Source organism: Poecilia formosa, unplaced genomic scaffold, assembly GCF_000485575.1.
Source record: "Poecilia formosa unplaced genomic scaffold, Poecilia_formosa-5.1.2 Scaffold210, whole genome shotgun sequence".
NCBI lineage: Eukaryota > Metazoa > Chordata > Actinopteri > Cyprinodontiformes > Poeciliidae > Poecilia > Poecilia formosa.
The window spans coordinates 487,189-558,095 of NW_006800149.1; the positions used below are offsets into that span (position 1 = coordinate 487,189).

General features: G+C 41.2%; 4 protein-coding genes and 1 long non-coding RNA gene across 12 annotated transcripts in view; 3 read left to right on the forward strand and 2 right to left on the reverse strand.

Moving 5' to 3' along the window:
* Positions 1–1,331: 1,331 nt before the first annotated feature.
* LOC103148689 (uncharacterized) lies at positions 1,332–5,597 on the reverse strand. The gene is made up of 3 exons (XR_477383.1): positions 5,489–5,597; positions 4,357–4,419; positions 1,332–2,416 (listed from the first exon to the last, which is right to left on the reverse strand). It is a non-coding gene; the product is annotated as an uncharacterized LOC103148689 (long non-coding RNA).
* Positions 5,598–26,284: 20,687 nt separating this feature from the next.
* Positions 26,285–47,398, forward strand: LOC103148691 (cyclic AMP-responsive element-binding protein 1-like). Of its 6 annotated transcripts, none has more exons than XM_007567570.2 (9): positions 26,285–26,566; positions 26,637–26,734; positions 28,999–29,085; positions 45,470–45,616; positions 45,685–45,782; positions 45,863–46,002; positions 46,088–46,270; positions 46,406–46,559; positions 46,649–47,398. In XM_007567570.2, the coding sequence occupies exons 3-9, from the start codon at positions 28,999–29,001 to the stop codon at positions 46,791–46,793; spliced, it is 954 nt and encodes a 317-aa protein (XP_007567632.1). In that variant the 5' UTR covers positions 26,285–26,566; positions 26,637–26,734; the 3' UTR covers positions 46,794–47,398. The 6 variants fall into 6 exon arrangements, with proteins under 6 accessions (XP_007567632.1, XP_007567633.1, XP_007567631.1 ...); XM_007567571.2 differs by having other exon boundaries at positions 26,653–26,734; XM_007567566.2 differs by lacking the exons at positions 26,285–26,566; positions 26,637–26,734; positions 28,999–29,085 and adding exons at positions 42,556–42,841; positions 42,912–43,009; positions 45,282–45,368.
* A 235-nt stretch (positions 47,399–47,633) lies between these two features.
* On the reverse strand, positions 47,634–50,194 carry mettl21a (methyltransferase 21A, HSPA lysine). The gene is made up of 3 exons (XM_007567574.2): positions 49,790–50,194; positions 49,588–49,699; positions 47,634–49,343 (listed from the first exon to the last, which is right to left on the reverse strand). The coding sequence occupies exons 1-3, from the start codon at positions 49,934–49,936 to the stop codon at positions 48,946–48,948; spliced, it is 657 nt and encodes a 218-aa protein (XP_007567636.1). The 5' UTR covers positions 49,937–50,194; the 3' UTR covers positions 47,634–48,945.
* Positions 50,195–50,642: 448 nt separating this feature from the next.
* LOC103148693 (cyclin-Y-like protein 1) lies at positions 50,643–54,570 on the forward strand. The gene is made up of 10 exons (XM_007567575.2): positions 50,643–51,485; positions 51,569–51,643; positions 51,716–51,750; positions 52,457–52,557; positions 52,647–52,682; positions 53,004–53,055; positions 53,127–53,246; positions 53,334–53,500; positions 53,582–53,744; positions 53,835–54,570. Exons 1-10 carry the CDS (start codon positions 51,326–51,328, stop codon positions 53,949–53,951), a joined length of 1,026 nt encoding a protein of 341 aa, XP_007567637.1. The 5' UTR covers positions 50,643–51,325; the 3' UTR covers positions 53,952–54,570.
* A 15,653-nt stretch (positions 54,571–70,223) lies between these two features.
* Positions 70,224–70,907, forward strand: part of tns1a (tensin 1a) — a 71,722-nt gene continuing 71,038 nt past the window's right edge. Inside the window, exons 1-2 of one of the 3 annotated variants that reach the window (XM_016679414.1) lie at positions 70,224–70,714; positions 70,846–70,907. The exon at positions 70,846–70,907 is cut by the window's right edge and continues 153 nt beyond it. The gene's annotated coding sequence lies outside the window, so the exon portion shown is untranslated. The other 2 variants (XM_007567576.2, XM_007567578.2) reach the window with 2 other exon arrangements.

The window sequence follows — 70,907 nt, forward strand, 5'->3', positions numbered from 1 at the left end:
AGGCCGATGCCCAGATTCCTGCAGTATAATTTCATTTAATCCAGCTCCTGCTGACCAGTAGCCACAGAAATTGGCCAGCGTTGGACAAGTCAGGACATCATTATTTCTGGTCAGTGTCAGGGATGCACCAATGCAGGAGGCAGTGAGGATGACATGGAAGCAGAGAGAGAGCATGCTAAAGGGATCGAGTGGGTGGCTGACAGTAAGAGAATAAACTGGATTTTTTTTATATCAACCCTTAACTATTCTAACTATGAATCCCAACTTTATTCAATATAAAGTGAATACTCAACCAAGGTGCATTTAGTCTTTGGACTATTTCTTGATTCCTAAAGCTACAGCCTAAAAAAGGACAATATGTTGTAGCATAAAAAGCAAAACAAGAACCCATTTTAGAATCTAAAGGGAAAACCCAGCACTAGAGTTTTCCCAAGTTCAGGAAAAGACTCATCTTAGGGTTCATTCCCACCAGTCTGGTTCAGTCCTTTTCAATCCAACTCCAGTCTGTTTGCCTAGAAAGACCGGTTCATTTGGTGAGGAGTGAATCAAACTCGGATGGCGATCAAACATGAGTTTCGCTTCGGTTGAAGTGAACTCTGGACTCTACTGTAGAAATCCATTTAAATGTAGGAAAGCCCAGACCGAGTACTGGGGGGAGGTGAGAATTTAGCAGAATCGCATAGGAAGGTAAAGTTTATGTCTGTACAATCATAAAGAGACTTCATGCATAGACATGTTTATACTTTTTATAAAACATGTTTAAAGTTTAGAGAAAGTATGCAAGCACCCTTAAAAAGACCAGACCAACGTTTGCCAAAGAGAACCTGTGGAATAATGTCCACTGGACAGATGAGAATGAGACAGAATGATGTGGGCATCAGAGAAGAGGAAATGTTTAGTGCCAACCTGCATCGTCCCAGGAAACACCATCATATCCACCATGGATCAGAAGGTGCTTGAGACAAATCTGAGACCATCCGTAGAAATGTGGAAGCTAGAACTAGATCCCGCAATATCTCAATTGGCCAAAACATTTCAGTACATACACTAAGGATTTGGTGAGAATGGAGAACTGGAAAGTCCTGGGCCTAGTCAAAGCCCAGATCTTGATCTGAATTAGATGCTGTGCGCTGTATTAGCTGCAAATGAGGAATGGGCAATCTTTCATTGGACGGATTTTAAAGATGTCTCTGAGAAGTACCAAAGGCATTTCAGCTAATAGCTAATAGCTATAGCTAGTTATTAGCTATTAGGGTGCCATAACTTTTGTTTGACTTGCAAATATTGTCTTGTTGATAAACTATAACACTTAAAGCAGTCAAGTGTAATTACATCAACAAGAATATTTATTTTGATCAAACTGAATATCTAATCGTTTTAACTGCCGTCATTACAAAGTTAAGTGGATCTTAATGAGATGCTTCATTTGATCTCCCTTATAGCCGCAAATCAAAGTTATAGCAGGAGCGGCTTTTCTCACACTCCTTTTTCCCCTCAAGCCCTCTTCCCTTCATTTCTACCTCACCCCATCCCTCTCATCAACACTTAAAAGTGTGCGCTCTTATTTTTACAAGGACATATACAGGCGGGATGACAAACTGCCGGCAATTTCCCCGCCAGATTGTATTGCCGCATTCCTTGATAAGTGTTCGCGAAAGTGGTGACCCTCCAATATCCGGCAGTTATCAATTTAAGATCCATCATGAAAACTTCAGGGTTCTTTTGGTTATTTTTTTTAATATCAGGTATTGAACTTGCATCCTTTCAATAATAAAGCTTCAACCTCTTCTTCAATATCTGCTTCGTTACCGAAAGTAAAAGAAAAGGTTACGATCGAAGGAAGGAATGGGGAGAAAAAGGGGGACTTGAAGGAGGGGTTTATCTATGAGTGGTACATGATATTTTCTTCACTTTAAGACTCTTGAGCTGTCAACATGATGGATAATGTTTTAGGGCCGGTTCTCCTGGGAGTGATCTGTTGTCCGTACCATCAAGTGTGGAGAGCAGAGACAGAAAGAGAAAGAAGAAACTGACAGAGGGAGCAGAAGCAGTCCTCATTACAGCCCAGCCTGCTGGGGGTTGACCAAACTGGGCCCATTTCAAGCTGAAAGTTTAAAGAATTTCCCCCTCGTCTCTTTTCAACCAGAGCCTCTCTGTACTTAAATAACAAAGACAAAGACACACATGCATGCGTCTTCGGCGCACACTCCGTGCCCTATCTCCGGCCTGTGGGAACTCATTATCTTCCCAGACGAGCAGTGCCACAAGTTGGTCTCCTGCCACCGTGTCGCTTTGTGACGCCGGGTTCAGATGCGTTGGTTGGGAGGAGACGGAGAGGCAGGGACCGGTTGACGCACAGGGTTTTGTTTTTAGTCCTCTGGGCCTAGCTGGGTGCATCTGTAGAGGGCTTATGGACCTGGGAGATTTATTAAGAAAGAAAACTCAGTGCTAATCAGAACTCATAAAAACCAACAGAATTGACTCTAGGGCAGTGTTTCTCAACCCTGGTCCTCACCACCCCCCTGCTCTGCATGTTTTAGATGAGCCTCTATTCCAGAACAGCTGATTCAAATGATTGCATGACCATCAAGTACTGCAGAAGCCTGTTAATCACCCAGAGATACAATTCAGGTGTGTGGCAGAAGGGAAATACCTAAAACATGCAGGACAGGGGGGCGCTGAGGACCAGGGTTGAGAAACACTGCTGTAGAAGAAGTTAAATGAGACATTAAATGACTAAATCACAGAATAAGTAATATGATTTGTGAGCAAAACATTAAAAAATTCCCAAACACCACATAACTATTTGTTCCAATATTGCTGTAAGCAAAGAAAATGCATCAAAAACTTAAATTTGAAAAAACATTTAAAAAAATGAAACTTCTCAATCTTTTTCTATTTTTTTTTTCTTTCTTTTTGTGACTGAGGTCTACAAAATTGCATGATTTTCAAATCAGGTTTTACAAATCGTGTTCCACACTTCTGGGGGCAGGACTTCCTCCAAAGGAAGACATTTGTTAGCAACATCATTAATTAATCAGTACAAGGCAAGTGCAAGCATTTCTACTGGTCAGCTTGTACACAAAGCTTTTTCTGATCCAGGTTTTTCAAAATAATTTGAACTCTTTTGGGACAAGAACCATTGCAGTCATAACTGCTCCTGTTTCCTTAAAGGGCCAGTACACAGTGAAGTTTTCTGATGATAACTGATTTACAAGACCTGGCAGGGAACACCAACAAAGGGGAAGCCATCAGTGAGATCATGAGGAGTAACAAAGTGGGCTTAGTGACAGAACGCAAGCTACATAACAGAAGGATCTGACAAAGAGTATTATTTAAATGCTGGGAAGGTGATTTATGGAGCTAGAATGAGGTGAGTCCTATTACACAATACAGATAAATAGGGACATGAATTAATGACTGATGGAAAATGACTGAATAGGTAAACACTGAAAGAAATAGAAAGAATATCACTAAAAAGAATAATTCGACAGAGTATAAAACAGTAATGATGTCCCACAGATGATGGCTAAAAAAAAAAAAAATTCTGAGGTTTTCAAACTAGACCCACAAGTAAGAGATTTTTATAGCTTAAAGTGAAAGGTCAAAGCAGATCTTGTAGACAAAAGGTGAAATCAGATGTATGTGTGTGCTACGTTTTCTTTACGGTCTTGAAACTTTAAAGATTTTCCATTGCTATTTAATAACCCGTTTTCAAAGATGAACGCCGTTTTCTTGCTCTGTCCCTGTTGGTGCCACAAAGAAGACAATCATCACCTTTAAATCTTTTTTTTCGAACTCGTACCAAACTGACTGTCTCAGGCACATCGACGCCGTGACCCTGGATGGAGGTTAGCAGGTCATCCACTCACCGTTGCTCCTTTGATCTACGTGCAAGCTCTCAAAAATAGGTCAGTGGCGTAAACTAAATCCAATAGGATATTGCTTTTCATTGATTTTTTTTTTTTTTTTTACCCACCCTGGGATAATGCACATATTTCAGAGGATGGATCGGTCTGGATCTTTGTGTATGTGTGTGCATAAACAACTGTTGGCTGTAAGCACTGATGATTAGTCATTACAGAAGGTGTTGACAAATGTTTTCATCACAGCGGTATATGGAAATATAACTCCTCTCTGACATATAGGAGACATAATACTGTATAAGACAATAACTTAGAGCGAGTGTGGTATTATTACTGCACTGTGCCGGGAGAGACACAGAGGAGAGTTATTTGTTAAATGCCACCACGACTGTACTGAGGTCTTAATTGGATTTCCTCTCACGGTCAAAACGCCCCCTCCAGTTTTTATGGGAGTGACCTCGAACTCTGTCACACAATCACACACACACACCTGCACCCTTAGTCGGCAGTGGAGGCACGCAGGTTTGGAGTATGTAGAAGCAGTGCTGTCATCCTGTTAAAAGTGGGAGAATTTAGTAGGATTTAGCTTGATGTGTAGCTGCCATCACGGCATCTCTAATAAATTTAATTCATTATTTTATTGTTCAGTTAAAAATGGCAATAAATACATATTAGCGTTCTCCCCACAGTACAATAAATATCTGTTGAAACCCAAGAACAATGTTGAGCCTTAATTGAAATCAAGAGGAGTAACATGATGTAAAATAGACATAAAACTGTGCATTTTTACTCTGCAAATAGTTTTTTAAAAAACATTTTGGGTCTCCTAAAATACTTTTAACAAAGTAGTTTCAGAAAAAATCTGAGTCTAGTTAAAAAAAGTAATATAACAACAACTTTTCATTCATTGCTGGACTGATGTCTTAAACCTTCTTCTTGCTTCAACTTTAGTTGACCAATATTTAGAAGCGTAGACAACAAACTGAACGGCTCCGTTCACTTCCTCTGCAGTGTTACCAAAACAGCACAGAAACATCGACGTTATCGTTCATAATTCCTACTTCTGTTTGTTGATTGACCTGGTTGAAATTCAATCGGTGAAATCACGCTCAATGGGAGAAATGTTACACAGAGCAGTGAAGGGAGATGCAGAATTATGTTGGAAGACATTGGTTGAATTAACGCATCCTGGAATTGTCCTGAAAAATATGTAATTTAAGTATTTTCCTTAAATTTAAATTTCTTCCTTCCTTTAAAACATTTTCATCGGCACACAAAAATCTGCAGAAAATTCATTCTGAACAGTTACATTTACTTCTAAATAATAAAATGTATATTAAAATCTGGAAAAGTCAATTTTGTCAAATGAAAAAGCCCAGCCACTCAAACATTTCCATGACGGATTTGTTATTCTATGTAAATTGTTCACGTGGTTCTATAGACTGAAGGAAGACTGGAATGAGTGTAGGAGCCCTGAAAGTAAAATCCTTTGTCTACCGACTTTGTTTCAGCTAAATTAGGTTCTCAGCCCCGTCGTTTCAGAAACAAACCTGTCCGCCTGTTTGCAAATGGCAGAGCTGAAACTAATCATCCTCGCCTACACATTCTGCCTTCATACATACTATTCTTTGGTGTTTTACTCCTGCATGCAGGTCTTCAAACTCCCACTCCAGCTCCTGCTATGTCTCTCATTTTAGCCTGGATTCCTCCATACGAGTAGATTGTCTGGAATGCACCACTTCCTGAAACCACAGGTGTGATAAATTGGTTCGTCTTCCTAATTAGACTTAATTAATGCTAACGAGGCTATCAACGTGAAATCGTGTGCGTCGGCAGTGTTTAATTACAGACTGCATAAATAAAGTGAAGCGTTACCATGAAGTCAGCATATTGTTGACTGTTTATATTTGGCCAACATAGATCCAGCCGGTGCGTTCATTTACATACATGATAAGGAAATTGCACTGCATGGCTATTAGCATGTAAATAGACTCATTCAGCACCCGGCCCATTGAGGCAACAATTGCCCCTCTCAGAGAGCAGAAGAAATAAGCTCTTTCAGCACCGTGGTGCGAGCTTTCAGATGGTTTAAATACATTTTAATGTGGCAGGCGGCTCTCCTCAGCAATGAGGAAGTGAACAGTAGCCACTTTCACACAAATTATTTATCCGCTCGTTTTTTTTTCCCATTCTTTCTTTTGTTCTCGCTTTGTATGCGAAAGGCAGAATGTCACAATTAATATTCACGGCCGACTTTGCGCCAAGATCCCTGGAGAATTTTAGTGCCAGATGACGAGCAGGCTTCCAGGGGTCACCCGGCAATCCGGTCGCTCTCTGAACATGCATCGGCTCTCAGCGGCAGTGACCTCATAACTACCGCTGCCATGATCTTGACCACCAATGTCACGCCTTGTCCTCTTCTGCCACCTGTGGGAATCCTTCCTTGCTAACTTTTTTTCCTTCCATTTTTTACTCCAGGAGGCCATTCAGCTCATTTTCATCAGATTTCCCACAGGAAATGGCCATAACATGTAGCTGTGTCTATCCCTTGCTGCCTTGTGCATCCATAAAGGAAAATAGCAATCTGTTTTCGTGATTTGTCAACTGTTGTCCTCGTGGGAGATATAATGTACACATGGACTGTCCTTGAATTCTTTTGTGCAGCGGTGTTACAGTTGGAATGAATAACTTTAGTACACCAGATCATGTTCCCCAGGGGCAAACCCCCCAAAATTTTAAAGAAGTCTCTTAGGTTAGACACATAGGAGTTGATGTTTAATTGCAATAATATCCCCTTTAATCCATTTTATATTTTAAAGAACTGAAAACATTCAGGACATCCATTTGTTCACTTGAGAAGCAGGAAGTTGCACAGGAAGAGAATATGAGCAGAAATGCTTTGGGCAGGAAGAATCTCCAGTGGCAGTCAGTCTAGCAACAAATCCGAAAGGCCTCTGACTTAAGACTGTTGCTCTTTGCTCTCCTGACCATCATGACATGATGAATACCTAAAAATCCTAGCAGCACAGATGATATTCCACAGAATCATCAATCTAAAACATAAAATGCAATGAGAACTTGTTTCGTGTGGTCCTGGGGCTCTCCAGGTTGACCTGGACAGTGAGTTGCATCGCACATTGGCAAGAGTCTTCTGTCCAGAAGTGCTTGTGCTACATATGTACTTTTTGCTTGTTTGTCTTGCTGATATCGTCTGTTAAACACACCCACTTCATTCCCTTTTGTCCTTCAAACATGACTCCTCCTCTCTTCTCCGTGGCCCTCCTCTTCCTCCCAAACTCCCTCTGACTGAAAGGAAGCTCCCTGTGACCTCCTGTTATCTTCCTCCCATTCACGCCATGCCACGTGCCGCTCCCCTCACCCCTTCCCGCTCCGATGGGCGCCAACAATAGAGAGAGTACAGCCAAGATGGCAGCCACCCATCCTCCTGTCTGGGCCTGCTCTCCCCCCTGTGGGGCCAGTCGCGTATCGGCCCAGCCAATCTTAAAACACATCTTCCGCGACAAATTGGCCAGTTTACTTAAGAGTCTGCTGTGGCCCATGAATATTTGATGTGGTCAGGGCTGTGGAGTGGAGGGATACAATGACGGGGGTCTTATCTTATTTAGCCAGACAGAGGGGGTCGAATCCTGGCCCGACCCAGAACACTCCGCTCCCTCTCCTGAGATCTAGAAGAGTCCAGTCCTGGAGAAGATGAAAAACATTTTCTTCCCATTTTGCGCCACACCTTTGAAGTACAAAAAGCGATGGTGTAGAAAAGGTACCAATCAGCGCCGTTGGAAGAAGTCGCTCCTTTTTCCTCTCTTTCTGTGACTGACATTTGGGGAAATCGTACAATGGGCTTTTAACACGTTTAATGGACCCGGGAGTAACACAACATACTCCAGCATGCTCCCTGAATCCACTGAAAGAAAAATGCTAATTTCCTTCCTTGTAACAAAAAGAAAACATGCTCACAATTTCAAAGAAGCTCTGCATCGCGCCCCTTACATCTGGTGCCTCTTCTTTAGAGAAGTAAGAGCTTGATTGTAAAATCAAGAGGCATTGTTCAAGAGGAAATGTTGGCAGAAGTTTTCCCAATTACCTCTTCCTCCCCTTCTCCTCTTCGTCTCCCTGGACTCGGGGGGTTGGCGGTATGATTTTAAAAAAGTCCTCTCATATTGCCTCGGCTGTGATGGCTAGTAATACTGTAGCCTCCAAATCAATGGAGCCTGTCCTAGATTTCGCTGCGGTCTCAACTCTCGCTCTATAAAGGGATCTGGAGGGCACTCTATATTTTTATTACCTGCAGAGAGAAATGGAGAGGCCAGAACCTGGATCTTATTTCTCTCTCACACACACACACATACACATTTATGTATTTACTGCACACCGATGCACATCACTGCAAACTTGCATATCCTAAAAAGTGAACCTGCAAGCATGCAAATACTGCAAGAATGCACATATGTGAGCATGTGAACTACAGCAAACACACCAGCTGTCCACTGGCTACCTGAGACCCCTCACGCCGCGGAAACAGGGACCCCAGCAGAGGCTGTCTCTCTTCATTAGAAGATGTGCGCACATACAAACTAACACACACACTCAGTCACACGATGCAAATGCCACAGTGGGTTGCGCTGACTGCTCTGCTGACTGTGCACATTGGGAGGCTGCAGCAGGAAAGGTTTCCAGAGAGAAGGGGGGATAAGAGGCAGGAAAGGGGGTTGCGGGAGGGCAGGGATGAATTGTGCAGCACAGCAAGAAGCATCCCAAAAGTTTGCAAAATGTAATAAACCATTTCTTTGCTTTGCAGCCACAGTAATGATTTGAATCTGAGTGAGGCGAAAAAGATCACATCAAAAGACTTTGAACCACTTCTGAGGTGGCCGAGGTCATTCAGCAGAGACCTTCAAGTCCAAGTCAAGTCTCAAGTCTTAAATGAGAGAAATTAAAACTGATATATACTACAGTTGAAACCAGATATTTACATACATAGAGATATTGCTTTGTCCCTGTTGGACATTAAAGCAGACAAACTATTCCATCTTTTGGACAATTTTGACAAAAGGCTCTGCCATGCTTCATCCAAAATGATGGCTCTCATTGTGATAAAACGTGACAAAAATTGTGTCTTCATGTTTGCAGACAGGAGTTCTCCTCCTTTTCTTGAGACCAGGTCTGGGTAGAACTATTTCAATGTGTTGTGTGATTAGTCAGAACTTTGTAGCCATGCCACTCAGACAGCAATGGTGATATTTGCTTCAACTAGTCTGCTTCTACTATCTGCTTTTTGTTTTGTTTTTTGTTTTGTTTTTTTGAGGAACATTCATCAGATGCTGTGAGGACTTATGTGTGATTCTTTGTAAAATGCCAAAGTCTTAGATAAAGTCTTATTTAAACCATGTAATTGCACATCAACTTTTCGGCTTTGGGTGAAGTGTGGGACAACCTAAAAAAAAAATTTAAAAAAAAAAAAAAGAAGAAAAGAAAATTTATCATTTCTGTGTACTGACTGCCATAATTATGTCTTGATTTTTCCTCCAAAAACTTCTAATAATTGTTGAAATGTTGGACCATTCCTCCTGACCGAGCTGGGCCTGACCGAGCATCGCTCACCGCATCGCTCACCTTTCCAGATCTGTCCACAAATGCTCTATGGGACTGAGATCAAGTTTCTGTGATGGCCACGCTAAAGTCTCAAGTCTCTAACAAACTGGACAATTAAACTGACAGAAGTTTCTTCAGTCAGACGGATCCTTCCTGCCCACAGCCATCATCAGCAACTACAACTCTGAAGACACGTGTGTGAGTTACAACATTTAATTTCCCTTTATGATTAATGAAATATTTTTGAATTAGCTTGATTTTAAATAGGGTATCGTTCAAGGACCTAATTTGCTTTATTTCATCTGCTTAGTCAGAGTGTAGCAAGAAAAACAATGACTTCTGCAGTGGGTCAGTGAGTGTGTTGGTCGATGCCTCTACACAAGTTACATTGAATTTGTCTCTTGTTCCTTACAGATACGAGCCAGATTGGCATCAGGGCACTGAAAAACCTCTGTCAGCTTGCCAGCTAATGGTGCTCACCTCTTGGAGATCTGTGGGTTAAAGGTGAACGGTGGTCATCTGTCCCGCGAGTCCCTGCTTCCCATCTAAGAGATCGGCTCCAAGCCAGCGATACATCCAGCCAGCCTTCGTCAGCAGCTAATTAAATTTACTGCAATTCATTTCACCTTAATGTGCTTTTAATTGAATTACAGGGTCAGTCATGGGGAGGGTTCAGGGAGGGGTGAGCAGGACAGAGAGGAGTGGCCGTGAGGTGAGGTGAGGTGAGGTGAGGTGAGGTGAGGTGAGGCGAGGCGAGGCACCCAACATACACACACCGCCTGGCAAGAGTGTGAGCAAGGTAACCCTCTGATTCACTCAGAGCATGAGGAGAAAGACGAAAAGACGCAAGAAGTGGATGAAGCTTTCATAATGATGTGATTGTTTGTTTTCTGGAGTCAGCAGGATTCGGGCCCTGAGAGAAACTCTGCACATCTGTAACCAATGCGAAGGGGGGAGGAGGGGACCGATAAGACTTTGATGTGCTGATAAGGAAGTTGCAATGCCTAGGTATGGTTGGTGCGTTCTGGAGTAAAATAAGTGTGGGGAAGAAAGGCGGCACTCTGTGATAGCCAGAGAGAAAAGGAAAGATGAGAAGAGCGACAGAAGTGATGAGAATACGGCTAAGGTGGAGGAGGAAAGGGAGCGAAGGTTTGGTGCAGGACTGAGGAAACGTGAGTTGTTTACTGTCTGAAGAGGAAGTCCTGGGGGTTTGAAAGAAAAGCAGGAGCTGATGCCTGAAACTTTTCATAGTCTTACATCCAAACTCAGAATTGAAAAGAAGAGCAGGAAAGATGCTTCTCACCGTGACCTGTTTAACATTTTTGCAAAGACGGGGCCCTACATTTGACATCTCCCTTGGTATTCAACTCACTCAGTCAGCAAGATTAAATAGACGGATTTCAGAGAAGGAGGTCAATGTTTAATTTTTAGTTGAATTTATAAATAAATTACAGCCGGATCGATGGACTTTTAATCTATGGCCGGTCTTGACGGGCAGCCAAGTCTTGCTCTCCGCCCACCATTTGCAGCCCGATTACCAATGAAACTTGTGTCCAACAGGGTTGACCATTCACCTGCGCTCACTTCAATGTACATTTAGCACAAAGAAATACAAATATGCACAACCTGTCATGATCCGTGTTTCTGTGTGTTTATTTTTGAGTTTTTTTTCTGTGTAGTCCTGTTCCCTGTGAGTCTGTCTCTGCGTCTTCCCCGTTGATTGTTTCCCAGGTGTGTCTCATTCCCTCGATTACCCCGTGTGTATTTAAACCCACCTGTTGTCTTTGTCTCTCGTCGGATCCTTGTCATGTATTGCCTGTTTCCCCGTGCTGTTCTCTGTTGCTCTGTCTTCTGGATTCCATCATTAAAGTCATCATTTTCACTTACCTCCTGGGTCCGCCTGCGTCCATATCCTCACCACAACCACCGTTTATGACACAACCCTGAAAGTTGCGAAATGTCTCTTGAGACTGTGGGGTGTACCTTCCAATGCAAATACTCCTAAAATGATTCTTAGGGTGAGACAAATGAGTGGTAATTTTATGACAGATGCACAAATTTCTGTGAAGAGAAACTCTTTCATATAATCATTTTTGAGTCAGTGAGTATAAGCACACGCCCACTGACAGAAACACAACTGGAAAAGGCTTGTTCAAGTGTTTGGAGTCTGGCAGTGATCACCAATCCTCTTGATCCTCTTCCAGGAAATTTCCTTGTGGTTTGTCTTTCTGTCTCAATAGGGTCTGACTAGTTGATGCTAACTGTGGTAATTGCAGATTCCAAACATCTGACTCCCAGGTAGGTGTACCTACCCTGGTCTTCTAACCAGTAGCTAAAGTTGATTTGGTGAGCTGCTCTGCAGGCGTTCCCTGAGGCCTTCCTGGGTGATACTTGGCCCACGTTCCTTTGGTGCACCTGTTAACCAGAAACTCTCCAACATTCGTACTCATCTTTTTCAGACTAATCTATCTTGGTTATCTTCAGCTTAGTCGACCCACTTTTATTGTCTTTAATACCTTTTTTTTTTGTACAAAGTACTTTTTCATTGTGGTAGGGGTCAACAGGTAATGCAACAGACAGAAAGGTTGTTTGGCTTTGATAGGAAAGTTTAATTACGCCAGTAAATTACTTACAGTTTAAGCTTAATTGCTTAAACTGTAAGCAATTAAGTTTTCAGTTTAATTGCAGTGTATTTACAGAGAACCTGTAAGTTATTTCCGTATCATCTACTGTGTATTTACAGGTTATTTTAAGGTGAACTAATCAGATATAATTAGTTGAACTTATGGGGTCCTTCTACAGCTTTTGGATCATTTTCCTTTGAAATGAAGGATGGCTAGAAGTAAGTTTAGTTTACTTACCCAGAACTGACAGGATATTTTCCAGAACATTCAGCTTACTTATCTGGACCCTACATGTTAGTTCCCTAAATGCTTAGAGGCCATTTACGTGTTAATTCTAAAACATTTGTGTGGATTACCTGGAACTTACCTGGAACTTGTCAGTGCAACCTGGCTTTTACAGGTTGCACTGACAGGACTAACATCTACGTTGGATGTTTTGACGTGCCCAGCAGAATAAGCTGTAAAAAGTTCAGGCTGTAGATACATGGGGAAGCTGGCTTGCAAAACATTGAGAAAGTTTCTGGCAGTGAAAGCTATTCATGGTCAGGTCAGAAATAAACCTCCATGGAAAGAAAACAATATTTATGGTTTATGAACCCTGCTTACTCACATTTTCTTAACACATTTCCTTACACATACCTGTTACTATTGGTAAGTCAGGTTAAAGGCAATACTTTTTATAGAAAACTAAAGTACCACAATGACAAGATTAGCTCATAATCTAATATGGAGAATTTGTTATGTTTTGTCTTTGTGGACCCAATGAAACAAAGACACACGATGTTCTTTAGAGAACTGCTTTACAAATACTGAGAGACTGAGATTTAATCTGCAGGTTAATATTTTCATAATTCACAGCCACTCTTTCTTTTCATTTTTTCCAATAACACACTATGAGTTACATATTTCTTCTCCCTGTCAAAACAAAACCTTAGGAAGGGAAAATTTAGTTGGGGACGTGCATTGATTTCTTCCTTCACAGTTCCGGCAGAACAGCGCTACTTTCAATACAAATGAAATGAGCACGACTTTATGGAGCCACACAGCCACGTTTGGTTTAAAGGGGGGTCATCATCCATCAAGTGATGAATTGCATTTCCTAGTGTGGTAACTGCTTTAGTGCCTTAATGCACTTTTGAAAACAATGGGGAACTTTGACCTTTGCAAAGAGGCAGCAGGAAAAGCTGCTCTAAAATTAGGTTAGAGGTACTTTTTAAACAGAACTGAAAAAAACTATGAAATCTTTGATTAGAATATTTGTTATTATTGTTTTTAAACAATCTTATTTACACTAGTTTTACATCAAAATGTTTGTATACAATAGTTATATTACTTGAGGGTAATCTTACATGTTACAAATTATTTAAGAAAAAATATGTAATTTTGCTGTTACAGCAGTCTCAAAACTGACAAATAACCCAAGTTAATAGGATGTTTTGTATTCATATTAGGCACTGCCATGTGCCGCTGTGGTCAAGCCAGAATGCTCAAAGTTCAGGTTTGATTCACTCTTAAGTTGCTTTAGAGCAGATATCAAAGCTTAACACTTAAAAAGTCAATACATTGTTTGTATAAAACCTCTGACAGCTGCTCGAAAGCAGCTTAAGAGTGAATCGAACATGAACCGGAAGTGTTTTGGCTGGACCACAGCGGCAGATGTTGCCGTAGATTCATGACTAAACATCTGTATAGCCGTTAAAGCTGTTTTCAGCTAGCACATTGGACATGTTGAGAGGAGAAGAAAAGAATCGACTAAAAAATAAAAAAGATTTGAGTGACGACTGAAGTTATTGTCTTGCCAGGAATGGAGTTTATATAAGAGACCTTAAGACGTAGTTTTTATTTTGATTGTCAACTTCCACTTATTGCCACACAAATTGCATATTAGCTAAATATTTAGCTAGCAACCTAAATATTTAGTTATGTATTACATTTGTAATTAGATAACAGTTTGCTAACTAATGTCTTGTTTCCACTGAGTGGTACAGCATGGGTCGGTTCAGTTCAGCAAGCCATTTTGTCTGTTTCCCTTATAAAAGCCCACACAACCGACCCGTACCACATCATTCCTGACTGTCCTTCAGTTCAGATCCATTTAACTATGGTACTGTACGATTAGGGGAGGGGCAACTGGCATCACCCAACTCAGTCCATTGATTAGGGCACAAAAGAGCATGAGACATAAAAGTGTGCCACATTAGTTCTTTGGATTTTGACCCGTTTGCCCAGTGAGAGTCCAACTTGCGGCAGAAAAGCTGTCCAGAATACGGTGGACCATAAATTAGCGTACTATACCGCTCCGTAGAAACAAGGCAGTGCGGCACAACCTCTACTCAGCTTTGCTGCACAGTGGCAACCTTCTTGCCCCTTTAAGCTAGCTGACAGAAACATGTTGACACCCAGGTCACCTCGGTTTAAGACTTTGCTACAGAAGCATATCCCAACCAGATGATGTCAAAATCAATATGGCAATGTCATCAGCGCTGCTTCAGGAGTAATAAGGCTTCCTCACCACTCTCTAGAGCCAGGCACACACTTAAGTACCCTCTTATTGTCCCCCTCCCTCTTCTTTGTCGTATCATCAAGCCCATAAGCAGGCTTAACCGGGCAGGGATCAATACATCGCAAGGGGTCATGGTGAACAGGGCGAGGCTCGTGATGCTCGTACTAATGCCGCCGCCTGCTCACTCTGCTACACTCATCACTGTCAAACCAACTGTCCCAGGACTGTCCTTATCATTGCCATCTTTGCCCCGGTCTAAGCTACTGACTGTCTCAGCGGCTGACCAACAGTTTAAATGATAACAAAGTAAAGGTCAATCCCTCTTGATACTGCCAAACCTTGAGGTACATAGGGGAAACGTTACTCCTAACATCCAGATGGGATCTTGTCAGATTAGAGCTGGTCTCGCCTTCCATCGTCCAATAGACCTCCTGGCTTAAACGAGGGTCCCCCCTCCCACCCCAGGGATCTTCCATCCTAACCCCTCATTACAGCCAGTTTATCATGCCAAGAAGAAAGTGGCAAAAACAAATTAGTCCACGGAAGGGGAAAATAGCCCGGCATATCGATTCCCCCTTTTCATGCCAGAGTGGAGCGCAGAAAATATTGGGCTATAAAAGGGAAACAAGGATATAAAGCCATTATGGTCCGCACTTAATTGATCCTACTTCCCATAACAAATTAATTGAGCGGAAAATGGCAGATGGCTTTGATGAATGTCATAAAAAAGGCTTGTCAGCAGGCCCGGTGTGTGCGACCTCTCACTGTATGGCATGAAGGAGCTACTCAGGAACAGGCTTCCGGGAGTGCAGCATGTGTTTCTTTGAGTACTTACATCCCAGTGATCCGGATGTTAATCACATTGACTTATTGACATCATTGCTAATTGTCTGCTGCTACTCCATGGACCTTTTTTTTCCCCTGCTTTCCTTAATGTCCGATTTCATTCCATAACTGCAGTTGCTGTTCAGGTGTTTGTTTGCTAACGTAGGAGTGTGTCTGTGTGTGTTTGCTTCAGCGTGTGTTTATACTGACAAGCTGATGTCCCAGAAGCAGAACAAATGCTAATTTAATCAATTGGCTATAAATCCTACTGGCCGCTGACTCATGCGTCTGCTGCCCTGGGGACTCCGACAAAAACACTCTACCAGTGCATTTTGCTTGGGGTACACACACTCTGATGCCAACACGCACACACATCCAAAGCATCCATCTTCCATTCTCATCTTTCTGTTTGCATCCCTGCAGCATGCGGAAGAGGAGCCACAGAGTACAAGCTGATATGCATATGTTGACATACTGAGATAATTGCTTTTTTTTTTTTCGCCACCCATTTTAAGTTCCTCAGCTGTCCTCAGGAACTTGGAAAATGTATAGAGCCAGACTTCTACTTTTTTAGTTAATAAGTGTGGAAAAAAATTAAAAGATGTTGATCAAGGCTTTCTGAAAACAAACAAAAAAAATAGACTGCATTGTCTAAAATGTCTGATGAAAATGTCTGTCTAAAATAAGTTCGTTTCAGATCATTGTCTTGTTGGAACACCCAACTCTATTCAAACTATAACTGTCTAGTTGATGACTTGAGATGAAAATGAAAAATGTGTTCTTCGATTTGACAGCCTCACTGATCTTGGTTACAATCCTGGTGTGAAGGACAGTGGCGCTGGTGTTTTAGCAGTTTCAGTTTAAGTGGTTTCTGTTAATCAAAACAAATTTGGTTGTCTGGGACATTTTGGGTTAACTGATGTTGCAGTTCTATCTCCAATGGATGTTCCTTTGTCTTCCATTCAAGAAAATGAAATGGCCTTATTAAAAAACAAAAAATGAAAACGTGTTCTCTCACCAAGAACATTGCTGGGAGCTTCAGGCTGAATTATGCCAGAAGCTACATAAAGTGTGTGGGTTGAACACAACTTCCAGAGGATCTCTTAACCAAGTATTAGATGGGGTGTAAATATTTGAGTCTGTATGCTTGTTGCTTACCATGAGTGTGTGCAATAGATCCAGATTATATGTCCAGGTTAGCATCCCAAAAACCAATTTGCACTGTGGAATTATTTATTGGGAGCATATTCCCTTGTAAGTTTGGCCTCTGCTCTTCACATATTTCTGACTCACCTGCAGTTTCAAAAGATCTACTTTTGTTAAACTTGCTGATACGGCGTCTCCAGTGGGAGTCGACTTGGGGGGGGCACTTTGGGGCAGCGGAGTGACAGGAAAATAAAAAACGGAGATGCAGAAAAGTGACAGAAAGTAACACAGAAACAGAGGTGACAAAAGAGAGGAGGAGGAAGCCGCCTGCTGCCAGCAGCGCTGCTGGATGATGCCCACAGGCTCTGTTCAGAATTCTGCGGGGCCTCTGCGGCCCCCGAGCTCCCCATCAATCTCCGCCTGCTCTGGCAGCCGCCAACGGCTGCATCTTAATCTGCCGGGGCCCGACGTGAGGACGGACAGGTCGCCTGGGCTGCACAGTAAATAACTCGTCTGTCCTCTTTGGTTCCTCTGTGCGAACACATTCACAGAATATTTCTCCACAAATATTCCTCGGTTTCTGACTTTTGAAAACATCTGAGGGTCTAGAGGATTTCTGTTTATTTTTTGGCAGTGTTTTTTTCTCTTCAAGTCTTACATTTCGAACTGAGCGAATGTATCATTTTCAGTAATACAAAAACATTGTACTTCGTGTAAATCTATATATCTGCATCAAACGCTGAGATTGGTGCCATAAATTCATCTGATGATAAATTATTCTGAAAGTAATTCCATCCATCCATTCCTGGTTCTATTACTCTTCCTACACAGAGACTCAGAAGGGTCTCTGACCACCATATCAAACCCTCCTACTTCTCAGGTTGCTTCAACAAGGTTCACAAGGTTAATTGACCCACATGGTGACATGATATTATTGACATCTTGATGTGCAAATGAGTGATGGAAAACCAATGTTGGCCCAAATGACCCAAAACTAATGACAAAGTGTCATGGGACAAATCAGCATTGTGAGGTTTGTAGAAATGCCACAACTGTAGTGCTCCTCAAACTATTTGAATTATGAAATACTTGTGATGTCTAGCATTTTTAGGGATCCTGATGCATAAAAATGACTCCTATATATAAACTGATTGTAGGTAAATGTTTCAGTGTGTGTGATGAAAGCCGGTCTTACGAGCCAGTACTCGTGTGGTAATCTTACTCTTTGTGACGATGTGACTTTGAATGCACCTTTCACATCTGTCAGTTTTCATGTGTACCTTTCTGTTCCTCTGTCACACACAAGCGTGTACACTGTCACGCCCAGCACAACACACACTCGCACAAAGCGGCCATCGCTGTGCGTACCGGCAATGGTGGCAGAAGTGGAGATCTGACACAAAAGATGCTCTATCACAGCAACACGGCGGAGGCAAGGTGAGACGGCCCCACGGATTAGAGGGCGGCTATCTCTGGCACCCAGGGCCCTATGGAAAATCCGGGAGGCGGCCCGGCACGAGTCGCTGAGCTCTGAAGCCGCTCCGCCCACAACCTTTAGCGCCGGCCCCCAGAGAGGATCAAACCAACCTGCAGCCCTGCTGCGCTAACCCCCTGCCCCCTCCCTCCCATCCCACTTCTGTTCCCCACCTTCATGGGTCAAAGGTCACAGAATCCTCCCCACCCGCCAACCGCACTTGCTCCACTTGCTTCGGGGCAGAGCACATTGTCTTCCCACTAGGATGCAGGTTTCCATGGCAACCTTTGAACTCTGTAGCAGGAGTCGGGGAGGGATAACAGCAGGGTTTGCTGGGTAAAAAGGCTCTAGATGTGTGAATTGGCAGCTTTTCATCATATATATATAATACAAGCCTAGATGGACACAGTTCTACTATAAAGACACACTTTGCTCCTTTGTTTGACAGATGACCTTATGGTCTGTGTCACAGAGCTGAAGCGTCTGCCTCTGTTGGGAATAATAGTGTCTAAAATGACATGTTATGACAGAGAGAGGTCTAACACACTCACACACAAAGGAGTGTGGATTTCCATCTGTGTGTTACCTATTGCATTCCTACTGTATGAGGTGACTGGAAAGAAATAAAAAGCTTGCGCTAAAGGTTTTGTTCACAAATATTTCATTTGTCTTTTATTTTTACTATTGTTAAATTCTCACAACGACCAGCGTCAAGAAAACTGCCGCAAAAACTGTTAAAATCTTAACGGTTATGAAACTGCACAAGAACAAAAAGCACTGGATTCTCAAAGACTGGCCCTGTTTGCACAAAAAATGAAACTGAAAAAAAGAAGTGCTGGTTGGATTAATAGTTTAGTTGAATATTTTCCCAAAAATGGTGCCGCTCCCAAGTATAAGGAACTTGTCGCTTCAATGTCTGAATAACACAAGGCTGATTATGAACACAATCTCTGTGGCTTAAATATGAATATATTTGAAATTTTACTAGCTCATTCAACTGTTTATATTCATCACCACCTTGATTTTTAATGACTCATTATGTCACCAATCTTATTCACGTGTGATTTTAATTTGAATATTTTGTGAAAACAGCATAATTGCGAAATTGTGTTTTTGCAACATTAGATGAATATTGAAAAAGTTTGTCATTTGAAAGTCATCACCATTTTCTGATGAAACCCAACACGCAGGACTCCGTAGCTCAAACTGAGCTTCTGCTTGATTGGTTATGAAACTGGGTGGAATTTTGACATTTTCAAAGCAGTCAGACGGACATGGTGTCAAGGATGAAAGGAGAGAAGAATTTACCAGAATCTTGCTGTTGATGCTACACAAGAAAATAAAACAAGACAACCTTGGGTTCATTCTACAGTACAAACAAGGTCCCATAAGGCTGCCTTTAAATATACATCTATAATCACTGCATGAAGTCTCAGAAAGTCATTTTTACCACATCATTCGTTCTTATAGGGGAAACTGATCAGACGTAGATGGTTCTTGTAGCTTGATTCACTTTCACCTTGAAGCATCTCCTGGTGCCTCTAATCTTAAACCTTCTTGATGGCTCTTTGCCGACTGATTCCCAGCATGTTGGATGTTTTTCTTTTCTGAAGGACTTTGACCTTACTGGCCTTCTTAATTATGTCCTCCAAGACATTTTTTTCTAACTTTTCAGCCTTATTTCAAACCAAGTAGCTGTCATAACAGTCAGTTACTAAACAGGGGCTTAATTTATCTGGGGACAAAATGCAATATTTTTTAAATCTAATTTTGCCCTGAGAAATAATCTCACTCTCCACACAGTGACGCCCCTTTGTGGTAAGCACTGCTCTAGGGGGACATTTGGGTATAATGAACTCTAAGGGTTTTTTTTTTCTCTCTTACCGACCCACTTTTTTAGCTGCTGGTAGTGGTGGGCTACAATGACGGTATCCATAAAAAAAATATATGTAAACATCCTAAAATCAACAGCAAAAGTAATGGACAATCTTAATACAAGCACATTCCATCCAAAGTAGTTTCCATAAAACTGGTAACTCCTTGGACTCTTCAGTTGTAGGTCCATCAGGCAGCGGTATGATACGGTATGGAATGGATAAGGCAGAACTACTGATGTCACACAATGCAGTTCATTGATTTTGAAACAGAAAAACGTCTGTTCCTATGACAACATGAGACGTACTCATTCTTTGCATTCGTTGTTGCACTAATATGGTGGATAGCTGGTGGTAGAAACTCTCTTATGGTTCGGCATGAAACAAACCACATTGACTCATGCCAGATTCAGTAGAAACGAGGCATACCTGTGTCTCTTTCCCAGATGAAATCATTAAGGGTGTCACGGATGGGGTGTTTTGAGAGATGGTGAGAGTAAACGCAGGAACCCAAGTAGTGAAGAAATGATGAATTTAATGTTAAGAGCTCAAACACAGTCCATACACAGGCGGCACGGCAGAGAGTTAGCACACAGCTAATAACAGTAGCAACTAAGAAGCTAAGGACTGGGAAAGCGAGCTAAACCTACACAGGACTATACAGTTCAACTCTGACGGCATGCAGGCAGACGAACAATGACATGTGACGTACACAACGAACACACGACAAGCATCTAACAAACTTCTGATATCTGACGAGGATCCGACGACAAACAAAGACAACAGGTTGGACTAAATACACAGGGAGGGTAATCAGGAAATTAGACACAGCTGGGATCAATCTACAGGGAAACAGGACTAAACACAGAAAATCTCAAAATAACTACACAGAGAAACACAGATCACAGCAAAGGGAGCTATTGCTGCTAATAGTTTTGTGCACAATGTCCAAATCCATCCAACTGATGAAGCTCCTGCTAACTGTAAATTGCTGAACACTTTAACCTTTTTTTCTTTTTTTTAAGCTTTGTTCATTTGTTTGTGACTCCTTTCTGTCCTTTAAACTCGTAAGAATAATGTAGCCTCGTAATGAGCCTTTTTTATGGGTAAAAGGAGTTGTTCCTTCCCACTGTCACCACGTTCTTACTCAGAATGCGAAATTAGTGTAGAGTTGATAACTAGATTTTTTTTTTCCGGCCGAAATTTGATTGATTTGAACTCATTATGGACTGTCACAGTGGACCTTAGAGCCAAACTGCAGACAACTGCTTAAGTGTCGCATTAGACAAATATATTTTCTAAAAAAAGAAGAAAAAAACACTGCAAACTTACACAGTCTTAACTGAGTTGAAGAGAATAAAGAAACCAGGAATCTAAATAGCTGATGAGACAGGTGAGAGGCATTACTAAGATGGAGAAACACAGGGTTCATTGAACTTGATTTCTGGGACAATTAGCTAAACTGAGAAACTGGAACCAAAAGGAGAAACAGGCCTTACAACAATCTATGAAAATAAATGCAAATACACAAGAAGCGTGACATTAAGGACATAACGCTTACTAAATGAAGACATGAACACCAAACTTAAACAACACAAACTAATGAAACTAATGAGGATGAATAAGAAAACCAAAACACTGACACAAGAACATGACAGGAATAATCCAAAAGAAAGAAAAAAAACTAATAATCAGGACAAAGGAATAAAGTATTAAATTAGACATGGCAAAACCTACCAAAAATAACTAATAATTGAAAAAAAAAACATTCTATAGAATTAGGTCTGAATCGGATGGATTTGTCTTATAAAGTGTCTTCTTCCAAGTAAATTGAACTGATGAGAATATGTCAGCATTTGGGGGGGGGGAACCCCAAAAATAAAACTGTTTTTTTTATTATTACTGGTTTGGTTATTAGGATTGTGTATCTTGTATTTGTTTTGCTTTTGACTTTTTGTTTCTTTTTCTGTTGTTTGCATGCATCGTCTTCTGTTGTCATGGCTTGTCTTTTTCGCCGCTGCATTTTGTCTAATTTGTGTCCATCACACCAGGAAGTGAAAGGTGTAATTTATTTCCTGCAGCCAGCTGTCTGTCTGTCTGTGTGGAAGAGTGGAAGTTATGACAAAGCAATGATTGTTTCGTAATGAAACTGAAAATGAAATCACATTTACATTTTAGACTTTCTCCGTCTCTCAAGATTCAGTCAAGGAAAAAAAAAAAGAAAGAAGAAAAATCCTTACCTTGATATATCCACTGAGAGGTGACTTATTTAAAGTGCTTATGGCGATGTGATTAGACTTGAACATATTTAACCTTTAAGTAAAAATGGGAGTGATGGGGGAGGGGAACTGCTGGGAGGAAGAAGGAGCTGGCTGATTGAGATCGGCCGATGGAGTTGCTGCCTCCGGCCAGATTAGCGGGAGGTTTGGGTCAGTCAGCGCCGGCTCCGTGTTCAGATAAACTTTCCTGCCTCACAGCTGCTGCTTGATACCGAGCCATAGTTTTCCTTCCTATCTCTGAAACTCACATCTTCAAATTTAAGGACCTGGCTTATGAGATACAGAGAGAGAGAGAGAGAGAGAGAGAGAACAAGAGAGTGGGGCCCTGTATCCATGGCAACCCCAGCCAGGTGCACTGGTTCATATGCAATTCAGGTAATTCAACACCACAATGAAAAGCAGCATGCATATAAGGTCAGTGGTATTCAAATGCACCACGTGTTCCTGGCTCTGTGTTCGTATTTTTGCTCGCTCTCTTGACCTCCCGGCACGGCCATGTGACCTGATCTCTGCCACGGCGCCCCCTGCTTGACTGGCAGGTATGATATTTCCTTTGACTGAGGGCTGCATCTAAAGGCAGACAACAACGTCGACAGAATATTATTAATTCGCTGGGCATCACAGCATCAACGCAGAGACGGTTCATCTGACACAAGACGTGCGTTTTACATACATCGCCAAGAATTGGACTGGGCCGTGATTTTTTTTATATATTTGTATACTTGCTGGATTAAAAAATACACAGTGTGAGATACACGGTACAAATGGAAGAAGAGAAGAAGATAAAAAGAGGGGAGAGACAAATTAAGGAGAGTGACATGGAGGGCTGGATGTCGATGGGGGTGTTGGAGACTTGCATTAAGCCGGGGGCTTTAACAGCTGGGTTTAAGGGGAGAGAAAAGGGATGGGCTTCAGATTGAAGTCAGGTTTCTGCTTCATGTTCCCATCCTCCTCCTCACACAGTGCAGTACCTCCTTTTGGATTTCTCTTGATTTATTTTCTTGGTTTTGTCACAATTAAATGTTTCAGGTCAGCAAATAAATTTGCAAACAGTCAAACAAATCATGCCAAACAAGTCGAGCTGCATTTGGTATCAAGTAAATACTTGGCCAGTATAAATAGTATGATACTTTTTATTATTTAACTGTCTCTCCAGTTTTTTTTTTTTGAGATCACGTTGATCACGCAAAATCAATAGATGCCCACATTTGCTTTATGTGCAACTGTGAGTTTATTGCAAATTTACCAAAACAATGGTCAAAAGCATGTAGTGATAATAAATACCACCTGGAGGAAACTGAATTTCTGTCGCATCCTGGGTTGGTTTGATTATTTGATTCTAGTTTTGTTATTATTCTGTGTTCCTTAGTGTCCATCTTCGATTAGATCAGTTTGGTTTCTCCTTTACATTAGTTCAGTTCTTCTTAATGATTCTGGATTATTATGTTTATTTCTTGTGTCTAGTTATTCCTTGTTATTCTTAGATTCATTTTCTCTCTCTCTTCCCTCACACCTGAAACCCGCTAGCCAATCAGCCCAGGTCTTTTGTTCCAACATTCACCCTCAAAGTATTTAAACCTTTCTCCCGCTCACATTCCTTGCTGATTCCTTCTGTTAAACAGTGATAGCCTGTTAGCACCACCTTGCTTCTCTGATGTTTTTTTTTTCTCTTTGATCCTGGTTTCCTGTTTTTGTTTGACTCTGGCTTCCTGTGTTCCCTGTGGTTTTTGTTAGTTTTATTAAAACATTCATCTACAAGCTTCCTCTGTCTCTCTGCAACTGGGTCAACAGACGCAGAACAGGACAATTTTTTTGTCACTTTTTTTTTTTTTTTGAAGATTTTATTGGCTCGAGTAGCCTTTATGCGAAAGGTATGTAATGAGAGATGTGAGAAGACATCAGGCCTGGATCTGAACCTGCGATGTCGAGGACTGAGGCCTCCATATATGGGTTGTGCTTTATCCATTAAAGTATAATACATGTAATATATGTAACATACGCATCAGACTTTGTTTATTAATTTCTAAATGCTAAGCATGTTCTCTCAATGTCAGAAAGATATTTTTAAAATAATTCTGACATTAGGAAACACAACTGCACAAAATGCAAAATTTTCTCTTGCATTTTCTCTTTCACCCCTTGTCACATTTGCCGTCATACGTGAACGGACATGAGAGAAAAGCGGTATTCTGAAATTATCACAAAAACATCGCAAATTTCCTTGCAAATATTTCTAAAGTAGCACCACAAAAGTTTTATTTTGGTTGCAAAATTCAGGAGCGGTTTAAGTTTAACAAATCAAACTTCTGACTTTTAGGTGTTTTCCTTGCTTTTCCTTGGAATATTCTTGTTAAAACTTAGAACAGATGTTTATATGTGTCTACAAACATAAGCAGAAACATAAAACAAATTATAGAGCCCATTTTAAAATTTCTGCAGGTCTGTGCAGTGCAAACCTTAACTTGGAGATTGATGATATCAGTCTTTTTCTTTTATTATTTTGCAGTAAATGTTTTAACATCTTAAAGTTTTTTGTATATTTTTTGTACTAAATGACTCAGAGCAAGTCTAACTAAACCCAACCTTACACCACCTTGGAAGACGGCACATGGATAATATTTAAAGGGAAAAAAAACTTAAATTTTCTTCAAGAAAATTAAGGTATTTTTAATTTTATTTTGAATGAATTCCCTATTTTAGTCACTATGACTAAACCACAGCTGCAGGCACACAGAAAGGTGCAGTTGAGTCATTCATTCATTTTTCTTGTGAGTGAATGGTCAACATGTAATTAAACTGAAAACATGCACAGAATTTGCAACAGAGAATCTCCAGGTGCAACATTCATTGATAAAAAGTGGAAGCTCTCCTCTGGTGCTGGGCTAATTATGGTTAGCTAAGGCTATCCTAACTGGTGGTCATCATTACCGGAAATCAATGCACAATCAAGTTTCTGACATGCACTCTCGCAGTAGACGTAAAGGCAGCCTGGTGACGGATGTTTATCAGATTTGCTGTGAGCTCTCAATGATAACCAGGTGCTTCATTATCAGGGCTGGAAAGTGCAGATTTTAAGATTTTACTTCAAGCTATTTTTTTTAACAGCAAGGTCAGATCAAGATTATTTCCACATTGATGGAGTAAATCAGCCAGGAGGAGAGGAGCACATCCACAAATGTTGCTGGTGTGTGTGCAGGGCACCTGGAATGACCTCGTACATATAAATGATGGCTATAAATTGGACTGAAATCCCATTCCCATCCTCGCAGGATTTGGACCAGCTGTAGCTGCTTAGGACCAATTTCATTCCCGCAGAAAGCATCCCCCTGCACCGAGTGGCGAGAGCTAATGAGCACATTTCATGGCTCAAGTCAACAAGCACAGGAAGAGCAAGCATGTTGCGGTTTATTACCTGATAAATAATGCAGCCGTGGTCTTCTCATTCAAATAACCTGCTAATACAAAGCCTGTCAAGCATTTGAAGGATGATTCACATGTATTTGGTCATATTAGGCGAGGATTAAAGTAATTTGACGCGACTGAAGCAGAAAACGGAAATAAGGAAAGATTTTGCTGCCATCACATGGCCAATAATTGCAACCACAGCTCAACGGTTTGTTTTATGAAACCTAATGTTTGTGTATTTCTATTCTAGTCTATAGACAACTTTATCGTTACTTACTATGTACACCGGAACTAAGGATACACAGCTTCGAGTCAAAACGGAGGTTGTGTGACGTCATGTGAAAAGGGTCTATTGTCGACACCACGACCCAGCTTGCAATACATGTACCTCTACCAACTGCTAAAAAGGTTTCCTTTCCCCTTAAATGAAATACAGTTAGTTAAATGGATATATTTTGGATATACAAGATGTTTTTCTAGCTCTCAATGTGGAACATTAAGAAGACGAAAAATAATGGAGAGAACAGAGAAACATTTTTATTCGTTTTAAAACTAAACACTTTAGTTTGTAATTTTTAGTGCACTTTTAGCATCCCAGTCTTCACTCCACTCCAGTAGGTGGCAGTAGAAGGAAGAATAAATAATAGATTTTTATTTTTTCGAGAAAAAAAACATGAAACGTTAAAAATTAACTAGCTCACTTTAAGTAAAAGCTACATTCTCGGTTATCTTCGTAGGACCTACAGTCGGCATTTTCCGTAACCTTTCGGTTTCACCCGCCGACCCTCGGATCCTCTCGCCAGAGTTGATCCTTCGCTGTCGTCGTCTGCCTCGTCCTCCTCTCCGTGTTGTTGTTCTCGGTGACGCGACGGAGGTGTAGCCTGACGCGGTCTCTTACGTGTCGGTCTGAATAAAAGTGGAGCTCCGTAGACCCGGGAGTGACGAAGCGAGTCTGTGTTGGTAAGAGGACACGCGTCCGATGTTTGCTAAACAGATAATATATATGGCTGCCCGCTGACGATATTTGTAGCCAAATTTCCGCACAGGGCCAACAAAGAGATCATGGCGGCGGCTGTTGCAGCGGCGGAGGCTCACAAAATGAGTCAGTCTCTGCAGGCTGAGACATAGGTATTAATGTGGGAGTGGGTTTTATTATTTAATTTAATAAAAATGCACAGGAATTAGTTTCTGAACCACATTGCTCTTCAACGTTAACATAGCCTTATTTTCAACCAGTAATGGCTTATGACGGATGAAATAAAGTAGTAAATGTGTCCTGTTGTAAAGAAAAAAAAACTGGCATGCAGACATTTCCCTCCATGCAAGCTTCCAGCTAGCAAAATAGCGGTATCGGCTAACACGGCTTCAGGGAAAGCTACATTGAAATGATAACACCAGGCTCTAAACATTGAGATATATATTAACATTAACGCTAAGTAACTGGAGTATTAATATATCATAATTGAACTTTTGCTAAAGTCTAGCGTCATTCATTGCAGTGATGTTAGCCACATAGCATGCTAACATTAATAGGAATGCTATCCCTAGTTGTTCAATTAGCTGCAGGCTAGAAATAAAATAATGCATAGTTTTTAAAACGCAATTCAGCAGTTTTTGCCAAGTTTTCATGTAGCTCAGGTGTACTTTGGTGCATATGTTTTAAACTGCGTTTTTCTGCAGTCCGTAAAGCTAAACCACACCCTCCGTCAGAGCCAGAACTCAACATTTCCAAACTGCTGTGCAGTTTACTGTACAGTAGGACAGAGCAATGTGGATGCAACTTTATCACCTGGTTTTCCTGATTGTTTCAAGTTATGTTTATAAAAGCTTTGAGGGAAAATCCCAAATGCGCTAACGATTGTTCTTACTGCCGCCAACATAGAATGTTAAAATTGTAACGCAATTATCAATGACGTCATTGCTATTTTGATTTTGAAACGGACGAGAGGGAAATATGTAATTAACGCCCATAAAATGAAGTACCAGTTTTGGAGCGACTGAAAGGTGCTGAATTATTCAGGTTTTCAGCCTATTATTAGCTTGCTATTGTAGACGTGCTATTTATTTCTTGCCAATTGTAGTTTTATGTATGTATTTAAACTTTTTCTTTAAGTTTTCACCACGACAAGATTTGTCCACCAGATGGCATCACATTTTTCCCGACTAGAAGAATGTTGACAACTGGCTTTTTCACTTTTCCGGCTGCCTTACTTAAATATTGAGTCATGTTCTTACATATTGCATATAAATAATGGATGGAGAAGGAGGCATCAAAATGTTGCAGCAAACCATTGGGCTATTTTAGCGCTTTATAGTAGCAATAAAACAACAATTAAAATAATAATATTAAAATACTTTTAAATTATTATTGAAAAAGTAGGTCTATATTATCTGCCTGTAGAGTGGCTATAATCCCAAAATCATATTAATTTTAATATGAATATTTTAGGCTAAAGTAGTTTTGAAACATTTATTTGTGATTATACAAAAATAGTAATAACTGCTTTTTTTGGAAGTAGATATTATTTCTTGATATTATATTGATATGATCTTGTTAACTTGTATTGTGCGTCATAATGTGGGGAAAATGCTGATTAAAAAGTATATACAATCATTCTTATATATGTATTTCATTGATGTTATTGACAGATTTCCTGATTAAAACTAAGCACTTGATTTCCTTAAAGATTTCAGGATGTTATGAATTAATGACAATATCTGACTTAGTAATAAATTGATGAATAAAACCCACTTGTAGGATTGTTTTAATAATAATGTAAATACTTCAGTTATAGTGGCACCACATGGCGTATTGTTAATTTTTCAAGCCTACCTTTTATTATTATTTACATGTTCTGTACTGCATATAACTCCACTAATATCAGCCAACCTTCCCCAAAGAGTTTATTGTGAAGGATCTGTGGAATATGCCAAACTTCTTCCAGTTTTAAAAAGATCTTGATTTGGTTTCAGAGCTGTACCGCCGTGAAACTGGATTTAAACCAAATTAAAATCAAGGTCTTTTTGGTGGAAACACACCAGATTTATTCATGAACCCAACAAATTTTCAGTTTGCGGAGCAAACTGAAAATTCGCAGAAAATGTCTTTTCTGCTGAAGAGAATTCATGGTGAAGCAAAGCAGTCCCAGAGCACCACACTGCCACCACCGTGTTGAATTCTCAGTAGTTTTCTTCTACCTGGAAGTGGGTGAATCAGAGGGAGGTTTTGGTTTTGATCAGCAGTAGTTTGCATTTTAAACTCAGGTTGGTTTGGAGCCCTTCTTTCTCTGAACTCTTCCTGGTACACAAACCAAACATATAAGGGGGGAGCGAATACTTTCTCACTGCTCTGTAGGACCTGATGTAATGTTTCTGTTCGCTGCTGATTCTAGATGAAGATGGAAGCCAGTTCAGAGGTGCAGCAAAGCGGCGAAGCAGCAGTCTCTGAGTCCGAGGCGCAACAGATCACCCTCACCCAGGTAATCCCCTCCTGCCTTCCCTCTGTCCATCATGGCCGACTTCCAGACTGCTGCTCTTGTTGGTTTGTTAAAGCTGAGCCGTTGGTATGCCACTCTGTCTGCAGGCGCCCATCACAGCAGGCCAGGTGACCTCCAGCCCAGGGGTCACCATCGTGCAGCTCCCCAACGGTCAGACGGTGCAGGTACACGGCGTGATCCAGGCAGCTCAGCCCTCCGTCATCCAGTCACCTCAGGTCCAGGCCGTTCAGGTACGCCGCTAACTCGCCTCACCACGCCTGACCAGGCTTCTGCCACTCAAAGTCCTCTGCTCTTCCAGATCTCCACTGTGGAGAGCGAGGACTCCCAGGAGTCTGTGGACAGCGTCACTGATTCCCAGAAGAGGAGAGAGATTCTTTCCAGACGGCCGTCCTACAGGTCAGAGAGGAGAGAAGAGGAAGACTTTTCTGATGTTTCAGCACCAAACCTTCATCGTCTGCTCTGATCTTCCCAAACAGGAAGATTCTCAACGACCTGTCATCCGACGCTCCCGCCGTGCCTCGCATCGAGGAGGAGAAATCTGAAGACGACTCCGGTCCAGCCATCACCACGGTTACCATGCCCACCCCCATCTATCAGACCAGCAGTGGGCAGTACAGTAAGTTTAATCTTGGGATGGTGGGGTGAGTGTGGGGGGGTTCAGGTGTGATCTGTGGAAGCTGAAGCGGTGGTTCCCTCTACAGTTGCCATCACTCAGGGGGGTGCCATCCAGCTGGCCAGCAACGGCACAGACGGGGTCCAGGGCTTGCAGACCCTCACCATGGCCAACGCCGCTGCCTCTCAGCCCGGCACCACCATCCTGCAGTACGCCCAGACTAGCGATGGCCAGCAGATCCTCGTCCCCAGCAACCAAGTTGTCGTTCAAGGTGAAACCAAGGACACCCTCTGCTAGTTTACCCAGCAACTTCACTGTGTTTCACTGACTAGAACAGTCATGGCACTGCGCCACTTCCTGTTTGTCTTAAACATATCCAGCATGTCTGTCGGTTTTCTCCAATCAGCTGCTTCTGGTGACGTCCAGGCCTATCAGATTCGGACAGCTCCAACCAGCACCATCACTCCGGGCGTCGTCATGGCAGCATCTCCTGCGTTGGGAACTGGAGGTGGTACAGAGGAAGTCACACGGAAAAGGGAGGNTATTTAGTTATGTATTACATTTGTAATTAGATAACAGTTTGCTAACTAATGTCTTGTTTCCACTGAGTGGTACAGCATTGGTCGGTTCAGTTCAGCAAGCCATTTTGTCTGTTTCCCTTATAAAAGCCCACACAACCGACCCGTACCACATCATTCCTGACCGTCCTTCAGTTCAGATCCATTTAACTATGGTACTGTACGATTAGGGGAGGGGCAACTGGCATCACCCAACTCAGTCCATTGATTAGGACACAAAAGAGCATGAGACATACAAGTGTGCCACATTAGTTGTTTGGATTTTGACCCGTCTGCCCAGTGAGAGTCCAACTTGCGGCAGAAAAGCTGTCCAGAATACGGTGGACCATAAAATAGCGTACTATACCGCTCCGTAGAAACAAGGCAGTGCGGCACAACCTCTACTCAGCTTTGCTGCACAGTGGCAACCTTCCTGCCCCTTTAAGCTAGCTGACAGAAACATGTTGACACCCAGGTCACCTCGGTTTAAGACTTTGCTACAGAAGCATATCCCAACCAGATGATGTCAAAATCAATATGGCAATGTCATCAGCGCTGCTTCAGGAGTAATAAGGCTTCCTCACCACTCTCTAGAGCCAGGCACACACTTAAGTACCCTCTTATTGTCCCCCTCCCTCTTCTTTGTCGTATCATCAAACCCATAAGCAGGCTTAACCGGGCAGGGATCAATACATCGCAAGGGGTCATGGTGAACAGGGCGAGGCTCGTGATGCTCGTACTAATGCTGCCGCCTGCTCACTCTGCTACACTCATCACTGTCAAACCAACTGTCCCATGACTGTCCTTATCATTGCCATCTTTGCCCCGGTCTAAGCTACTGACTGTCTCAGCGGCTGACCAACAGTTTAAATGATAACAAAGTAAAGGTCAATCCCTCTTGATACTGCCAAACCTTGAGGTACATAGGGGAAACGTTACTCCTAACATCCAGATGGGATCTTGTCAGATTAGAGCTGGTCTCGCCTTCCATCGTCCAATAGACCTCCTGGCTTAAACGAGGGTCCCCCCTCCCACCCCAGGGATCTTCCATCCTAACCCCTCATTACAGTCAGTTTATCATGCCAAGAAGAAAGTGGCAAAAACAAATTAGTCCACGGAAGGGGAAAATAGCCCGGCATATCGATTCCCCCTTTTCATGCCAGAGTGGAGCGCAGAAAATATTGGGCTATAAAAGGGAAACAAGGATATAAAGCCATTATGGTCCGCACTTAATTGATCCTACTTCCCATAACAAATTAATTGAGCGGAAAATGGCAGATGGCTTTGATGAATGTCATAAAAAAGGCTTGTCAGCAGGCCCGGTGTGTGCGACCTCTCACTGTATGGCATGAAGGAGCTACTCAGGAACAGGCTTCCGGGAGTGCAGCATGTGTTTCTTTGAGTACTTACATCCCAGTGATCCGGATGTTAATCACATTGACTTATTGACATCATTGCTAATTGTCTGCTGCTACTCCATGGACCTTTTTTTTCCCCTGCTTTCCTTAATGTCCGATTTCATTCCATAACTGCAGTTGCTGTTCAGGTGTTTGTTTGCTAACGTAGGAGTGTGTCTGTGTGTGTTTGCTTCAGCGTGTGTTTATACTGACAAGCTGATGTCCCAGAAGCAGAACAAATGCTAATTTAATCAATTGGCTATAAATCCTACTGGCCGCTGACTCATGCGTCTGCTGCCCTGGGGACTCCGACAAAAACACCCTACCAGTGCATTTTGCTTGGGGTACACACACTCTGATGCCAACACGCACACACATCCAAAGCATCCATCTTCCATTCTCATCTTTCTGTTTGCATCCCTGCAGCATGCGGAAGAGGAGCCACAGAGTACAAGCTGATATGCATATGTTGACATACTGAGATAATTGCTTTTTTTTTTTTCGCCACCCATTTTAAGTTCCTCAGCTGTCCTCAGGAACTTGGAAAATGTATAGAGCCAGACTTCTACTTTTTTAGTTAATAAGTGTGGAAAAAAATTAAAAGATGTTGATCAAGGCTTTCTGAAAACAAACAAAAAAAATAGACTGCATTGTCTAAAATGTCTAATGTCTGTCTAAAATAAGTTCGTTTCAGATCATTGTCTTGTTGGAACACCCAACTCTATTCAAACTATAACTGTCTAGTTGATGACTTGAGATGAAAATGAAAAATGTGTTCTTCGATTTGACAGCCTCACTGATCTTGGTTACAATCCTGGTGTGAAGGACAGTGGCGCTGGTGTTTTAGCAGTTTCAGTTTAAGTGGTTTCTGTTAATCAAAACAAATTTGGTTGTCTGGGACATTTTGGGTTAACTGATGTTGCAGTTCTATCTCCAATGGATGTTCCTTTGTCTTCCATTCAAGAAAATGAAATGGCCTTATTAAAAAACAAAAAATGAAAACGTGTTCTCTCACCAAGAACATTGCTGGGAGCTTCAGGCTGAATTATGCCAGAAGCTACATAAAGTGTGTGGGTTGAACACAACTTCCAGAGGATCTCTTAACCAAGTATTAGATGGGGTGTAAATATTTGAGTCTGTATGCTTGTTGCTTACCATGAGTGTGTGCAATAGATCCAGATTATATGTCCTGGTTAGCATCCCAAAAACCAATTTGCACTGTGGAATTATTTATTGGGAGCATATTCCCTTGTAAGTTTGGCCTCTGCTCTTCACATATTTCTGACTCACCTGCAGTTTCAAAAGATCTACTTTTGTTAAACTTGCTGATACGGCGTCTCCAGTGGGAGTCGACTTGGGGGGGGCACTTTGGGGCAGCGGAGTGACAGGAAAATAAAAAACGGAGATGCAGAAAAGTGACAGAAAGTAACACAGAAACAGAGGTGACAAAAGAGAGGAGGAGGAAGCCGCCTGCTGCCAGCAGCGCTGCTGGATGATGCCCACAGGCTCTGTTCAGAATTCTGCAGGGCCTCTGCGGCCCCCGTGCTCCCCATCAATCTCCGCCTGCTCTGGCAGCCGCCAACGGCTGCATCTTAATCTGCCGGGGCCCGACGTGAGGACGGACAGGTCGCCTGGGCTGCACAGTAAATAACTCGTCTGTCCTCTTTGGTTCCTCTGTGCGAACACATTCACAGAATATTTCTCCACAAATATTCCTCGGTTTCTGACTTTTGAAAACATCTGAGGGTCTAGAGGATTTCTGTTTATTTTTTGGCAGTGTTTTTTTCTCTTCAAGTCTTACATTTCGAACTGAGCGAATGTATCATTTTCAGTAATACAAAAACATTGTACTTCGTGTAAATCTATATATCTGCATCAAACGCTGAGATTGGTGCCATAAATTCATCTGATGATAAATTATTCTGAAAGTAATTCCATCCATCCATTCCTGGTTCTATTACTCTTCCTACACAGAGACTCAGAAGGGTCTCTGACCACCATATCAAACCCTCCTACTTCTCAGGTTGCTTCAACAAGGTTCACAAGGTTAATTGACCCACATGGTGACATGATATTATTGACATCTTGATGTGCAAATGAGTGATGGAAAACCAATGTTGGCCCAAATGACCCAAAACTAATGACAAAGTGTCATGGGACAAATCAGCATTGTGAGGTTTGTAGAAATGCCACAACTGTAGTGCTCCTCAAACTATTTGAATTATGAAATACTTGTGATGTCTAGCATTTTTAGGGATCCTGATGCATAAAAATGACTCCTATATATAAACTGATTGTAGGTAAATGTTTCAGTGTGTGTGATGAAAGCCGGTCTTGACCCAGATATCCATCATTTGGACTCACGCTCACAAATAGAAGTACTCGTGTGGTAATCTTACTCTTTGCGACGATGTGACTTTGAATGCACCTTTCACATCTGTCAGTTTTCATGTGTACCTTTCTGTTCCTCTGTCACACACAAGCGTGTACACTGTCACGCCCAGCACAACACACACTCGCACAAAGCGGCCATCGCTGTGCGTACCGGCAATGGTGGCAGAAGTGGAGATCTGACACAAAAGATGCTCTATCACAGCGACACGGCGGAGGCAAGGTGAGACGGCCCCACGGATTAGAGGGCGGCTATCTCTGGCACCCAGGGCCCTATGGAAAATCCGGGAGGCGGCCCGGCACGAGTCGCTGAGCTCTGAAGCCGCTCCACCCACAACCTTTAGCGCCGGCCCCCAGAGAGGATCAAACCAACCTGCAGCCCCGCTGCGCTAACCCCCCTGCCCCCCCTCCCATCCCACTTCTGTTCCCCACCTTCATGGGTCAAAGGTCACAGAATCCTCCCCACCCGCCAACCGCACTTGCTCCACTTGCTTCGGGGCAGAGCACATTGTCTTCCCACTAGGATGCAGGTTTCCATGGCAACCTTTGAACTCTGTAGCAGGAGTCGGGGAGGGATAACAGCAGGGTTTGCTGGGTAAAAAGGCTCTAGATGTGTGAATTGGCAGCTTTTCATCATATATATATAATACAAGCCTAGATGGACACAGTTCTACTGTAAAGACACACTTTGCTCCTTTGTTTGACAGATGACCTTATGGTCTGTGTCACAGAGCTGAAGCGTCTGCCTCTGTTGGGAATAATAGTGTCTAAAATGACATGTTATGACAGAGAGAGGTGTAACACACTCGCACACAAAGGAGTGTGGATTTCCATCTGTGTATATGTTACCTATTGCATTTCTACTGTATGAGGTGACTGGAAAGAAATAAAAAGCTTGCGCTGAAGGTTTTGTTCACAAATATTTCATTTGTCTTTTATTTTTACTATTGTTAAATTCTCACAACGACCAGCGTCAAGAAAACTGCCGCAAAAACTGTTAAAATCTTAACGGTTATGAAACTGCACAAGAACAAAAAGCACTGGATTCTCAAAGACTGGCCCTGTTTGCACAAAAAATGAAACTGAAAAAAAGAAGTGCTGGTTGGATTAATAGTTTAGTTGAATATTTTCCCAAAAATGGTGCCGCTCCCAAGTATAAGGAACTTGTCGCTTCAATGTCTGAATAACACAAGGCTGATTATGAACACAATCTCTGTGGCTTAAATATGAATATATTTGAAATTTTACTAGCTCATTCAACTGTTTATATTCATCACCACCTTGATTTTTAATGACTCATTATGTCACCAATCTTATTCACGTGTGATTTTAATTTGAATATTTTGTGAAAACAGCATAATTGCGAAATTGTGTTTTTGCAACATTAGATGAATATTGAAAAAGTTTGTCATTTGAAAGTCATCACCATTTTCTGATGAAACCCAACACGCAGGACTCAGTAGCTCAAATTGAGCTTCTGCTTGATTGGTTATGAAACTGGGTGGAATTTTGACATTTTCAAAGCAGTCAGACGGACATGGTGTCAAGGATGAAAGGAGAGAAGAATTTACCAGAATCTTGCTGTTGATGCTACACAAGAAAATAAAACAAGACAACCTTGGGTTCATTCTACAGTACAAACAAGGTCCCATAAGGCTGCCTTTAAATATACATCTATAATCACTGCATGAAGTCTCAGAAAGTCATTTTTACCACATTATTTGTTCTTATAGGGGAAACTGATCAGACGTAGATGGTTCTTGTAGCTTGATTCACTTTCACCTTGAAGCATCTCCTGCTGGCTCTAATATTAAATCTTCTTGATGGCTCTTTGCCGACTGATTCCCAGCATGTTGGATGTTTTTCTTTTCTGAAGGACTTTGACCTTACTTGCCTTCTTAATTATGTCCTCCAAGACATTTTTTTCTAACTTTTCAGCCTTATTTCAAACCAAGTAGCTGTCATAACAGTCAGTTACTAAACAGGGGCTTAATTTATCTGGGGACAAAATGCAATATTTTTTAAATCTAATTTTGCCCTGAGAAATAATCTCACTCTCCACACAGTGACGCCCCTTTGTGGTAAGCACTGCTCTAGGGGGACATTTGGGTATAATGAACTCTAAGGGTTTTTTTTTTCTCTCTTACCGACCCACTTTTTTAGCTGCTGGTAGTGGTGGGCTACAATGACGGTATCCATAAAAAAAATATATGTAAACATCCTAAAATCAACAGTAAAAGTAATGGACAATCTTAATACAAGCACATTCCATCCAAAGTAGTTTCCATAAAACTGGTAACTCCTTGGACTCTTCAGTTGTAGGTCCATCAGGCAGCGGTATGATACGGTATGGAATGGATAAGGCAGAACTACTGATGTCACACAATGCAGTTCATTGATTTTGAAACAGAAAAACGTCTGTTCCTATGACAACATGAGACGTACTCATTCTTTGCATTCGTTGTTGCACTAATATGGTGGATAGCTGGTGGTAGAAACTCTCTTATGGTTCGGCATGAAACAAACCACATTGACTCATGCCAGATTCAGTAGAAACGAGGCATACCTGTGTCTCTTTCCCAGATGAAATCATTAAGGGTGTCACGGATGGGGTGTTTTGAGAGATGGTGAGAGTAAACGCAGGAACCCAAGTAATGAAGAAATGATGAATTTAATGTTAAGAGCTCAAACACAGTCCATACACAGGCGGCACGGCAGAGAGTTAGCACACAGCTAATAACAGTAGCAACTAAGAAGCTAAGGACTGGGAAAGCGAGCTAAACCTACACAGGACTATACAGTTCAACTCTGACGGCATGCAGGCAGACGAACAATGACATGTGACGTACACAACGAACACACGACAAGCATCTAACAAACTTCTGATATCTGACGAGGATCCGACGACAAACAAAGACAACAGGTTGGACTAAATACACAGGGAGGGTAATCAGGAAATTAGACACAGCTGGGATCAATCTACAGGGAAACAGGACTAAACACAGAAAATCTCAAAATAACTACACAGAGACACACAGATCACAACAAGGGAGCTATTGCTGCTAATAGTTTTGTGCACAATGTCCAAATCCATCCAACTGATGAAGCTCCTGCTAACTGTAAATTGCTGAACACTTTAACCTTTTTTTCTTTTTTTTAAGCTTTGTTCATTTGTTTGTGACTCCTTTCTGTCCTTTAAACTCGTAAGAATAATGTAGCCTCGTAATGAGCCTTTTTTATGGGTAAAAGGAGTTGTTCCTTCCCACTGTCACCACGTTCTTACTCAGAATGCGAAATTAGTGTAGAGTTGATAACTAGATTTTTTTTTTCCGGCCGAAATTTGATTGATTTGAACTCATTATGGACTGTCACAGTGGACCTTAGAGCCAAACTGCAGACAACTGCTTAAGTGTCGCATTAGACAAATATATTTTCTAAAAAAAGAAGAAAAAAACACTGCAAACTTACACAGTCTTAACTGAGTTGAAGAGAATAAAGAAACCAGGAATCTAAATAGCTGATGAGACAGGTGAGAGGCATTACTAAGATGGAGAAACACAGGGTTCATTGAACTTGATTTCTGGGACAATTAGCTAAACTGAGAAACTGGAACCAAAAGGAGAAACAGGCCTTACAACAATCTATGAAAATAAATGCAAATACACAAGAAGCGTGACATTAAGGACATAACGCTTACTAAATGAAGACATGAACACCAAACTTAAACAACACAAACTAATGAAACTAATGAGGATGAATAAGAAAACCAAAACACTGACACAAGAACATGACAGGAATAATCCAAAAGAAAGAAAAAAAACTAATAATCAGGACAAAGGAATAAAGTATTAAATTAGACATGGCAAAACCTACCAAAAATAACTAATAATTGAAAAAAAAAACATTCTATAGAATTAGGTCTGAATCGGATGGATTTGTCTTATAAAGTGTCTTCTTCCAAGTAAATTGAACTGATGAGAATATGTCAGCATTTGGGGGGGGGGAACCCCAAAAATAAAACTGTTTTTTTTATTATTACTGGTTTGGTTATTAGGATTGTGTATCTTGTATTTGTTTTGCTTTTGACTTTTTGTTTCTTTTTCTGTTGTTTGCATGCATCGTCTTCTGTTGTCATGGCTTGTCTTTTTCGCCGCTGCATTTTGTCTAATTTGTGTCCATCACACCAGGAAGTGAAAGGTGTAATTTATTTCCTGCAGCCAGCTGTCTGTCTGTCTGTGTGGAAGAGTGGAAGTTATGACAAAGCAATGATTGTTTCGTAATGAAACTGAAAATGAAATCACATTTACATTTTAGACTTTCTCCGTCTCTCAAGATTCAGTCAAGGAAAAAAAAAAAGAAAGAAGAAAAATCCTTACCTTGATATATCCACTGAGAGGTGACTTATTTAAAGTGCTTATGGCGATGTGATTAGACTTGAACATATTTAACCTTTAAGTAAAAATGGGAGTGATGGGGGAGGGGAACTGCTGGGAGGAAGAAGGAGCTGGCTGATTGAGATCGGCCGATGGAGTTGCTGCCTCCGGCCAGATTAGCGGGAGGTTTGGGTCAGTCAGCGCCGGCTCCGTGTTCAGATAAACTTTCCTGCCTCACAGCTGCTGCTTGATACCGAGCCATAGTTTTCCTTCCTATCTCTGAAACTCACATCTTCAAATTTAAGGACCTGGCTTATGAGATACAGAGAGAGAGAGAGAGAGAGAGAGAGAACAAGAGAGTGGGGCCCTGTATCCATGGCAACCCCAGCCAGGTGCACTGGTTCATATGCAATTCAGGTAATTCAACACCACAATGAAAAGCAGCATGCATATAAGGTCAGTGGTATTCAAATGCACCACGTGTTCCTGGCTCTGTGTTCGTATTTTTGCTCGCTCTCTTGACCTCCCGGCACGGCCATGTGACCTGATCTCTGCCACGGCGCCCCCTGCTTGACTGGCAGGTATGATATTTCCTTTGACTGAGGGCTGCATCTAAAGGCAGACAACAACGTCGACAGAATATTATTAATTCGCTGGGCATCACAGCATCAACGCAGAGACGGTTCATCTGACACAAGACGTGCGTTTTACATACATCGCCAAGAATTGGACTGGGCCGTGATTTTTTTTATATATTTGTATACTTGCTGGATTAAAAAATACACAGTGTGAGATACACGGTACAAATGGAAGAAGAGAAGAAGATAAAAAGAGGGGAGAGACAAATTAAGGAGAGTGACATGGAGGGCTGGATGTCGATGGGGGTGTTGGAGACTTGCATTAAGCCGGGGGCTTTAACAGCTGGGTTTAAGGGGAGAGAAAAGGGATGGGCTTCAGATTGAAGTCAGGTTTCTGCTTCATGTTCCCATCCTCCTCCTCACACAGTGCAGTACCTCCTTTTGGATTTCTCTTGATTTATTTTCTTGGTTTTGTCACAATTAAATGTTTCAGGTCAGCAAATAAATTTGCAAACAGTCAAACAAATCATGCCAAACAAGTCGAGCTGCATTTGGTATCAAGTAAATACTTGGCCAGTATAAATAGTATGATACTTTTTATTATTTAACTGTCTCTCCAGTTTTTTTTTTTTGAGATCACGTTGATCACGCAAAATCAATAGATGCCCACATTTGCTTTATGTGCAACTGTGAGTTTATTGCAAATTTACCAAAACAATGGTCAAAAGCATGTAGTGATAATAAATACCACCTGGAGGAAACTGAATTTCTGTCGCATCCTGGGTTGGTTTGATTATTTGATTCTAGTTTTGTTATTATTCTGTGTTCCTTAGTGTCCATCTTCGATTAGATCAGTTTGGTTTCTCCTTTACATTAGTTCAGTTCTTCTTAATGATTCTGGATTATTATGTTTATTTCTTGTGTCTAGTTATTCCTTGTTATTCTTAGATTCATTTTCTCTCTCTCTTCCCTCACACCTGAAACCCGCTAGCCAATCAGCCCAGGTCTTTTGTTCCAACATTCACCCTCAAAGTATTTAAACCTTTCTCCCGCTCACATTCCTTGCTGATTCCTTCTGTTAAACAGTGATAGCCTGTTAGCACCACCTTGCTTCTCTGATGTTTTTTTTTTCTCTTTGATCCTGGTTTCCTGTTTTTGTTTGACTCTGGCTTCCTGTGTTCCCTGTGGTTTTTGTTAGTTTTATTAAAACATTCATCTACAAGCTTCCTCTGTCTCTCTGCAACTGGGTCAACAGACGCAGAACAGGACAATTTTTTTGTCACTTTTTTTTTTTTTTTGAAGATTTTATTGGCTCGAGTAGCCTTTATGCGAAAGGTATGTAATGAGAGATGTGAGAAGACATCAGGCCTGGATCTGAACCTGCGATGTCGAGGACTGAGGCCTCCATATATGGGTTGTGCTTTATCCATTAAAGTATAATACATGTAATATATGTAACATACGCATCAGACTTTGTTTATTAATTTCTAAATGCTAAGCATGTTCTCTCAATGTCAGAAAGATATTTTTAAAATAATTCTGACATTAGGAAACACAACTGCACAAAATGCAAAATTTTCTCTTGCATTTTCTCTTTCACCCCTTGTCACATTTGCCGTCATACGTGAACGGACATGAGAGAAAAGCGGTATTCTGAAATTATCACAAAAACATCGCAAATTTCCTTGCAAATATTTCTAAAGTAGCACCACAAAAGTTTTATTTTGGTTGCAAAATTCAGGAGCGGTTTAAGTTTAACAAATCAAACTTCTGACTTTTAGGTGTTTTCCTTGCTTTTCCTTGGAATATTCTTGTTAAAACTTAGAACAGATGTTTATATGTGTCTACAAACATAAGCAGAAACATAAAACAAATTATAGAGCCCATTTTAAAATTTCTGCAGGTCTGTGCAGTGCAAACCTTAACTTGGAGATTGATGATATCAGTCTTTTTCTTTTATTATTTTGCAGTAAATGTTTTAACATCTTAAAGTTTTTTGTATATTTTTTGTACTAAATGACTCAGAGCAAGTCTAACTAAACCCAACCTTACACCACCTTGGAAGACGGCACATGGATAATATTTAAAGGGAAAAAAAACTTAAATTTTCTTCAAGAAAATTAAGGTATTTTTAATTTTATTTTGAATGAATTCCCTATTTTAGTCACTATGACTAAACCACAGCTGCAGGCACACAGAAAGGTGCAGTTGAGTCATTCATTCATTTTTCTTGTGAGTGAATGGTCAACATGTAATTAAACTGAAAACATGCACAGAATTTGCAACAGAGAATCTCCAGGTGCAACATTCATTGATAAAAAGTGGAAGCTCTCCTCTGGTGCTGGGCTAATTATGGTTAGCTAAGGCTATCCTAACTGGTGGTCATCATTACCGGAAATCAATGCACAATCAAGTTTCTGACATGCACTCTCGCAGTAGACGTAAAGGCAGCCTGGTGACGGATGTTTATCAGATTTGCTGTGAGCTCTCAATGATAACCAGGTGCTTCATTATCAGGGCTGGAAAGTGCAGATTTTAAGATTTTACTTCAAGCTATTTTTTTTAACAGCAAGGTCAGATCAAGATTATTTCCACATTGATGGAGTAAATCAGCCAGGAGGAGAGGAGCACATCCACAAATGTTGCTGGTGTGTGTGCAGGGCACCTGGAATGACCTCGTACATATAAATGATGGCTATAAATTGGACTGAAATCCCATTCCCATCCTCGCAGGATTTGGACCAGCTGTAGCTGCTTAGGACCAATTTCATTCCCGCAGAAAGCATCCCCCTGCACCGAGTGGCGAGAGCTAATGAGCACATTTCATGGCTCAAGTCAACAAGCACAGGAAGAGCAAGCATGTTGCGGTTTATTACCTGATAAATAATGCAGCCGTGGTCTTCTCATTCAAATAACCTGCTAATACAAAGCCTGTCAAGCATTTGAAGGATGATTCACATGTATTTGGTCATATTAGGCGAGGATTAAAGTAATTTGACGCGACTGAAGCAGAAAACGGAAATAAGGAAAGATTTTGCTGCCATCACATGGCCAATAATTGCAACCACAGCTCAACGGTTTGTTTTATGAAACCTAATGTTTGTGTATTTCTATTCTAGTCTATAGACAACTTTATCGTTACTTACTATGTACACCGGAACTAAGGATACACAGCTTCGAGTCAAAACGGAGGTTGTGTGACGTCATGTGAAAAGGGTCTATTGTCGACACCACGACCCAGCTTGCAATACATGTACCTCTACCAACTGCTAAAAAGGTTTCCTTTCCCCTTAAATGAAATACAGTTAGTTAAATGGATATATTTTGGATATACAAGATGTTTTTCTAGCTCTCAATGTGGAACATTAAGAAGACGAAAAATAATGGAGAGAACAGAGAAACATTTTTATTCGTTTTAAAACTAAACACTTTAGTTTGTAATTTTTAGTGCACTATTAGCATCCCAGTCCTCACTCCACTCCAGTAGGTGGCAGTAGAAGGAAGAATAAATAATAGATTTTTATTTTTTCGAGAAAAAAAACATGAAACGTTAAAAATTAACTAGCTCACTTTAAGTAAAAGCTACATTCTCGGTTATCTTCGTAGGACCTACAGTCGGCATTTTCCGTAACCTTTCGGTTTCACCCGCCGACCCTCGGATCCTCTCGCCAGAGTTGATCCTTCGCTGTCGTCGTCTGCCTCGTCCTCCTCTCCGTGTTGTTGTTCTCGGTGACGCGACGGAGGTGTAGCCTGACGCGGTCTCTTACGTGTCGGTCTGAATAAAAGTGGAGCTCCGTAGACCCGGGAGTGACGAAGCGAGTCTGTGTTGGTAAGAGGACACGCGTCCGATGTTTGCTAAACAGATAATATATATGGCTGCCCGCTGACGATATTTGTAGCCAAATTTCCGCACAGGGCCAACAAAGAGATCATGGCGGCGGCTGTTGCAGCGGCGGAGGCTCACAAAATGAGTCAGTCTCTGCAGGCTGAGACATAGGTATTAATGTGGGAGTGGGTTTTATTATTTAATTTAATAAAAATGCACAGGAATTAGTTTCTGAACCACATTGCTCTTCAACGTTAACATAGCCTTATTTTCAACCAGTAATGGCTTATGACGGATGAAATAAAGTAGTAAATGTGTCCTGTTGTAAAGAAAAAAAAACTGGCATGCAGACATTTCCCTCCATGCAAGCTTCCAGCTAGCAAAATAGCGGTATCGGCTAACACGGCTTCAGGGAAAGCTACATTGAAATGATAACACCAGGCTCTAAACATTGAGATATATATTAACATTAACGCTAAGTAACTGGAGTATTAATATATCATAATTGAACTTTTGCTAAAGTCTAGCGTCATTCATTGCAGTGATGTTAGCCACATAGCATGCTAACATTAATAGGAATGCTATCCCTAGTTGTTCAATTAGCTGCAGGCTAGAAATAAAATAATGCATAGTTTTTAAAACGCAATTCAGCAGTTTTTGCCAAGTTTTCATGTAGCTCAGGTGTACTTTGGTGCATATGTTTTAAACTGCGTTTTTCTGCAGTCCGTAAAGCTAAACCACACCCTCTGTCAGAGCCAGAACTCAACATTTCCAAACTGCTGTGCAGTTTACTGTACAGTAGGACAGAGCAATGTGGATGCAACTTTATCACCTGGTTTTCCTGATTGTTTCAAGTTATGTTTATAAAAGCTTTGAGGGAAAATCCCAAATGCGCTAACGATTGTTCTTACTGCCGCCAACATAGAATGTTAAAATTGTAACGCAATTATCAATGACGTCATTGCTATTTTGATTTTGAAACGGACGAGAGGGAAATATGTAATTAACGCCCATAAAATGAAGTACCAGTTTTGGAGCGACTGAAAGATGCTGAATTATTCAGGTTTTCAGCCTATTATTAGCTTGCTATTGTAGACGTGCTATTTATTTCTTGCCAATTGTAGTTTTATGTATGTATTTAAACTTTTTCTTTAAGTTTTCACCACGACAAGATTTGTCCACCAGATGGCATCACATTTTTCCCGACTAGAAGCATGCTGACAACTGGCTTTTTCACTTTTCCGGCTGCCTTACTTAAATATTGAGTCATGTTCTTACATATTGCATATAAATAATGGATGGAGAAGGAGGCATCAAAATGTTGCAGCAAACCATTGGGCTATCTTAGCGCTTCATAGTAGCAATAAAACAACAATTAAAATAATAATATTAAAATACTTTTAAATTATTATTGAAAAAGTAGGTCTATATTATCTGCCTGTAGAGTGGCTATAATCCCAAAATCATATTAATTTTAATATGAATATTTTAGGCTAAAGTAGTTTTGAAAGATTTATTTGTGATTATACAAAAATAGTAATAATATAACTGCTTTTTTTGGAAGTTGATGTTATTTCTTGATATTATGATATTGATATGATCTTGTTAGCTTGTATTGTGCGTCATAATGTGGAGAAAATGCTGATTAAAAAGTATATACAATCATTCTTATATATGTATTTCATTGATGTTATTGACAGATTTCCTGATTAAAACTAAGCACTTGATTTCCTTAAAGATTTCAGGATGTTATGAATTAATGACAATATCTGACTTAGTAATAAATTGATGAATAAAACCCACTTGTAGGATTGTTTTAATAATAATGTAAATACTTCAGTTATAGTGGCACCACATGGCGTATTGTTAATTTTTCAAGCCTACCTTTTTTTATTATTTACATGTTCTGTACTGCATATAACTCCACTAATATCAGCCAACCTTCCCCAAAGAGTTTATTGTGAAGGATCTGTGGAATATGCCAAACTTCTTCCAGTTTTAAAAAGATCTTGATTTGGTTTCAGAGCTGTACCGCAGTGAAACTGGATTTAAACCAAATTAAAATCAAGGTCTTTTTGGTGGAAACACACCAGATTTATTCATGAACCCAACAAATTTTCAGTTTGCGGAGCAAACTGAAAATTCGCAGAAAATGTCTTTTCTGCTGAAGAGAATTCATGGTGAAGCAAAGCAGTCCCAGAGCACCACACTGCCACCACCGTGTTGAATTCTCAGTAGTTTTCTTCTACCTGGAAGTGGGTGAATCAGAGGGAGGTTTTGGTTTTGATCAGCAGTAGTTTGCATTTTAAACTCAGGTTGGTTTGGAGCCCTTCTTTCTCTGAACTCTTCCTGGTACACAAACCAAACATATAAGGGGGGAGCGAATACTTTCTCACTGCTCTGTAGGACCTGATGTAATGTTTCTGTTCGCTGCTGATTCTAGATGAAGATGGAAGCCAGTTCAGAGGTGCAGCAAAGCGGTGAAGCAGCAGTCTCTGAGTCCGAGGCGCAACAGATCACCCTCACCCAGGTACTCCCCTCCTGCCTTCCCTCTGTCCATCATGGCCGACTTCCAGACTGCTGCTCTTGGTTTGTTAAAGCCGAGCCGTTGGCATGCCACTCTGTCTGCAGGCGCCCATCACAGCAGGCCAGGTGACCTCCAGCAGCCCAGGGGTCACCATCGTGCAGCTCCCCAACGGTCAGACGGTGCAGGTACACGGCGTGATCCAGGCAGCTCAGCCCTCCGTCATCCAGTCACCTCAGGTCCAGGCCGTTCAGGTACGCCGCTAACTCGCCTCACCACGCCTGACCAGGCTTCTGCCACTCAAAGTCCTCTGCTCTTCCAGATCTCCACTGTGGAGAGCGAGGATTCCCAGGAGTCTGTGGACAGCGTCACTGATTCCCAGAAGAGGAGAGAGATTCTTTCCAGACGGCCGTCCTACAGGTCAGAGAGGAGAGAAGAGGAAGACTTTTCTGATGTTTCAGCACCAAACCTTCATCGTCTGCTCTGATCTTCCCAAACAGGAAGATTCTCAACGACCTGTCATCCGACGCTCCCGCCGTGCCTCGCATCGAGGAGGAGAAATCTGAAGACGACTCCGGTCCAGCCATCACCACGGTTACCATGCCCACCCCCATCTATCAGACCAGCAGTGGGCAGTACAGTAAGTTTAATCTTGGGATGGTGGGGTGAGTGTGGGGGGGTTCAGGTGTGATCTGTGGAAGCTGAAGCGGTGGTTCCCTCTACAGTTGCCATCACTCAGGGGGGTGCCATCCAGCTGGCCAGCAACGGCACAGACGGGGTCCAGGGCTTGCAGACCCTCACCATGGCCAACGCCGCTGCCTCTCAGCCCGGCACCACCATCCTGCAGTACGCCCAGACTAGCGATGGCCAGCAGATCCTCGTCCCCAGCAACCAAGTTGTCGTTCAAGGTGAAACCAAGGACACCCTCTGCTAGTTTACCCAGCAACTTCACTGTGTTTCACTGACTAGAACAGTCATGGCGCTGCGCCACTTCCTGTTTGTCTTAAACATATCCAGCATGTCTGTCGGTTTTCTCCAATCAGCTGCTTCTGGTGACGTCCAGGCCTATCAGATTCGGACAGCTCCAACCAGCACCATCACTCCGGGCGTCGTCATGGCAGCATCTCCTGCGTTGGGAACTGGAGGTGGTACAGAGGAAGTCACACGGAAAAGGGAGGTCCGGCTAATGAAAAACAGGTGCTGGTTACCGTCTGGAAGTGATAACATTTTTTATTTTTATTTTTTTAAGTAATATGAAACTTTATTGGGCTGTGTGTGTGACACAGGGAGGCAGCCCGGGAGTGTCGCAGGAAGAAGAAGGAGTACGTGAAGTGTTTGGAGAACCGTGTGGCTGTACTGGAGAACCAGAACAAAACCCTCATCGAGGAGCTCAAAGCCCTCAAAGACTTGTACTGCCACAAATCAGAGTAGAGCGCCCCCCCATGTACAGAGACTCCAGTCAGAGCCGCACCCGGAAGCCACTCCTCCTTTTCTACGTTTCCTGCTTTCTTACAAAAAAAAAAAAAAAAAACTGCTGATAAATCTGACAGTGGGAATTACTGAGACATAAAACACACCTGTCCCTCTTTACGCATCGCTTTTCCTTCATAAGAGGACAGGGAGCATTTCAGAGCTCATGGAAAGCATTCCAGTCACTGGGGCCCAATCAAGCTGGGCTGAATCACCAGCAAAGAGGAAGTGACATCAGCCACCTCCCAAAAGGCCGGTCGCTCGGATAACTCAGAGGTTACGTTTGTATTCCTAACTTGCATTAATCTGTTACCTAATCACGCTATGAACTGTAGGTGGGTCGTTTTGTCTCTGACTTGAATTTGTTTATTCTCCGTTTATTTGCTTCTGTGACGCCATGTTTTAATTTTTTTTTTCTACATATGCCTTTTTAGGACAAACAGCTAAATATGAACTGTAAAATGCAGCTTTAAAATTACAGTATTGAACTTGGGAAACATTTGAGACACCATTTTGTCTTTTTTTCTAGAACATAAAAATATTAAAGCTAAATCATTTTGATGATAGCGCAATTTTTTTTTTTTTGTCTTTTTTGTTGTTAAAAGTGAATTTAAAAAACTGTAATGAACATTTATTTTTAAAACTAGTTTTTTTTTTGTTTTTGTTTTTTTACAAAAAGACTTTTTGCAGTAAAAATGAATATCTGCATATAGTAAAGTTAAAAGTACACCTGTAAATTAGAGGGTTTTTTCTGTATTAAGACATAACAATTGGCAGGGCTTTTTTTTAAATCAGGTTAGGTTATTAGGTTTTATCAGTTAGTTAAATCTAACCTAATTTGAAAAAGTCATCATTTAATGCAGAAAAATTGAGAAATAATGTGGAAATGTAACCCAATGAAAGTTCAGACAGGTGACCTCGCATGTCACAGGCCCAAATAATCACCCCTCCACCACCGTGCTTAACAGTTGGTGTACTTAGTTTTTAACTCAACTTTTAAAATTGGGCCATAACTTTGATAAATGACATTGTTTTTTAAGTATATGTCTATTAGGGCCTGTCTAAGAGAATACATTTTTTAATTACAAGAATAAACTCATGAGAATAGACACAATTATTCTAGAAGAAATTCATAAAATTACAAGAAATCATAATTTTTTTCCTCTTCAATGTAGACTGTTCAAAGTCCTGCTAATAATTTGATGCTGTTTAAAATGATGCAATTCTGTATTTGTTAAAAAGATACCAAAGTGTAACGTCACAAAATGCTCAACATTCCTCATTTTAATACATTATATTTCATATAGTTCTCAGATTTGCATCATATTCCTATTACATTTTTACCTTTATTCTCATTTTTTTTTCTTGTAATTAAAAAGTTTTTTACTTTGTCTGATCTTAATCTGTATAAATACTATTAGAACCTGGTAAAAAAAAAAAAACCTGAAGATTTAGAGGGTGTACTTTCTATTCATCATAACTTTATTTGGAAGCTCACTGGATAAACGGATTGCTTGTTTTATAATGTATAACATACCTGGTTCCATATTTGGACAGTTTGGGAGGGAAGATGAGTCTCCGCAGTTTAACGTTCCATTTTATCCTCAACAGGAACATTTTTTATAAAGACCCCATGTCTCCCCCTCTCACCTGAGGAGTCTGTAAGAAAACAAAGCAGTGTGTGCACTTTCCTTGCTTTTACAATCCTGAGACATTTCAAAATAAAATTTGAAAGCCTCGGAGCGAACTGCTCCCTGAACCAAACGCAGACGGGTGTTTGGTTAAAGACGGGATTTGGTCCAAATTTCACAAAACCCTGAAAACGAAATGTAAAGTGAGACCAAATCAGAACAAAGCTGTTATTTTCATGAAACAGAATGTCATATTGTACTCTTATGTATGGTCATAAATTGTTTTTTTTTTATGTTGCTTTTTAATTTTTTTATTCACATTTTCTAAATGTTAACATTAACATGTATAACTGCGTTTATGTTAGAGCCATATAAATGAGAGTTTTGGCAGCTGAAAATAAACGTGTTCTTGCTCTTTTCTTTCTTTTTTTTTATTCTCTTAAACCCTCCCGGATTGCTTTGTAAAATATAAATTTGACTTGTCATAAATCCCTTCTTCTAGGGAGTCTGGACGCCTTGTACAGACGGATGTCCCTGTCTTTGTCGTAGTGGACCTCCTCCACGGTGAAGCTGTGCCTCAGCATGCTCAGGAAGCGCGCGTCCCGTTCGTAGCGGATCTTGCAGGCCAGCAAAACGACGGTGCTGTCCGAGCATAAATGCTCCAGGGTCCGCAGCAGGGAGGAAAAGGTCTCCTCCAGGTAAATGATATCCGCTCCCAGAACCACGTCAAATCCTCCTTCTGGGAAACGCTCCAGGCCCTGACCCCAGGTCAACTCAGAGACCACCACCAAGTCACCGGCTGGTGGGGGAAGGTTGGCTGCAACGTTGGCGGACAGGAACTCCAGGGCAGGCTCCCTGTCTGTGATGGTCACATGAGCACCTAGGAAAAAATTTATGTTTTATGAATTATTGTTCAGTCTTTTTTTCAATAATCAGCATCAGACAAATGCTGAGGTACACTTTAAATGACTCCATTTTCAAAAACATGAACGCTGCCACAACCCCCAAGCAATTATCTTGTATTTTTAAAGACAGACTTGTAGGGTGTAAACCTAACATAAAGTGCTAAATATCGGCTTGGGTACTGGCATTGGAAAACACCAATCAGTCAGCTATGAGCTTACCCAGCAGAGCTGCCACAATCCCCACCAGTCCAGTCCCAGCTCCCAGTTCAACGACCTTCTTCCCCTTTAGCTCCACTGCTCCCAGCTCCAGGTACATACACATAACAACCGCCTGGAAGGGAAGGGGGGGAGGAGGAGGAGGGGGGTATTATTGCAGATTTCTCCCGAACCCCATGGAGTTGCGGCGCAGTGAGTCACTTACTGCATCCCAGACAACTGCAGCCACCCCTAGCCTCTTCCAGTCCTGAGCCAGACGGAGCTCCTGGTTAGCAAAACGGAATTGTGCTGAGGAGTTATGGAGTTTGGAAAGTGCAGGAAGCGGGTTTTCTTCATAAGGAACAAGAGCCATGTTTCAAATAAATAACAAAGCCAGTGTGAAAACTCTTCTTCTCGCATCTTGATAGCTTATTGACTCAGTAGTGCCATCTTCTGTTACTTTTTAACATCAGCACCGGCCCACTTTTAGGTGTAAACTTGTTTAGTTCTACTGATGTTTCGGTACCAGTCCACGACAAATACGGACTTAAGTTCACACCGAGCATGTATCACAATAAAATGTCTCTTATTAGGTTAAACCCGTACTATCACAGTACAAAGCCGTCCGAATGTAGTCCCATTGATGAAGGAATCGACCAATTACGTTACACCTTAAATAATATTATCCAATGAGACAGCGTGTTTTTCTGAAGGCTGTTCGAGGGGCGTGGTCTCTTCATTAAATCAAACTTAAATCAATTAGCTTTGAAACATTGTCGCTTCCGTTTCATTGGCGCTACGTATTCAGAATAAAAGCATAGTAATTAAGACTAAGACGACTAAAGCTGAACATAGTGATTAATATTTTGTCAGACAGCAAGTTTAACCAAATTCCATGCTAAAGATTAATTAAAAAAGTCATTTTAATTCTGAAAGCATCACTTTTTCCTCACTGCTGATTCACAATGTGTGCTAGCCAGCTGCTTGCACATGTATCTCTAATAAAATGGCCTAAAGTCAACACATTAGGCAACAGCATTTTATTTTGAAATCCAAAATTCGGAAGCTGCTTCTGAACGCAGCTGCTACGCTACCACCGCTGTGACGTAGAGGACGTGTCTCCTGCAAATGCGACGAGATGGACGTTCTCTGTATTATTAATAGGCGCTTCCTTCCTGTGCTCCCGGTTATGTTTGGAGATTTTTCCAGGTGTTGAGTCCGTGTTCTCTTCCGGTGGATCAGCCCGGTACTGAGGCAGGTCCTGCGGCTGCAGCGGACATGGATTGATCCATTATTCCTGGGAAGGGGGAGCAGCCGAGCCTGGGAGAACTAAGCGTTAGCCGGATAGCCATGGAGGCAGATAGAAGTACCTGGGACTGCTGTATCACTAGAAAATCCGCTTTGTTCAATCAGATTGTATTATAAATAGTTATTGTTGGGAAACTGGTGGTTTCATCCATGCAAATCCTGGGAAAAGCATGCAGACGCCCTGAATATGTCAGCTGTCTGTGCAGAAACCTTAGTGGTTCCATGCTCCCCTTTCTGCAGCTAGAGTCAAATTTTCACTAAGCTGAATGTTTGGCGCCATGAAACTGATATAAAACCCATCTAAAGGTGTTATGTGTTTTTAAGAGGCCCCACTTCCTTCCTAAAAGGTTTAGGTTGAACTTTGACCCCTGCAGTGCAGCGTTGTCAGCAGGAGGCCCAGCTTTAGTTATATGGGAACCAGCTCTGGCTGCAGCAGGACAGTTGTAGGTCAGCAATGGGAGGCTCCGTGTCCTGCTGCTTCTCTCCAGGAGAGAGTCCAAAACTCCACCGGAGACACTTGGACCTGGACGAGTGTCCCATCACCACCACAGAGGACGTGAGTGAGGACACAGGCACCTACCTGCAGCACATCAGCGACAGGGAGCTCCCTGATGGTTGGTTTGGCTCGTGGGCAGGAGAATACCCTCTGATGTTAACGTGTCACCATTAGTTCAATGAAATGTTTTCTTTGCAACAGAATTGGCCCAGGAGGCGAACCCATCGGACCATCCCAGAGCCAGCACCCTCTTCCTCAACAAGTCCCAGACGGATGGTCGGTATTCCTGTGTGTATAGTGCTTGGTTATTATCTACTTGCCTGTCTGACTCATTTTGTCTCATTCCAGTGCGGGAAAAAAGGAAAAGCAACTACATGAACCATGTAAGTGCATCAATTTAACCTTCGGAAACCCCCAAAATAAACCTGAGGCAAATTTTTTTTATCAAATGTATAATTTCTTGCTTACCATAAGCATAATTTAAAAACTAATTTCAGTTGTTCGTCTTATGTCTAAATATTTCAGATGATCATAACAATTTAACATTGAAATTGGGTGCACCGATTGCAGTGATTGGTTGATCACCAGATCGCTCAACCTGATGATTCAAATTTTGTCCGTTAACGATTTTTACATTTTTTTTTCTGAAAAATGACTAAATATAGCGACAAAGTCTCTAAGTTGGCAACAGTGGGGTGCCTGCTATTAACCATGCATGTGCAGGTGTGACCCGGTGGGCGGGCATCTCATTCGGCCCTCTCCCATGCAGAAGGGGACAGTGGCTGATTTTCAGACATTTGCAGAGGTAGAAAAGATCGGTGGATAAGATCGGTTTTACATGTAGGTCGATCTCCCAAAATTCAGGACCGTTTGAATTTTCTCCCAAACACAAATGGTAGCCCAGTTTTATCTTATGCTTAGGAGTAGTTGATGTGCATTAAATCACAGTATCATCAGCATAAAGCAGAAAGTAAGCATTTGATAATGCTTGATGGAGATGTTTGGTATAGGGAAATAAGCATGTAAATAAGCTAGGACTGTCAACTTGAAAAATCCTTGTTTTAATGCTGATTGTTGTTAACGTTCCAGATGTCCCCAGGACTCCTGACTAAAAAATACAGCTCTTGTTCAACAATTTTTATCGACGACAGCACAGTCAGTCAGCCAAACCTTAAAAGCACCATCAGATGGTAAGCATTCTCACCCCTTTCGTTCAAAAGGTTACTGATAGATGCAGACATATTCTTTTTTTTTTTTAAATTAATTCTGTCTTTTCCAGTGTTGCTTTGGCCATATACTATCACATCAAAAACAGGTAGGAGAAGTTTGGAATGTTGTCATGTATTCCTCTTCTTACAGCAAGCTGAAAGCTAAAATACTCCCATGCAATGCTACTTGACATGCTGTCATTTGCAAAGCAGCCAATCCAGGAAGCACCATATATTTTGCTTGATGCTGATTGGCTAGGCAGTTATTAATATTTTTAGTGGGGGTCTTAAACCACCGCAAGTACAGGGGGTTTATGGTATTTCTTGTTTGTCCCATTTTTAAAGACAATTCTTGACATTTAAAAGTTAAGCTCTTTGTGGTTCTGGATATATTGTACCATTTAGTCATCATGCTGCTGTTTCTGCAGAGATTCCAACCGCTCGCTGGATATATTCGATGAGAAGAAGCACCCTCTGTCGGTAAGTCTCTAACCAAACGTTAGTTCACTTGCTCAGTGGGATCTGATGAAACTGAGTCTCCCTCCCAACAGAGAGAAAAGGTTCCAGATGATTATTCTGTGGTTGATCCCGATCACAAACTCATCTACCGCTTCATCAGGACGCTCTTCAGCTCGGCGCAGCTCACCGCCGAGTGCGCCATTGTTACTCTGGTAAGCACATCTTGTATTTCTATCTGTAAGATAGAAATACAGTTTGGCACAGTGGTATTCCCATTTGGATGATTTGTCTCCTTTCAGGTGTACCTTGAAAGGCTTTTGACATATGCTGAGATAGACATTTGTCCCTCCAACTGGAAGCGGATTGTTCTTGGCGCCATCTTGCTAGCATCCAAAGTCTGGGACGACCAGGCCGTCTGGAACGTCGATTATTGCCAGATCCTAAAGGATATCACAGTAGAGGACATGTGAGTGCTGCTCCTCATCTGGCTTTCTTTTAAGAAGGACTTTAGTTCTGAAACAACTGATGAGATCTTTGCGTTGGTCAGGAATGAGATGGAGCGTCACTTCTTGGAGCTGCTACAGTTTAACATCAACGTTCCGGCTAGCGTCTACGCCAAGTATTACTTTGACCTGCGCTCTCTGGCCGATGACAACAACCTCAGCTTCCCTCTGGAGCCACTCAGCAACAAGCGAGCCCAGAAACTGGAGGTGCGTAAAGTGTTTCTATTTTTTTTTCTTTGCTGTCCCTTTTGGCCTTGTTTTCGGGCACTAAAAGTTTTGTGCTTACACTTTCCATAGGCCATATCCAGGCTGTGTGAAGACAAGTACAAGGACTTGAGCAAATCTTCCATGAGGAGGTCAATGAGTGCAGATAATATGATCGGTATCAAGAACTCTCAGGCTGTGCTTTCCTGAATCGGTTGATCATTGATCTTCCTAACTGGACGGAACTACTGAGAAATGATTTTAGAGAAGACAAACATCCTTGAGAGATTAATTGTTAATTTTAGAGGCTAAATATACAACACTATAACATTATTAATCATGTCGTTGTGTTAATTAAAAAAAACTTCAGTGGTTTTCTTTTCAAAGCATGACGATTTGGTGACGTATATTGGAGGAAAACAGTATAAATGCTTCCTAAAGTCGCACAAGTTTCTTTGTATCTCCTTTTTTTTATTATTATGTAATAGGGAGCAATATCTGGCTGCTGCCATCATGTCCCCGGCAGTATTTACGCGACAAAAACTGTCACAGACTACCCTGTGGCGTAGTTCTGCATACGGACAACAAGACGTTCTGCTTACTGTGTAGGCTCCTATAGCTGTGAAATGTACCAGACTTTATTTAATTCAAATAAATTTCATTCACTCGCTGTTTCAAGTTAGGTGGAAAAGTGTGTTCAGGTGTTTTTTATTTTTGTTTTTTTTTTATATTCAAAACGTAGATGACTGAAAGAAGAGCCACAACAATGGATTGTGGATATATTGTGAAATTAATTTTACTTTAATAAGTAAATAAATTCTGCAATGTATGAAGTTTTGATTTTTCATAAATATTTATAACCTTGTCTTGAATAGTGTGTTGTAATCGGGTACAATTGACTAAAGTGTTTTTCGATCCCTATGGATCCAGGTGGGTACAGTTCTGCTAATGAGCTAGTAATGAGATACTTCTTTAGCAGTTTAGAATTTTTGCTAACTTTTAAAACATTTAGCACACTTGACTTCCTCTAAGTTAATTGTTCTGAATAAATTCCAAATCGCTAGTTTTGAAAACTTTGAGCTGAATAAAGTTTAACATCTGTGTTGAAGTTTTATCTATTTCAAGTAGTCAGATGCTCTTAATTTGAAAGTTGAAGACTGTTTACACAGCAGTTCTGTTTTTTCTTTTTTTTTTTTTTACCCAGGAACTTTAAAACATGCAGAAAGACAAAAGAAAGCAAGACATAAACATAAAGACAATATATTTTAGGGTGTTGTAAGACGTAACATGTTAAAATTAATTTGGTGCTCAACAATTGTCATTTTTCAAGGGCAGATATAATTTGAATGAAGCTAGCGCTTTAGCATTAGGTTCTACTAAATACCGTAGTAGTAGGGTACCTTAGTGTTGGTGTAGCATTTCAAGGTTAGTGGAACTAATGTTCCACTAACCCTTCTCGGATTAGCACTTTAGGATTAGTACAACTAACGTTTTAGCTAGAGGTGCCCACCATTGTCAAAGGTAAATGAGACATTTTCTGGATCATCTGAGATTAACCTGTGTTATAAAGAAAAAAAGACATGAATCATTGACTCCAGTCAGACATTCTTCTTGGTTCTGGTTCTGCATTTGATAGCCATCAAGAAAAATAAATTCTACAAATTTTTTTCAAACCCTGTTGTTTACATTTCATGAATAGAGGCATTACCCAAGCAATCTGAAAAAGATTTAAGTGGTTGGGGGAGAAACATGCTTTAGTTTTTTGAATGTCTAAAACACCACAATGGGAGGTAACAAATTAAATATTTACACATCAATTAAATATCAAAATCAAAAGTTATTTTTTTTATCCTGTTGTGTGTGTTATTCTGATCCAGATAGTTCCTAAAGTGCATTTCACCATTCAGATAAATACTTGACCGCAAAGCCAGGTAAGATTGTAGTACATATGATCACCCACAGGGGGCCAGTGTTGTTCTGCGAGACCAGATGACCTGACTGCAGGCAGGAGATAAGTCCATGTGTTAATGCGACATCCTTCTCTGAGATGTGGTGCAGCTTGCTTATATCATCACTGTACTCGCATTGCTAAAAGACATCCTCAAAATGTCGCTGAGGCTGTTTTGTTTCTGACTTGACATTAATGACAAATGCATAGAACTGAAAGGATGTGTCGAGTTTTATCGGTGGAAGGAGAAAAAAGAAAACCCTTCTCGGATGTAAAATTGCTGGAGTGAGGTAGATGAAAGCTGTGATAATCTAGAATGAATAGTCCTTGTATGCCTGTGACTGTGTGTCCTGTAGGGATCACAGTGCCAGAGCAGCTTCATTAATCTCCTATCATCATGGGACTTGTCTGAACTCTAAAAAGAGGGCCAGGGAGAACAAGCATGACCCCCTCCTCCCCCATCTCTGAGGGACTCTCTCCGTTTACCCTCCACACACTCGGGTCACTCCTCATATCACACACTGCTCAGCTTCACAATGTCAGATTGCTGCTGCTGATCTGGCACAGAATGAGTGTGATGTACCGCTGGCGCAGATTTTCAGATCTTTTACATTTTGACTTAGGTTATACTGAATGTGTTGCGTCATTTCTATAAATTAGCAAAGGCAGAGGTGTGGAAAAACTGCACCATAAATATTGATTTCCCTTCTGGAATCTTGAGGGAAGGAACTTTAGAGACCCTTCATAAAATAATCTTAAGACGCAGAAAGTTAGTGTTGAGGTTGCTTGGAAAGCTACTTTTTGCAGACGACATTATTATGTTTGCTTCTTTAAAGGGGATACTTCATGTAAAATCTACCTTTTTAGCCCTTAAATATTTTTTTGTACTATGAGTGTCAATGAGTATGGAAAAAAAAGTATTCTCTCCCGGTGCTGCGTAGATGTTTTTAAGTTCTTCTTCTTTTCTGTTATGGCAAATCACAAGCGCCACCTACTGTACATGAGTTTGCAACAACACTACATCCATTAAATTCTATTTCTTTTATTTTGTATTAAGAAATGATGTCTTTCTTTTTGGGTTATATTTTACAATCTGATATTTTTTCTCTACTGCCTACGTTTCCTTGGCTATGATATATCACCGCTGTGGAACATGACTCCTGGCTAACGAGTTTTGTGAATCCGCCATTTTTCCTTCCTCACAGCAATGTTGTAGTCCAAGTTCAGTTATGCAGAAGTTGCGAGTGGACAAGTCAAAATGTTCTGTTCCTTAAATGGCCCTCCGGCATCGGAGCCTCTTCGAAGTGTCTGGTTAAATGTTTCTTCTCTCGGGAATGTTCCCACATCACGGAGCGCTTTAAGGACATGTCTTCAGCAACCTCCAGCAGTATGAAGAGGCATTTTGCGAAAGACTACATCTGGGCGAGGGTCAGTTCCTTTTCTCTATGGAAGCGGGGAACACAGCAAAGCGATAAGGTGCTAATAACGCTAAGATGACAGCAAAGCTAATTTTAGACATGAATTTTGTGTGTTGATAATAACAACTGACTAGAAAAGGGTAAAGTAGTCCTGCTGTTGGTGAGTCTTTGCCATCTTTGTGAATGGAGTGGAAGATTAAGTTGGTGAACTTGTGTGAAAAAATAACTGAGCCAGTAAACAAAGCTTTCTTTTTTTTTCCTGCTTTACATCTTAAAGTTGGAGTATGGTCAAAGCTATATCTGAAAGTTTTTCTGAGAAAAAACATTAAATATGCTTTTTGTGTCATCATTCAACACAGCTCTCTGATCCAAACTTCCACTGACTCAAGGCAATCCTTCCACCTCTACTCTGGCCTCCTCCTCCCTGTCAACTGCTGAGCCAACTTCTGATGGTTCATCTCTTCTCCAATGAGCGCTATGTACAATTTAAATCTTGCTTTGCGCCAGTGGCTTCCGGCACTGGAGAAAAAGCAAATACCAGGACGACCAATCTGTCACCACCACAACTGTCATTAGCCAGATGCCAACAGTTGGCCAGATCCAGAGAAATGCTAAATGGACCTGGGTCTGTAATGGAGCAGAAGGGAAGGTGAGGAGACTGTATGATTTCTCTGTTTTTACGACGACGAATCAGAGTAGCTGAGATGTAACAGGGGTCTGAACTATTGAAACGTCACACGTGACTGCACTGCAGTGCTGTGCTGGCTGCTGAGAGTAAACAGTTCGTTTTACAACTGCTCTGTCATCACAAAACCACTAATCTATAGACATGTTTTCATGCGCACAGCAAATAAGAAATGTTGGCTGGGCTCTTTTGCTTTATATGTTGCCGTAAAGACAGAATTCCCCCGTGCATTATCCTCTAGAGTAGGGGTGCCCAAAGTCGGTCCTTGAGGGCCGGCATCCTGCATGTTTTAGTTCTCTCCCTGGTTTAATGCACCTGCATCAAATGATGGCTTGTTAGAAGCCGTAAGAGGAATATAGACAAGCTGAAAAGGTTTTTGCTATCACCAGGGAGAGAACTAAAACGTGCAGGATGCCGGCCCTCGAGGACCGACTTTGGACACCCCTGCCTAGAGCATGCACTGCAGCTCGTTGTGGTCACAGTTTGGTTTTTACATAATTGAAGATCTATGAGGTCAAGTCAAAGTGGACAGAATTCATAAAGAGGCCCTTATTCCCTCAGGATCTGGGTTCAATGCTCCTCTGTGTGCTGGGATAAGCGGGTGCATTAAAGTGTTGATGACCTGCTGAGCTAGAAAAATGGTTTTCTAGTGCTTATTTCTGCGTAGTTCAACTAATTTTTTTAAAAGTATGTAAAGGAGCTTACCATGACCTCCGAAGTTAGATTGTGAGCAAGGCTGCACTGATTGCGGTTCTCTGGCTGATTGAAAATTACCGATCTTTGACCTGCTGAGTCTTTTGCCTAAATATAGCCAAAAGCCACTGAGTCAGTAATAATGGGGTGACCACTGTTAACTGCATAGCTGCAGACAGGACCTGGTTGGGGGATCTATCAGTCAAACCTTTCTCACAGGAGTGCAGAAGATGACAAGTGGTTGATTTTTAGACTTTTACTGAGGTAGAGAAGATCGGGAGGTAAGATCGGCTTCACAGGTAAGTATTGACTGATCACAGTTCTCCCAAAATTAACTAAATCAGAGCCGATAAATCGGTGCACCCCTAATTGTGAGGACATCTCTTACCCACAGCCATCTGTAGGTGAAAAAACAGACTTTGGAGATGTGTGTCCAAAGTCTGTTTTATTCTATTAGAAAGAAAGTCTATTAGAAAGAATAGAGAGAGAACCCATATCTATCCACTACAATGTTTTATTGCTGTGAATCCACTACATCCCCAAGTTCCTCAACTGGACTAGGATCTGGTGACCATGGAGACCTTTGGGGTACAGTGAATTCAATGTCTTGTTCAAAAAATCATAGCGTAACTCCAGCCTCTACTGTAGCGTCTATTCTATGCGCCTTACAATGCAGTGCGCCTTATATATGAAAAAAGTTTTAAAATAGGCCGTTCATTGAAGGTGCGCCTTATAATCCAGTGCGCCTTATAGTGCGGAATATACGTTACAGTATTGTGGTGGAAGACGCCAGTAGAAGATGTGTACACTGGTCATGACCAGGACCAGGATGGACATGGTCAGAGAGTCATTGACTCTGCAACATTTTTTCATCAGACATCGTCAAATTTTGGTGAGAATTATCCTCAGTTTCTTGTTCCTAGTGGTCTAAGTTTTTGTGGTTTTCCACTGGTGGGCATATTAACAAGTCATTTTCTGTTTCCGTAAACCTGAGAGATGCTTGTGCATCAAAATCTCAAAAGATTGCGAGGTTTCTGATTGCGAGTACTCAGACCATGCCTCGTTCAAAGTCCCTTAAACTCCTCTTCTTTCTCATTCTGATGCTCAGTTTGAACTTTGGCAATTTGCCTTCACCAAATCTAGATACATAGAACCATAGGATTCCTGCCATGTAATAAGCTTATGAGCTGCTTCTGTAAAGAAGCAATTGATCAGGTCTACCTAGTGAAGTGGCTGGTGAGTGGATCTTTATGAGACCTAAACGCTCCATCGAGAACTCTCATCGTTCACGTCTGCCTCTACTTTAGTCATTTTGTTCCACTCCCACTTGTTCCCTTCATTCTGTATAATCCTCTTTTGTGTGACTCTTTTAAACACTCTGCTTGTTTACTGTAACAATCGGACCTGCATCCATGGCCTTCACAGAGGAAATAGCCAGATACTTTTGTGCTATTTGTGCTAAATTTGGGCTAAATGTACAGGTTGTCTTTTCCTGACGTTGACGATGGTGAAGAGTTTGCTGTAAGAGAGAAAAGCTGGGATGTCTTTCTTTTTGGCCTGTGTGTACACTTGTGCATCTCTGCAGCCTAAGTAACAGCTAACAGGATTAGACATGGCTTACATAAACGTCTCCCATGGCAACTGTGCACGGACACCAGGAAAAGATGAATTTGTTACCGGAAAGTGTCATCCTCACGTTTGGTCCGCTGACTAACGGTCACTTTTCACACATCTGAAAATTTCTGTCATTTATCCCATAAGCAAAACGACTGTTATAAATATACATTGAATATACATTGTTCATGCAGAAATTGGATGGAAAAGAGCTTGAATGTGTTCCTCCTAGCTCTGTGTGTAGCTTTTCTCTGCCTGCCTGTGTACACGAGTGTGTTGTGACACTCTGACAGTGCTGCCTCAGGTTCTGTCCCATTGGATAAACCAAGCGGTTAGAACGCTTCATTTACTAGAATTCCCTCAGGGAAGACGCATCGCTCACTGACTCTCCTAGGCTCAAGCTCTGAAGGACAATCTTTTTTCTCTTTCTTTTGATCACTTTCACTGTTACTGGTATCAAAGTCCCTGCTACTTTCTTTAAATCACAAAGTCTTCATTCATTTCCTTTAATATTTGGCAGAATCACTTCTTAAATTTTATGGCTTGGGTCAAATGTTTTAGGTATGGATTTAAAGGTTTTGTACTTGTACTTTAATAGTTTAATATACATATATTTTTAATTCAATGCTCAATTCAGATTTTTTCCCCCTGAAATTACATTGTTGTTCATACTACTAAATAAGTGTGGCCACAATCAGACTTCATACTCAAAAGAGTGTAGAGGTCAGACAGCAGCACACCGTTTACCGAAGTAATAGTGGACAGTGCTTTCTAATGATCAGTTTTAAAGTTGTTTAACATTAGAAATCACAAGATCATAAAATAAAGTTAGCTAAGAAAAAAAAAAATCACTGCTTGCTTAACCGGTTTGTGTCCAGATTTACTGCATCTGGCTTCTTCATTGACGTGACACTACTACCAGATATGTATCTGATATAGTATGACATATGGAAGCACAAATCTGATTCTTCAGGGGATGTAAAGATTGGAATTGGGCAATGAAAAAGTCGGATATGTGTCACATACGTGCAAAAGAATTGGATTTGGGTAGCATTTGCTTGGTGTGTTAGCCTTTAGTGTTAATTACTCACCTTCCCTCAATCTGCTCCCTTCCACAGCTATTAACAATCACCCGATTACCCTCAACTGTATCTAATGTAATTTTCCACTCATGCCTCCCATTATTGTACTTGTTTTCCTTCACGACAGCCTTGCATGTCTTTGTTTTTCTCAGTTATTCAGTACTCTCACTTCACCGTCTGCCTGCATCTGGGGCCTTCTAACACCAATATGACATCCTCCTTTCTCTTCCACCTTGACAATTTTGCTATTCTTTAATTTTAGTTTCATCAAACCACAAGTTTTATATCAGTGATTGTACCTTTAAAGTAACCATGTGGTCTTCAAGTATTAAAAGTGGGAAACAGCTCTTCTTGTGTCTGGTTCTAAAACTCCTTTAGAAAGGGAAATTAATATGTGCATAAGGGCCTCTATATATGGGAAGAATGTTCATATTAAAATGGAACCTATCTGGTCAAATAGTTGTGCTTTTAGGAAAACCCAAAACCGTTATTACTGAGAGATTGTAAGAAAGGGTCTTGAGCTACAGAACATACACACTGAAAATGGAGATCAAACCAAAAATGTCATTGTAATCGTGACTGTAAACAGAAAAATTAAAACAAGCTACCATTTTGTTGTTTTTAATGACTGAATTCCACCATGAGGGGGTCAAGGTGGAGCTTCGACAACCAAGCACGGTGAAGCAAAATCTGCATTGTGTGTGACCAAACTAGTGACCAGCTTAAGGACAATGTGTCAGACTTTGGTTGTATACGGTTGTATACATGCCACTGAGCCTCCTGTTTCTTAAATAAATAAATTATGATATTATAATATGTCTTTCTTCTTCTAACTTTCATCTCCTGATCCAATAAATGAAACCAAACGTTAGTCAGTAGCAGAATGAGCTGTTTGGCATTGGTAACCAAACAACTGAACTGTTCTGCCACTTAAATGATGTGGCTATATTTAAATAGCTTTCCATCAGAGTAAAACCTTTTTTTCCTAATAAGCAATCAACTAAACACCAAATAAGTTCTTTATTTTTGTGTTCAGTTCTTCAGACCACATAGTAAACACTTTAAAGAGCTCTCTACTGTTTCTCACAGAATCCTAAATATCAGCTTTTTGATTAACCAGAAGAAAATCAGTGCTGGCCCATGTTCTCTCCCTCTCTGGCTTTATGGGTATTTCCTCTAATCTTTATCTCCAGCACTGCAAATTGCCCTTATCCCGATATCACTCTGCTGAGTCTTTCTTTACGGATGAACTGCATTGCGCTGATCTGTCACTTTGCCTCACAGTACAACAGAGTCTCTGCATCCAGAATTCAAATGCTAGGCTGTGATCAGTGATAAATGTGTATAATTACACAGAGTAAAAGCCTGTGGTCTTCCTATTGATTTCTTTGCTCATTTAGGGAATTAAGGAGTCTGAAAATTCCTAAGCACAGCAGACAGAGCCAGGGGATTTCAATGTAGAGTCTGTCTTTCAAGGTGCATTCCTACATACAACAGAAATTCTTACTCCAACTGAAATGAGAATTCAGATTTATTACTCTAACATTGGAAATGACGTTGAATGTTTCCTTTGTCCTTTCCCACTCTGAATAAATCAACAGCAGCTGAAATGTGTCTCTCTGACATTGTCTTTCCTGTCCTGTTCAGTGTTGACAGTACCTCTGAAAGGGAAGTGTATGATCGGAACACCGTGTTCACCTTGAGATGTCTCCCCTGGCACTAGTGTTTTTGTTGACCACAAGGGGGTCTTTAACCTACATAGGTAGCTACATTAGTGGGGCTAAAAGCATGCTGGAAAACAGCCAAGTCAGCAGCGGGATGTGTGCTATGAGCTGAATCCTTTGACATGGAGGTGTGTGTGTGTGTATTTCTGTTGGTGGGTTGTAGAAAATCTTCCCTCAGGCTTTTTCCAATCTTGCTCCGCATGGAAATGGTTTCCATGCAGGATTCAATGTCCTGCTTTGCTGCAGAAGGCTAACACCATGTGATGAACAGAAGGACTGTAAGAACGCAGCATTTTAAGAATTCAGAGTTGTCTTTTGTTTCAGCCTCAGAACAATCGTGATAAGTTGCAACTACCCTGACAACTCCTGTAGTCTGAACAGATACACCAGCCTTCCCCATCTTGCTCAGCTGAAAACGGCAGAACATGGATCACTGAAAGACAGAGAGCTGAGACTCTGGTCAATTCTAATTTGGCTTTGGCCTGCAGCTGATGGCGACGATAACGGATCTGTTGAGTTGCATTGCACTACTTTCATCTGGCTGATACCTGATTGCTGCTTATCTGGGATGTTTGCATCGTTGATGACCACATAGGAAACACTGCTGAGCTAACATGGGTCGCCCTCAGACGAGGAAAAAGACTACAAATAAGAAAAAAGAAGAAAGTTTCTTGTCAGAGCAGGACTGCTTTAGAAACTTTAACAATATCTACGAGTGACCATGTAGCAAATAAACTCACAAACTGTTATAAGTTGAAAAAAAAGTCTGGTTTTTCCTTTGTTGGAAATTATTTAGGGTGAATAAGGATTACATATTTGAAGAGATTAAAAGGCAGTAATTATCGTCAGTATCTTGGGTTTGAGTTTGTTTTGGGATTTGTTAGTTATTAGTTTAGCCTTGTTTCTACTTTTAGTTCAGGCCCTTATTGATTTTAGTTATGTTTTTTTTTGTTTTCTTCTCTGTGGTCCTTTTCTTAGTAACTCTTGTTTTTATTATGTTTCTCATTTCTAATTATTTTGTTAGATATGTTTTCTGGTACCCAGTGTACTCTCCCTTGCTCCTATGTCACTTCTTCTCTCTTCAGCCTGCCTTCTGCTCTCTCCTCACACCTACAACCCATTAGCTAATCAGGCCAGGTCTTTCGTTCAGCCTCACAGTACTTAAGCACCTCATTCTCAGTCACTCCTCGCTGGTTTCTCCCATTTTTTTCCCTGATTCCCCTGCATTCTCCCTGTGTCTCCTTGCTGGCTTTTTATTGTTAATTACTTTTTGTTGAACTCTGGCTTCCCATGTTTTTTGTAAGTTATTTTTTTTTCCTTTTTAACTTTTCTTTAAATCTTCAAAACCACTTCCAGTTCCGTCTGTCTGCAGTTGGGTCCAACATCAGCCGTTGAGAACATGACAATTATAAAATGTGATCACCTTTGTTATTTCTGGTGATATTCAAAGCAAGTGCCAAGATGCCCATGTCTGGGAAGTCGCCAGTTGAAAGAAAGTCACAAGTTTTAATGACCTAGCCACAACTTAGCGACGGCCTCTGTATCCTCCACCACGCCTCAATACAAAAATTATGACGTACCTCAAAGATCAAATGCTTGAGACTGGATCTGTAGTCAATGAACTCCATGTACCTTTGTAATTAATACCTTATCAATGAATCCTCTAAGGCTAGTTTTGTTAGTTTGGCAGAAAACGTGGATTAGTGACAAAACAAGTGCAACATTTTATAGTAGAAGAATGCATTGTACTATCTCTCCATCTGTTGTTTATACAAACCAGCACCTCAAGGGTTGTGAGGTAAATTCCAGACCACCACCGATCCAGTACACTGAGATCAGCAGCTTACCTGCTAATGTTAAGACTTCCTGCGGTTTCGTATCTCTGGGTGATCCTGGAAAGGCTGGTAAGGGTCACGTGTGTTATGTGTGTTGGTGGAGGGGGTAGGTGCAGGAGGGGAGTAGATGTTTCTAGATAACTGAGTTTCCTTTGGCAGCCAGCCCCAGAAGTGTCACCACCCATAGACCTCCACTCTAAGTGCACTCAGGTGCCTCCCTGTCCCTGAGCATGATTTGCTCCCGCTAAAAATGAACCTGTCACCTGGAGGATTTTCCAAGAGCAGACCACGAAATAAGACTGTATGAGAACTGAAGACCCTAATCCTAGCCTTCTTTTTAATTATGAAAAATCATACTTACATGTAGGATATTTTGGCGATTTAGACAAACATATAGTATCTGCTACTACAATGCTCATGTACCACTGAGATTGACTGATTAGGGCACCTTCACTTAATAGACTGAGTCATTGATTACAGGCCAAAAAGGGGTCACCTCTGCCTCTGCGGTGCTTTTTGCTGGATTAGATCTAATGAAGCAAGACATTTCAGAAAATGTCCCGTGTTATTTATATTATTATTATTATATATTTTTACATATGACCTGGGAGTCTGGACTGACTTTATTATCATACAATGTCAAATTTGAGTTTGATCCTAGACTAGATAATTTTTTTAAAACCTAAACTTAGTGATTCTGTATGACGAAGAAAGGTAAAAAAAAAAAACTGCATATTTCTGAGCTTAGTCTGTGTTAGAGAGAAACCTGAAAAAAGGAGAGGAATGGAAAGCATATTAGTGTGCATGTTGGTGAATGATGAGGTGTGCAGTGGGGCCTAATCTGCTATCTGCCCTGTACAGTGCACACTCTGTGCACTGAATGTGAATGGGCTGCTGGTGCACAAAACTAAACCCTCCACCTCCTTCTGTCTCCTGTTTGTCTTGCAGCCACCATTCAAAGTTGCCTGACTGTTTTCAGAAAACCTGTACCTTCCAGTCTAAAAATGAAACCTTTTTCATATCAGTTTTACTGTGAACATGGGTCAGTGCTATTCTTTACATTTGGAGATCTCACAGATTTTTGGAATAATCTTGTCTTTATATCTGATGGCTAATGCTAACAACAACACCTAGCCTAATTATTGGTATCATTTTCTGAAGAGTTTTTGCAATGGTAATTTATTTCAAAAATGCTTGAGGTGAGATCTAAGATGATCATCTTTTCCTCAACTGGAACATTTGAGAAACTACCATGTGTACATCAATATGTTATGCTTAGTTATGACTTATTTTTTCCTTTCTGCTATAAATTACATTTATCTATCTTTATTTTAAAATGACACTGTCATGCAGATAAACATAAAATCACCATAGATTTTTGTCAAAAATTCTGACTGTCAGACCTCTACAACTGAATGCTAATGTTTTTATGCTTAATTTTATTGATTTCCAGAATTTTCCTAAATGCAATACTTGCTTTGCCAATTTAATGTGAAGTCACAGCACAGAACGTCTATCGGACGGGGAATAATTTGGGAGAATCATTACTGCTAGAAGGTTTTAATGTGAGACTTTTCAAAAACACCTAAGCATAATTCTTCATCAGTTTGTCCCTTTCTACCTCTGTCTGTTTTTTAATGACAGGCTCAAAACAAGCCACTCATCTGTGAACTTTCTGTAAATGTGGCTGAATTAAAACAATTCTGCACAGAAGAGTTGGCCAAAATCTCACACGACGACGTGAAAAACTGGAGACACTGATGGAAGAGCCACTGTATGTAATCAGTTTGTTTAGGGCACTGTGAGGGATTTACCCCCTCCCTAACAGGTGCTGTTTTTTGTGTGCTTTGTATATTCTGGTTTATTTGGGTGGATGTGTTGTTTTGGGAGGTGGTTTGATTTATTTACTTGTTTTAATCATCTTCTCATCTCTTTGAGGTCACCTGGTTATGTGTTGCCATGGAAGCGTGCCCATGAGCAGTGCTGACAAGGATCTGGTGTTTTCAATCAGCCTCATTGGGAAAATCCATTTTCTGAGAGGGAGCAGAGATGTATTTTGGATTTGTAGTTTTGCTTGAGTTAATTGTAACTGTGTAGACATTTTTTTTGTAGGAATAGTTTAGTACAAATGTTTTCTCTTTCTGAAAATGTGATTGTCTCCACCCCTCTAATTAGTCCTGGAGGGAGCCAATCATTTAAAAGCCAGGTGGTTCAGGTAAGAGGGAGATTCTCCCTCTTCTTGTTGTGACCTGATATGCCATGCTGTGTACTGAACTGAACTAAAGATAAAAGAAAAGTATTGAGTACTCTACAACTGCTGGCTCCAGTCTGTTTTTCTCTTTGGTCGCAAACTAACAGGCACAATTTTTATTTATTTTTTTCTCATAGTTATGTGTTGCAACAATCATTATCCCATACTTGATGTGCCCTTGTAAGGTTTGCATGTAATGGAAAATTAAGTCGTCATTACACAGAAGACATTCATAATCGCAATTAATAATAATAGGAGGTTTTAATCTGTGACCTGATACTTGAATTAATGTCATAACAAATTTTGAAAAAAATAAAGTTAGAGTTCTTTTCTGCACTTGATGGAAAATTCCCATGTTTCCAAAGATGACAATAAAAAGTCACTTAGATGGAATACTGGCAACCGGCACTTTTTCACAGGCTTTCCAGTCAAAGGCATAGACAGCGTGACAAGCCAGCCAATAGAAGTCAGCAGTGATTATGCAAGTTGCTTATGCCTAATGGGTAAGGTCAGCACATTGCCAGAAATGGGACACATGCCCAGTCTCACACAGGGCAGAACATGTTCCTCGTTCATTCCTCCTGGAGAGAGAGAAACGGCACTGGTGAAAACAGAAAGGAGGTTTAGTTTGCATAACACCTGTGGAGACCAATCTTAGAAATATATTTTAATTTCACTACATGGCATAGGGTTTCATAGCTGTAGTTAAATATCACTTTGTTGCAACTTTTGCAAAGGAAGGTAAGTAGATTCTCTGTCATCAAGGACATGACAATCGAAAGGCAAAGTAGAATAAGTTAACCATAGGCTGGGGTTTCTGGGATTGGACAATTGCACTTATAGGACTGTTAAGGTCCCATAGGTCTCCATTAGTTGTTTGGGCGATTGCTACTTATGAAGTGCTTTCTAATGAGGACATCGTGTGAGGTGGTACAGTCATGTCCAAGGTGTACATTGTTATGAAACCTCCCTGAGGAGAAAAGTTGAGGCTGTTTGATAGGACACAACTGAGGCCAGCTCCTCTCTTCCTGGTTTATGGACTCCTTAACTTTTCTTTTGAAACACGTGTCTTCCTTGTTTAGCAAGTCTGCATTACTGTTCCCAGAGGAGTGTCTGTCATTTTAGAGACCTAGCCTGAATCACCTGAGTCTAGACCTGATGAACTGGGCCTTTTATGTTTTTGTCCATAAGATTCATTCAACCCTGCTACACCACAAAGCCTGAATAACAGCCCGATGCTTGAGACCCCCTCTAAAAATGCTTATAACTGCCCATTTAAACAGTTCAAACATCAAATATACCTGAATATACATTAATACTCCAAGTGGAAATCATCTTGTCACTTCCACAGAAGCCAGCATCTTCAGGCTTCCTTATCACTGCTCTTGGGTTACAGAGAGTCAGCAGCAAGGCAGTTCTGCACCTGGAGTACTATAAATCCAATTGTAATAATTCTAGTAAAAACTTGGGGGAAAAAACTAAAAAGAACAAAAGCATTGGTTGCATTCAGCAAGAAAGGAATTGTTTTTTTTTTTGTTTGTTTTTACATTTTTATGTGTTTGCCCACAATGACTTGTACTGTTTCCAAAATGGAGCTCACTACATCAGGACATTGTACATAGACCAAACTTGTTCTCTGTTAGATCATCAAAATTATTTGTTTGCTAAATCCTGGAAAAATAAGACAAAACTCGTTTTGAATCTTTCTTAAAAGTTTACGTACATTTCCTTAGTAGCTAGTGAATTGACTTTTAGACTGTATTATTCGGGTCAAGTGTTCTGGATATTCTTTGACAAGATTCTTATAATAGCGAAGAAGAAATATGGCTCATTCCTAGTGTGTCAGGTTTGAACTTCACTTTGCTCGCATCTGTTTTGTGAAGTGCGCCCCTTCCTCCTGTAGAAAATGTGATGCTGCCACCACCGTGCTCCCCAATTGGAACAGTGATAAGGCTTGTAAGGTTACTTCCCAAGTGTAGTGATGGTCATTGTGATCAAAGACAAATTTTCCAACAGTGAAGGTATTTTTTTCTTATGTTTTCAAGCTGTAATTGTTTTTTTTTATGTTGGTTATGAAATAATGGCTTCTTCCTCACTGAGCGGCCTTTAAGCCCATTTTGGTACAGAACTCACTTCATCTCATGATGATAATGATAACGACACCCTCCTACTGACTTCAGCCAATATCTTGTTTCTTTCAACTATGGTTTGAAAGAAACAAGATATTTCTTTCAAACCATAGTTATGCACATTTTCAGAGGCCACAGCTAGTAATGGTTCTGTTGAATGCTTCATCTACCTGAGCTGTAGGACTCTGCAGCTCCTGCAGAGTTACCACTGGCCTCCTGGCTGCTTCTCTGATTAAATCTCCACACATTCATTAGGTGCCTTCTGCATTTCAGGATATTAGAGTAAAATCAAAAGGATTTGAACTTATTTTTCTAGGATCAAAGAAGGAACCATTTGTGTTCCCCCATCGACCCTGTAGGCTAAGCAAGCTTTGGTTGACAGAAAAGCCTCCTCTGCACAGTTTATCTCCTTTGCTCATTGCTTTGATGTGTTGTGATTGTATTAGTGTGGCAGTGGTGTGCTGCATGGAAAGGGGTTTGGAGATTGGATGGAGGGGGCAGGGGTGTAGCAGAGGAAAGCGTTCTGCAGTGAGAATGTGCTCCCACTGAAGCGTAGAGAGACTGCAGCAGAGTGAATGAGGCTGTGCACCACCTGCAGTAGTGTGTGTATGTGTGTGTGTGTGTGTGTGGAAGAGAGAGAGTGGGAGAGATAGTGGGAAATAATCACCCAAGACACAATGATTCAACACCCTGCCCCTCTCCTCCTTTCTGCGACCCAGTTCTTCTCAGACTACAATCACCAACCTGCGCCTGCATCGCATCAGCTTCAGCTTTCATCCATCCGTCTGCGTGTGTGCTCAGTTTTCTAAAACACACTCCCCTCTCCTGCTTTTCTTCCAGCGACCTGCTGCTTCCCATTTTGTCATTCTCTTCCGTTCCTGTCCTCTCGCATTTATCCATATTTTCTCCTGTGAGCCGTTTTCCATCTCGTCCGTTGCTACTTGATGCACACTTTTGTTTATGTCATCATTTTTAACTCCAAAATATCCCTGCAAACCCCCCCACCTCCCGCCCCTCACCCCCTTGTAATCCATCCTTTTTTCCTTGCTCCCCATCATTCCCCCACCCCCCACCCCTCCTGACTCTTTTGCTCCCCTCCTCCCACTCTGACTGAGTAAATGCTGCAGCATCACTGCATGTATGTGTGTGAGAGCGTGTGTGTCGCTGAGCAGCACGGAGCGAAAGAGATGGACAAGTGTGTGTAAGCAGAGTGTGTGAATGCAAAGCACCGGCGATCCTGAGCCTGGAGGGGTAGCCGTGTGATGAGAGAGGAGGAAGGGGCGGGGGGTAGGGGCTGTTCTGCCTGCGAACACATTTGCCAGGACAGCGTTACATGCAGGCGAGCGTATGTATGTGTGTGTGAGGGAGAAAAGTGAGTGAGGGTATGCCAGCGTAGGTGTAGCGGTGTCGTCGATCAGCAGCGGGCTCTTCGCATTATGCAGCCGACGGTACTGATCACACTTTGAGGACTGACTCATCCAGACTAGACTGAGAAGACGAATGGATGAACATACAGGGAGACATTTTTTAGCTCAAAAAATGCTCCAGGTCCTCCAAGATTGTTCAAAGGTCTAGTCCTTTTCGGGGATTGCTGGTAGCCCCTCTTGTTTCCTTACAAATTGGAATTGCAGGCACACAGACAGACATTCAAAATTTCCAGAACCTCCTGAAAGGAACATAAATCCTCAATCATTGTCTGACTCAGACACTTCATATTTGCTCCAGGGACTAGGACAAGAGGATCTCCTGTCTTTCCATAGTCTTGAGGACGGTTGCAGGATCCTTTC

Excerpts from the sequence above, each read along its gene's own strand:
- LOC103148693 (XM_007567575.2), top strand. The coding sequence starts at position 51,326 with ATGGGAGGCTCCGTGTCCTGCTGCTTCTCTCCAGGAGAGAGTCCAAAA. Across the intron at positions 51,751-52,456 it reads AAAGCAACTACATGAACCAT|ATGTCCCCAGGACTCCTGAC; the intron begins GTAAGTGCATCA and ends TTAACGTTCCAG. Across the intron at positions 53,745-53,834 it reads AGCGAGCCCAGAAACTGGAG|GCCATATCCAGGCTGTGTGA; the intron begins GTGCGTAAAGTG and ends CACTTTCCATAG.
- mettl21a (XM_007567574.2), bottom strand. The coding sequence starts at position 49,936 with ATGGCTCTTGTTCCTTATGAAGAAAACCCGCTTCCTGCACTTTCCAAA. Across the intron at positions 49,700-49,789 it reads CTGCAGTTGTCTGGGATGCA|GCGGTTGTTATGTGTATGTA; the intron begins GTAAGTGACTCA and ends CTTCCCTTCCAG. Across the intron at positions 49,344-49,587 it reads GATTGTGGCAGCTCTGCTGG|GTGCTCATGTGACCATCACA; the intron begins GTAAGCTCATAG and ends ATTTTTTCCTAG.
- LOC103148691 (XM_007567570.2), top strand. The coding sequence starts at position 28,999 with ATGAAGATGGAAGCCAGTTCAGAGGTGCAGCAAAGCGGCGAAGCAGCA. Across the intron at positions 29,086-45,469 it reads AACAGATCACCCTCACCCAG|GCGCCCATCACAGCAGGCCA; the intron begins GTAATCCCCTCC and ends CTCTGTCTGCAG. Across the intron at positions 46,560-46,648 it reads GTCCGGCTAATGAAAAACAG|GGAGGCAGCCCGGGAGTGTC; the intron begins GTGCTGGTTACC and ends TGTGTGACACAG.